The following is a 72,089-nucleotide window of genomic DNA, read 5'->3' as shown; positions in this document are numbered from 1 at the left end:
CTGCAGTGTACAAGCCACTCATCACAGGAAAGGGGGGTTTGGGCCTGCTGCCTCTGCCTACCCTTGGGCTGCCCTCTGCAACCCCAGTACCCTTCCGGACTTTGTCAAGGCCTGCAGCCTGGGGCTTTCCAGGCCGGAGCTCCTCTGACCTTCCCCCAGCCCTGCTCCACTCTCGGTGCCCTGTGAGCTCCTAAGCAGCCAGGCCCTTCCCCCTCTAGAGGCAGAGAGAGACTGACCCTGGCCCACTGCCCTCTTACAAGGGCCAGCTGAGCCCTGATTGGGGCATGGCCACAGCTGAGCCTGCTTCCCCAATCAGCCTGGGAACTGCTTGCTCCCAGCCACAGCCCTTTACGGCCAGAGCGGGTGACCACCCCGCTACAGTCACACAACTGTGAGTTAGTCAGCACGCCGAACTCCTAGTCCAATGCCCTAGCCCCTACACCACAGTGCCGCTAATGAAACAGCCCTTGAGAAATTAATTTAAAGTGGATTTTCAATGAGAACTGTTACACTGATAAAAAAACTGGCTGAATGACCCTAAGGCCAGAGTCATGATGATTAGCAAGGTCTTATATTAGGGGAGGTATTTAATGGGGTGTCACCAGGATTAGTGGTAGGTCTCATCTTGTTTTAATCTACACAAATACCTTGAAGAGGGAGCAATCAAAGTGTTTGTTTAGAGATCCCCTTGCACAGGTCAGCCTGCAGAATCGGTGCCTAAAATTGTATCTTGACTCTTCTAGAATTCCTGGCTGAATCTTTAACTCCCCTCAGCCCCGAACCCTAGATCCTTTAGATGAGAGGGTCATCTACTTTTTTTTTGTCTTGTGGGTCACCGAGAGATCTGTTCATGGCCCATTTCCTGTCCCAGCACCCCACTATCCCATTTCTGTAAGCTCAACATATTTCTACTTTGCAGACCGCTAGGAAGGTCTCCAGGAACCTCTCTTTAGATGCTCAAATTACTCCGGGCTTGTCTTGATGTAGCACTTTAGTGAAGATACTACCATGCTGGGAGAGCTTGTCCGCTCAGCGTAGATAATCCCCAAGAGGCAGTAGAAATAGTGCTGTCTAGGTGGGGGGTTAAGTTGATATAACTATTTTTCTTAAGGTTGTGGATTTTTCACATCCCTGAGTGACATAATTATACCGATATAAGGCTGTAGTGTAGACCTGGCCTCTAGCAGGCTATTGAACAGTCATTTGTGTTCTTGCAGGGTTTCTTTTATGCTGAGCTTGCACAGAAATCCTCTGTAGTTCATTTGTGCTCAGAGCATGCAAACTTGCCAAGAGATTGAGAGCTAGAGAACTAGAACATTAGGGTAACAAAGCCATATTGTGTGCCATCACAAACATAACTACATTTAACATTTGGGTGAGTCCCCTAGTCACTAACCCAAAGCAAAACAACTTTGCAGTGCCATCTAATGAAGCCAAAAGGTAACAAAACTATGCTCTTGGAGTTTTTGCAGTAACTCAGTATTGTACTAGGTTGGGAAGACGTTGATAATGCCAGGGAAACAAACAGTAATATAAATAACAAAACGTGATTCCACTTAGAGAAGTGAAAAAAAAAACACCCTAGTGTTCTGGGGAAGAATTGCCCAAAATAGTTATTGAATGTGCTTGATTCTCCCCCCTCTTACGTCCTGTGTAGCACTCCCACCAAGGCAAAGTGGGTGTGAAAAATGGTACTGAATCAGCACGGGAGCACTTTGCACAGATGTAAATGATTACACAAGGCACAAGGCAGTGGAGAATCAGGCCTTTGGAAAACAGTAATGCTTTAGGAAACCTAGGGTGATAGTGGACAGCAAATTGGAAAGGAGCATGTAATGCAATGTGGTAACACAAGAGTCAGTAGAAGTTTGGACTTCATGTCGCAGAATACAGGTTGATCATTCCTTTCTGAATGCACGTCGGGTACCACCCACAGTCTGTGTATCACATTGTCAGAGATGTTAATACATTGGAGAACTGAGAGAAGGGTTTGATTTAGCCGAGATGAAAAGAACTAAATGTATACATTTTGGCCAAATGACTTGGGATCCCAGCCTACAAGCATCTTAAAAGATGTAAAGGCCAAAGAGGGAGAGGGATGGTATAGAATGGTCCATGGGGATATCACTAATGGGATAAAATCAAGTAACAGAAAATGGAAGAGGAATATTAAGAAGAATTTCCTAATCATGAGATCTATTAGGCTATGGAATAATCTCCCAAGGTCAAGGTAAAGGATGAAGCCCCATTGCTTAGGACATGTAAAACCGGATTAGAGAAAGCACTGTAGGGAACAGTCCTGAACTGGGTGGCAGACTAGATGTGAACTAATAAGTCTTTTTCTCAATATCATTTCTCTACTCCTTTGATCGCCTCTTTATTAAGGTAGCATTTTATTTTTATTTGCCACGATCATTGGCAAAACCAGCGCTGGATTTCCATGATTAGCTGGTGAGATGCTGGACTGTGCATGCACCTGGCAGGCAGCTAACAGATTTTAGGGGAAGTAGCCAGATCTGACAGTACAATATTGCAGCTGCATCAGTGGGACTCTTTCACTCGCTGGCAGATGCAGGAGCACAGTTTGGAGCTGTGAGCAGAAGGGGTATTGCCGGTCTGCCTGCTGGCTGGATGAATGAGTGAGTCTTATTAACAAGGATTTATCAGGGTTGCTTTTAATAATTCAGGAAGCATTTGTCTCTGGGGATGCTCCACAGCAAAAACTTACATTGCCTTTGTACTTCAAATACAGCCTCAGCTTGCAAGACAGGCTTCCACTCTGACAGAGTGATTTGGTTACTTCAAATTAGATTTGTTAGGAGCTTTACCAGAAGACGGCTCCTGCCACAGTACAGGGACCCAGCCTGGAGCCTAGCAGGGCTTGCAGGGACCCTGATTTGAAGCTGCTCTGTGTGACAATGGGCGGGGGAGGCGGGCTACCAATCTCTCACTGAGGCAGGGGGCACTCTGGATTGTCGTGGAGTGGGCTGTACCAGGTCTTGGTTTGCTAATGATTTCAGTGCCTTCGGGCAGCAAACAGGATGGTGGTTTATAATCTCCTACCAAGCTGTACAGAGGTCCCAGTTTACAACCTCTTCTCCAGGAACGTGAGAGTGGTCCAGGTTATTGGCCACAATCCTGAACTGCAGTCAAGCTAAGCTGGAGGGAGTGGAATAAAGGCGGGTGTCTATCCCCTTTGTGTACTCTGGGGCTGGCCAGGGACCAGGACGAACCCTGGTGAAAGGACTCACCGAACTGGCATTCTTGCAGACAAGAATAACAGAAGCTCAGTAGCTGCTCTGGCCCTGCCCCCTTTCCCTGAGCCAGACCCCTACATTAAGGGTTGTGAGGGGGGAAGTACAGAGCTGTTCCGCCAGTTCTGTGTCATACAGGAGATACCCTCCCAGGGGGTCACTTCCCCGGCTCTGCAGTCTCTTTATACCAGTTCTGTCAGCATAAAAGGAGCTGCAGTTGGGGCCAGAATCTCTACATGCTCGAGGCCCTAGAGTTCTAGTCCATTAGCGGGGAGCAGGTTATAATTCCCCACTGGAACATGTGAAGGCCTTGGCTTATAATTATAACCACCTATTACAGAGTGGAAGGTGGGGATTGATTTATAGTTTCATATTGGGACTTCCACATCACACAGTCTATACTATTGATCCACCTGACTCTGGTCGATAATCTCCTATCCTGGTGGGTGTCTTGATGATTTTATTTAACATTTCCTCTTGCAACAATGAGCTAAAGAAAATGCTTCGCTTTGGAATCCCGAAGGAAGGAGAAACCTTGAAAGTGGGCAGCCTGATAAGTGCAGCAGCAAATGTCTGTCCTTCCGCCACTGTAGGTTGTTCTCCATCCTGAACGCTTTGGGCACTCATAGCAATATCATAAAGAATTAATTGCCTGGGGCTGTGCCAATGGCATGTGCAGCCCTTGGGGTTCTCTGGAAAGCATTAGGAAGGGGCCTTAACTTTCAGCACAAAAACAGTATCCCCTCGTAAGAGAAAATGTTTCATGCCAGGTTAAATATCACCATCTCCTCGGAGGACTGAGAACTTTGGGAGATGGAAACAGACCGGGGGTTTCTGTGTGGCTGCATGGGTGATCACATGGCTGGGATCTAATCATCCATGGGGAAGGAAATCTGATTGTGGTGGGGTTGCAGGATGGTGCTCTCTCATTAGGGTGTGTGTGCACACCTGTGTGTTTAAAGCAGAGCAGTGATCTAGCGCTAGGAATATTACAGACTCATAGAAAGCGGATTCATCCTTGGAGCCATCTGCCACCATCAGCTTGTGTAACCAGTTGCTGCTGCCAGTTCTTATCCAGATGGCCAAATGGGTTAAATTTAAGATTCTCAGCATCTGCTTCTCCCTCCTTTCTTAATTGGAGTGTATACCCCTTCCATCCACACCCTTCTCTCATTGCTCACAAGGTATGTTTGAAAGAGGGGTCCCTAACACTGCATCCCACAACCTCACACTTTAAGGAAGAGGAACGGATTCAGTTTAATGAACCGTTTGATTTATTCATCGACTGTAAGGTCCTGGGGCCTGCTCCATTTGATCCCTAGGTTCACCACTTGGTCCTTAGAGAGATCAGAACTCCCGCACAGGCCTGCTTGGATCTACAGCCCTCAGTGATGACTCATCTGAGAAGGACATGAATTGATTGGTTTCCTGTAGAGGGCCTGGAGGCTCAGTAATCATATGCCAACTTGGAGACACTACCCAGCAGATGGGGTTTTACAGGACTTGGCTCAGGGACCATAACAACATTAGCCTATTCTCACTGGGCTGGGCAGCTCTCCAAAGCGGTGCACCCTTCTCCTTTTAACCTCTTACGAAGGTGTCAACGTTTGCTCCGGTGATACTGCAGAGCATCTTTAGCCCTAGACCAGGGGAGGCCAACCTGAGCCTGAGAAGGAGCCAGAATTTACCAATGAACATTGTCAAAGAGCCACAGCAATATGGCAGCAGACCCCCATCTGCTACCCCGTTCCAGCCTCCAGCGCCTCCCGCCCACCGGCAGCCCCGCCAATCAGTGCCTACCCTCCCTCCCCATGCCTCCTGCCCGCTGCAATCAGCTGTTTTGCAGTGTGCAGGAGGCTTTAGGGGGAAGGGGGGAAAGAGCGAGAGCATGGCAGGCTTGGGGGAAGGGGCGAGGACCTGGGCCTTGGGGGAAGGAGTGGAGTGGTGGCAGGACCTGGGGCAGAGCAGGGGGTTGAGCAGTGAGCACCCCAGAGCATATTGGAAAGTTAACATCTGTAGCTCCAGCCTCAGAGTCAGCGGCTATGCAAGGAGCTGCATATTAACCTCTGAAGAGCCACATGCGGCTCCGAAGCCACAGGTTGGCCACCCCTGCCCTAGGCTTTCAGAAGGAGAGGGGAGCATTGCTCAGAGTCCCTTCATAGGCACTAAAGCTTTGGAGGATGGGAGACAGGGGTGGAGCCCTATTCTACGACCCAGCCTCCAGTTACCTTCCTGCCATGGCTGTTGTCTAGGAATCAGTAGTCACTAATTTGCTGTGTGGCCTTAGATAGATCATTTAACCCCTGGACTTCATCCTTCCTCTCTTAAGGCACTTGCCTAGGACTTGGGAGACCCAGTTCAATCCCCGTGTGCCCTTGGGCAGGTCCATATCTGTAACATGGAGATAACAGCACTGCCCCACCTCACAGGGGTGTTGTGAGGATAAATACATTAAAAACTGGGAGGTGCTCACTCAGCTACTATGGAAATGTCTCACTTTATACATTCTATATGGCCCCTATTACCAAAGAAACAATGTCATCATACTTGACACTGGTGAAACCTCAGCTGGAATGCTGTGTACAATTCTAGTCACCCACGTTCAAGACAGATGAATTTAAGCTGTAACAGGCGCAGAAAAGAGCTACAGGATGACCAGGGAGCTGAGAGCCTGTCTCTTGAGAGGACGCTGAAACTTGAGCTGCACAGCAGAAAATAAGGCAGAGAGCAGCAGCTGAGGCCGGCTGGCTAAACAGGGACAGCTGACCAAAAAGGGAAGTGCCATCACTGGAGGAGGTGCTTTTTCGGTTCTCCTCCTTGGGCTGCAACACTGCTTACCACAGAACGCTCTCCTTGCTTTCACAGGTCTTCTTTGGGGAAGGCAGCCATGGGGGACTGCCAGTTATGAAATCAGAGAGATGCCCCTTCCTTGCTTTAGGAGTACCCTTGCCCTGCCTCTCTGTTTGTAAGCAGTAGTGGCCGGGGCGGCCCTAGACTAACTGCCAGCAATTGTTGCCCTAGGAAAACCATGTAATCGGTGCCCCTCCCCCCCCCAAAAAAAACCCCAAGGGCAGATCTAGGCTGAGGTTTTTGGTAAACTGGGAAACATTTTGCACCTTTTTTCCTTTTAAAGTTTTTTAAGCGTTTAAAAACAAACAAACAAACAGACTTAATTATTCGGTTTGTCCATCTGTCCATCCAACCAATGTTTCTGAGATCAGATAAAATAGGCACACAAAATCTTCAGAACAGATTTGTATACAACAGCTAGATGATATTTCGGTCCAATTTCAAATAAAAATGCATTAAAAATGTTAATTATAACTTTTATTATTACAAATCCAAAATCATCCATTACGCTATCCTGCTTTAACTGCCATTACCACCACATCCAATATAGAAAGAAATAAGAAAACTCTTCAATGAACTTTAACCTGTATTTACAAAACATTCCAAATAAAAAAAACACTCTATGCTCATAAAACATGACTTTTCTTGCTTTAAGTTTTGAAAATTCAATCACTAGCTCTTTTAGATCTAGTTTTCCAGCTATTTCATGCTCTATTGACATTGTGGCAAGTCCAACAAGTCTCTCTTGCACCATTGTTGAACGCACATATGTTTTTATCTATTTTAACTTTGAGACGCTACGTTCCCCACTAGCTACGGAAACTGGCAAAGTTAAAAGAATGCGTAGAGCTATAAAAATGTTTGGAAAACTGTCGGAGAGTTTATTTTCACAAACAAACTTCAGTACTTCTTCAGGAGTGGAATGTTTCTTAAGTCCTCTTGAAAAAGCCTGAAGCTCACTACACAAATCTGTAGCATCAATGTCTTTTGAATTTTCATGAGTTAATGCCGACTCCAGTTTTATACAAAATTCTCTTATCTATTTTGCTATTTTCTTTTGCAAGCTGTGGATAGCATATAGAAAGCCAAATACTGACTCTAGCTGCTGCAGCTGTTGAAATCTTTCATCAACCGAGTGAATAGCCTTATCAAGGACTGCGAAGTAGAAATTCACTTTGAACCTTTGTTTTGGGTTCTGAATGGGTGTGTCTTGTCCTTCATATGAAAACTACTGTTTCTTTTGCTGAATGCGAACTGGCTCTGGTTCAAATTCGGTCAGAAACTCTATTTCTTCAGCAAGCTTGAGAGAATCTACCAGTGTTCTTTCAAACCCTTCATCACTTCTGAATTCCTCCAGAATATTTTTAGTTTGCTGCAGTTTTTGAATAGCAGAATGTATTTTCAAGTTCTTTTCCTGAAGCTGCTTACTAGTGAGGTTAATCTCGAAAAGGATATTATACCACAAAATGATATAAAGTCACAAATTTGAACTTGGAAAGGCCATTTGCAAGAGCTTCTGCATCTGAACGTGTCATAATGCCAGATGATCCAGTAAAGGTATTATCATCAGAAATTTCAATTAGGGCATCATAAATATTTCCAAGTTCATAGCGAAGAAGCTTCAAACATTAATGTGACTCTCCCATCTTGTCTGACTAAGTGGTTTCCCAGTTAGAGAATTCACATGACGAGTCAGAATCTCCCAACGGTGTGTTGAGCCTGAGAAAAACACAAACACGTTGCACCAGGTCAAAGAAACTGCTTGCCTCCAAACAGCATCTAGCAGCATCATTGACAATCAAATTCATAGAATGCACACTGCAAGGAATAAAAAAGGCCCTAGGATTGATTCCCATCATTCTCCTTTGCACACCATTGTCTTTACCCTTCATATTACTCCCATTATCATAGCCTTGACCACGTAAGTTTTCAACAGATAATGACATTGTTTCAAGCTTTTGTAGAATAGTTTCAGTCATAAATGCTTCAGTCATCTCCTTCAGTGGTATGAAACCCCAAAGATGTTCCTTTATGAGCACTTCAACATTATCTTCATCTGCAGACTTTTCCATATCCACAAAATAAATGATCGTCATTTGTTCAACATGACTCACATCTGGTGTACAGTCCAGTATTATTGAAAAGTATTTTGCAGAATGGGCAGCTTCTACAATTTTCTTTTTAATGGCATTTGCTAGGATTTGAATCAGTTCATTCTGCATATTTTTTCCTAAGTAATGAACCTGTGTTTCTTGATCAGTTATTTTACGTAGATGCTCCTTCATGACTGGATCAAAAAAAGCTTAATTTAACAAATTTTAAAAAGTTTCCATTTAATTTCTTCCTCGGCTGTGGAATGCTAACTTTTGCCCACCGAGAACTTTCACTAAAGCAATCAGACGCTCTAATATTTGTTGCCAATATTCTTTTTCCTTGATCACATGTGAATTTTCTTCATTGATAGTTTTTCCTTTTTTCAATCGTAATTCAAGTTCTTTCCAATTTTGAAAACATTCCAAATGTTCTGTACTTCTTTCATGTGAAGAGAGAATTGAAGATATGTTTTTCCAGTCCTTCGAACCATTTTCAGTAAGTGATGTACCAATTGCTTGATTTCTAAACAACTTGCAGCAAAAGCAAAACACAGAGTTCTTTGACACTAAATATTGTAACCAGTTTTGATGAATTTCTTCCCCATTAATGAGTTTCATCTTGTAATGCTGAGCAGAGAATTTTCTTTCATTTCCATCCTTAGGGAAGGGAAATTCATGAACTTGTTTGGGTCCATGTTCCATGAGAATTTGCCACACACTGTCATCACATCTGGGCCATGAAGGTGGGTCCCCATACTGTAACTTGTTTGTAACTTCCTCATCCTTTCTTCCTTCTACATCATTTACTTCAATTTCTGCATGTGTCTCTGAAGGTGAATACATTTTCTCCACTTCCATATCAGTCTGATGCTGTGAGCTGCCTTCATCTAGAAGTAAGTTTCCATCATCTTGAGTTTCCAAGCTGCTTTTTTGTGGATGTGAGCTACCCTCATCTCGAAGTAATATACCTTCATCTGGATGCTGTGAACTGTTTCTATCTTTATTTGGATTAAAAAGAGAAGATATTTCAGGAAGGATCCCTGCTGTTTTGCTTGGTCCTTTTCCTTCTCAGCATTTAGTTTACGATACTCAGCTCCTGAGGGTTTTCTTTTTTCTCTTTCTGCCATGGGGCATTTGAATATTGTTATGTACTGTGCTCCCAACTGCAAGCATTATAGCATTAAAGATGGCAGACACAACATGGTTGGTGATTTAAACCACATTGCAGCCATCCCAATACGTCTTTTCACTGCTTAAAGATTCAATGATTAGTAACATACACTCACTTACCTATTAAAACAGTTAGTGACAGCATTTACATGGAAACAAAATGACCTTTTCTGATGTTATAACCTGACACCGGTTGTTTGGAAAGTAATCCCCTTCCTCACGGTTACCCGCTTTGAGTGGGACGTCATCACTTTCGTAGTCTATTAAGTGTTACTTTTAAGAACCTTATTTATTACATGTGAACCAGTTATAACAAAGAATAGTTCTTAATTATACAGCCCAATAACACCAAGATTTAATAACGCTTAAAGATACTCACATTTTGGATTTATAATGCTGAAAGACATTATTCTTTATTCTTTGGCACCAAGAAACACAATTTTCCACAGTATTCACTCAATTCTTAACCATCTACCTGCGACGTGTTAAAATGACCATTTGACATGCATCAACTCGCGATATCTCCGCACTACATGAATTTCCGGCTATGCGACCTTGATGTACATTCGAGCTAGGTGTCACTAGCACTGCAGCTCTTGCTGCTGGCAGATGTGTTTCATTGTGGCTGAGTTATTGCTTATCAAAATTGCGGAGTGGGTGATCTTGACCCTACGTTGCAAATTGGAATTTTTTTGCTAAAATATTTATTTTTGCAGTAAATAAAAGATTTGACATATTAATAAATTCTCAGAAATGTAGAGAAATAAATTATAATTCATATTCCCTCCATACATGCATAGGAATTGAAATAATGACATCTTCATTATTTTATTTGTATTTTTTTTCCATCTTTCATTTTTTTTAAATTTGATTTTTTTCCTCGAATTTGGCACCCCATTTAACTTGGAACCCTAGGCGACCGCCTAGTTTGCCTATATGGACAGACTGCCCCTGGTAGTGGCGGCCCTCCCTATTTCATGTCTGATTGTACACCCCAACATTCTTTTTTCCCTCCAATATTGTATGCACATTAAAATTCACCACAGCCCTGCCAATACACCTCAATTCTGACCAGCCACACCCTTTGCTATTCCAGTCTTAAAAACCCCTCTTTCTTCCCCGGATGGCGCTACCAATACCCCAAAGTCAATCATCTCTAGTGCAGAGACATTAAAAAAATCCCTGTAGCAGCTGCAGCAGCCGAAGGCAATTTTTTTGTTACCCCAGTTAAAGCAAGGGGAGCATGGGAGGGAGCAGCTCCAGTTAGAGCCTCTGGAAATCTAGAATTCAAAGCCTTGTATAAATTGGAGAGAACATGTAACAGAGGATAGACTCTTCCCTGCTTGATACAGAGAGCTGGACTTCTTGATATTGAGGTAGAGCTCAGAAACCCCAGTCAGGATAAAAGCCTGTTTGTGCTAAGACTTGACATCCAGAGAGGCTTCTGCCAGCATGAGGAAGAAGTGGGTTACACAGGTCTAAGCAGAGGCCTGAGAGCTAGAAATTCAGGGCCAGATCCCCAGCAGACATTAATTGACATAGCTCCAAATCAGTCTCAGAGATTTCTACAGTTTCTCTTTCTGCTCAAGCTAGAGATTCCCATAAGACCTCGCCTTTTGCCATAGCATTTCACCACTCCAGGTTCTGAAACAAGGATTCGTAGAGTCCAAGGCCAGAAGGGAGCACTGTGATCATCTAGTCTGCCCTCCTGCCTAACATAGGCCAGAGAACTGCCCCAAAACAATGACTGTTTGAACTAGAGCATAGTCCTTAGAAAAACATTCAATCTCGATTTTAAAATTGCCAGAACTGGTGAATCTACCATGACCCTTTGTAAATTGTTCCAAACATTAAATTACCCTCACTGTTAAAACCTCATACCTCATAGCAAGTCTGAATTTGTCTAGCGGCATCTTCCAACCATGTGCCAGGGCATCAGTGAAAATGGAAAACAAACAAACAAACAACCCCGCAAGCCCCGCCCCTTCCCCACTCCCCCCCCCAAAAAAACCCACCAACCCAAAACACAACATAAAGTGACCTAACAATTTTAGAACCCTCCTAGGTTTCTTTGGATCCGGATACATGTGAAAGTTTGGAGGAAGGGTCTTGTTTTCCCTAAAACTGGTCTACTCTCTCTTACTAATGAAGTATTTCACAGCCCTTGAATTCAGGCACTTTTTCAGCCCCTGAAACAAAGTCAAATTTCCCCTGGGGACTTTCCAGTTCAATGCCAGAAGGAGGATCCAGCCAGCTTCCTGATTCAGTCAGGCCCCTGGAATTCACCCCCTACACCAAACAAGCTCCATGAAAGCAAAGCAGACTTCCCTGGGGAGTTTTCCAGGTCAGTAACAGGAGGTGAACTTTGCTGCTTCTGGATTCCACAACCACAACCTCTAGAGCAACCAGTGAGACAGACAAAGCACAGGCAGTCTGCCCCACCTAACGCCACTGCTGCTTGGAACCATACATGTGTCTTACAGAAACCAGATGCTGCAAGGCAAACAAAGCTCTCTAACATTTATTTTAAAGCTCAGGGGAACCTCTTGGGATAAACAGTCTAAATTAAAGATAAAAGCGTGGCGGGTTTACCAGCAGCATCCCCCCTCGCTGGAGGATAAACCCTTGCCTGAGCCATACAGATGTCGAGCTGCCAAATTCCATGCATCCCTTCAGCAGATTTTAACACTATCTGGGCAGTCTGAGCAGGGAGAGAAACCCACCCCTTCCACCACTCGGCTTCCTCTGAGCTTACCTGTTGCAGTGTTTTGCACCATCCCAGTTTCCATTTTTAGGGTCGCCTGGGAGAATGTGAAATCCAGGCCAGTGCTGGTGGTATTTAAAGTGACTGTAATTCACATGGATTGGGCCATGGTTATAAGCTGAATTACATTCCAATTTAGCAGCAAGGATTAAGTCTCTGCATTTTAATTTATTAACTCAACCCAAGTTAGACCAATTCTCTTATCACCACGCTCCTGAGCTCCAGCACAGGACAGTGCATGGCTGCACGGGCAGGGGATGGGTGAGGCATGGTCTCGGTCAGGTCAGGGGTGCACTGAAGCTATTGCCCATAGGCAGCAGTAACTCTAGTGGAATGGATTTCACCCCTGATTTTGTATTTCTTCCCTGTGAGGGGAAGACTTTCTGGTGGGGGCAACAGACCCTCCCCTCCACCCCAGGCAACATGGTGTGTGTGATCAATCACCACATTACAAACACACTGCTCTGGCTGTGTAAAGGGGGCCTTTAAGTGGGAGAGTGGCTGTGCACACCCACCTGATGGGCCCTTTACATTGCCATGTAAAAAGGTCATAGTGTAAATGAGACTAAGGCCCTAATTATCTCCCTCCTTGGAAGTCTCAGCAGAGATGCTAAGAAAGGGGTCACGGAGACTGAATTCCCCCATCCCCACCCCTCAGCAGTGGTTTGGTCCAGGTCTGGGGAGAAGCACATTAGGAGGGCAGCATGAGGAAGATTCTACATGCAGGGTTGTCAGCCTGGAACCTTTCCGCAGCATAACATTCACCTGTTCTCACTGCAAAGCAGTCACCCAAAGGCATCACCATCCCCTCCTTTATTGCAGGGGGTTCACCTCAGCCACTCCAGAGGTAGCTTGTTAACCTACTGGCATCTTTGTGTTGGAATCTGACAGCCAAAAGGAGAGCAGTGCTGCCACACTCCTGTAAACGTCTCTCCATTTAATATTTTATGAAACCCCTATGTAACTGTCATGTCTTTTTCTGTATTTTCTTTCCTGGTGCTGCTGACTGCTAAGGTATCTGTGTGTAAACAGCCTGTTTCCACTCAGTTGCATCCTCTAGCCTAGGGCCTGGATTGTGATACCATTATTCAGGACAGTCCTGCTGAAACCAATGGGACTACTTGCATACTAAGGATGAGGAAGAGTATCACAAGTTAGTCCCAAGAGATTGAGTGATGACATAATCCAGAGTTTCTGACATCATATCCACTCTGATGAACTCTGACATCACAGCCACAGTAGGACAACCACACTTCCAGAGTGAGGAAATGACATCACAAGCCACATCACTCTCAGGTAAGGTTGCCAACCCTCCAGGACTGTCCTGGAGTCTCTGGAATTAAAGATTAATCTTTTAATTAAAGATTATGTCCTGTGATGAAACCTCCAGGAATACGTCCAACCAAAATTGGCAACCCTACTCTCAAGTCTAGGACATCACAATTCCTTCTTGTCAGAGAAACACTACACTGGATTGTGGCATCGTACTCCTTCCGTGCTGAACTGTCATGTCACAGATGCATCATATTTGCTCCTACAGTAATGAATTGTGAATAGAGTTGGTTGGAAAATTTTCCTGTGCCAAAATGTTGACTTTCCAGTTTAAAAAAAAAAAGGGCAGCAAGGTGGTGAAAACTAATGAAAAAAATCAAAAGTTAGAGGAAAGCAGACACCTACAAAATGTGTGTGTGCGCATGTCAAAAAAACCAATTTTTCAATAAAAAGTTGGGGAAAAATTTCCAACAAGCCCCAATTGTGACATCACAAGTACTGTACTGGGAGAGCACTGAATTATTCAGGCAGAAGAATGAAGAGGTGGCCAGTTAGAAAGCAAAGGGCTTGGATGATGCTTTTAGCCACCTACCAACAGCAGTGCATGCTACCTCTTGCAGGTCCCAGATTGCGGTTTCTTTTTCTCGAACTAAGGAGGATGCAGAAATGTTGAGCTCTTTGCAGGGCTCTTTGCCCAGGGAAGGAAAGGAGGGATTCACATCACTCTGCAAGAAGCTGTCTCCCTCCCTGAACTGAGAGTGCCATGGAAGGCAGTGCTCTGAGCCCAAAGAAAGGGACAGGGAGCACCTGGTGTTGCTCTGTACCCAACCTTCTGTTCTTTGATCTCTAGGGCACAGGGACAGACGGACCTGTGGAAGCTGTGAACCTCTCTGCAGCAATCCTTCTAGTCTCTTGGGCCCAGATCTGCAAAGGTATTTAGGTATCTAACTCCCAGTGAGTTAGGCACCTAAAGACCTTCGCAGATTAGGGCCTTGCTCCCTGGACTGAGTGGGAATAAGTCCCTGTTGGTGGACAGGAAGGGAGTGCCTCACAGCAACTCTTTCCACCAACCCAAGGAGAGAGTGCCCTAGGAGCTGTACCTACACCCGCCCCCCCACACACACACACTCTGCAGGGTGGAGAACTGCTGCAATATGGAGCTTTTGTGCATGTGTTTGTACAGCAGTTTAAAGAGAAACAGAACTAAGGAATGCCTATGAAGAAAGAGCAGCTGGGCCCATAGCACCTAGGAAGCTCTTTAAAGACTGAGCGGGCCCCCATGTGGCTTCCGTTCCCTTGAATTCTGATGAGAAGGCTCTGCATGCAGGTTTAACTCTACTGAACTGCAGAATCCCATTAAGGAGGAGGAAAGTTGACACAGGCTAGTCCGCCTCTTCTTCCAAGTGCCTGGCATTCAGACACTCAGTGTCTTTCACTCACATAAAAATGATGGCAATCCCCTCCCCCACTAAGGCGATTTAACTTGGGGAAATGGATGGCTCGGGGAAAAGTGGGTGTATGGGACACAGACCTTTCATCTCTAGGTCATTGCTTCCAACCCTCTCTAGTGCCAACACAAAAGTCACTCATCTAACGGCTGTCCAGTCCTGAACTGAGCGGGTGGTCTCAATCTATTACCTAGTGGCAGTGCTTAATTTGCAATGAAAGAGGTGCTGGGGTGCAAGCAATTTTTTTTTTTACATTCATAACGGATGCAGCAAGCCCAGAGGTGGCAGGGCTACGAACTGCCAAGTCCAGAGGTGCCGGGGGCTCAGCCCTGGCAAGCTCCGGCACAAATTACACACTGCCTAGTAGACACATGTGCATGTCAGAAAACAACCACCAGAGCAGAGACTAACCAGCTCCCTGGTTGACAGTCTCAGATGACTGAACTCCCTGCCATCTTCCTCCAGATTGTTGCTGCAGGGTCAGGGCTGAGACACATGGTCAGGGCGTGGCATGGGCTTGGGGCTGCTAGTCCTGCATCTCTGCATGCTGTGATTAACTACAGAAATTCAGTCTCCGTGGCTGTCAATCTGGTATGTTTCATCAGCAGTAAATTTACTTAAGAAGAAAATGACTTAGCCAATCTTTGGTCACTCATCTTCAATTCCTGCCACAACACAGCAGGAGGTACACACAGCCCAATCGTTTTATTTAAGTGTACTGATTTTAACCTAGATTGGAAGAAAACAAGCAGACAAAGGGCAGGAAATTCCCCCAGCTGTGAGAACCACACGGAGTGCTCGAAATCAGAGTTCAGCTAACAGATGAAAATACGTTTGCGAAAATAAGGTAATGAATCATTCTGCAACAGCCCACAGTTTTGACCAAAATCCATACCCCACTGTTTTAGTCTAAGCAATGATTTAGGATATTAGTGGCCACTGCATTATTATTAATGACTACTATTTATATTGTAACAGTTCCCGATAGCCCTATACTGGGATTGAGGCCCCAGTGTGTTAGGTGATGTACAAATACAAAGTAAAATACGACTCCCGCCCCAAAGATCTCACTATCTAATTGAAGATAAAATTAAACGAGTGAGACAAAGGAGGAGAAAGGACAGATTTAAAGGAACAAGCTTATGTGGCTACATTTGCTAAGTACATGCACAACAGGATGGTACTGAAATCACTGAAGAACACTGGGAGAGGAGGACAGCCAGGGGTTGTTTTTGTTTTGCCTGTGACAATCAGCCATTATTAGCTGGCTAATTTCTGTTGCGCATCCAGTGATTGAAGTAGCTCAGGAGAGGTTACCAACTTTGTTGGCTAAAACAACGAGGAGTCCTTGTGGCACCTTAGAGACTAAGAAATTTATTTGGGCATAAGCCCACGAAAGCTTATGCCCAAATAAATTTGTTAGTCTCTAAGGTGCCACAAGGACTCCTCATTGTTTTTGCTGATACAGACTAACACGGCGACCACTCTGAAACTTTGTTGGCTGTTGTCATAGGTTTTGACATGTGCTAATGCAGCATTACATCATCTTGTGGGGACGGGACATTGCGTGTGGAAGAGAATGAGGGATGAGAAACAATGCACCAGAAGTGAGGTCATAGCCATAAAAATGCCTGTAGGTAGGAAAACAATTGTGCGCACACAATACATGGGGCTCGCTCAGCCCTGGCCCTTCCCACCTCCATTTCTCCCAGAATGGAGAACCTGAACTGATGTAAAAAATACACACAAATGGGGCCTCTTCTATGGATCCATGAACTTCTGTGGAAATTTCTGAAGTACCCCAAACAATTTCCTGCACTTGAGAAGATGCAACGACATTTCAAAAGAGATTATATGCAACATGCACGTATCATTTGGTTTGGAGGGGCAGGGATGGGTGGGAGGTTTCCAGGGGTGGAGAGGCAGCAGAAGTGTGTGTGTGGGGGGTGATAGCTTCCTGCAAAGGTGGATCCCAGCTGGAACACCTCTTCTTTTTCCATTAAGCAAGAACTGTTGCTCCTCCATCCAAAGGTAAGAAAGGCTGGCAGCACCAGCACAGCCAGGTGCCAGCCCCTGCTCCTTCTTCATATTCTTTTGCATCATAAATCCTGGTTTCTTCAGCTAGCGATGTGATAGGAGGAGGTGGAGCTCCAGGAGACATAAGTTCCTCATGGAGGTGGCTGTGCTTCCCCTTCCATTAGCTACGTAGGCACTCAGCAGCGGTGGAGATTGGGGCAGAGAGCCTTATAATCTAGTCCAGTGAGGTGTTCCCTGTGTAAGGGACAGCAAGAAATGGTTGTGGGAGAATCAGGTAGCTAAGGCTGGCACCATTGGCCAAGCAGACAGGGCAGGAGGGGCAACGTGGTAAGAGACTGGAACAGATAAATAGGGAGCAGCACACTTGTGAAGGGCCTTGAAGGCAAGTGCCTGTTACAGGCAGAGATAAAAGATCAGCATCTTGCAAGGACAGAGGGGATTCTCCCAGGCGAGGTCAATCAGCTCTAACGTGCACCCATAAACATTCTTTACCTGCTGCCCAGGGAGCACTTGAAAGGGTCAAATTTGTTCCTGCTGTTGAAAACAAAGAAACATCAATCAATCAATCTGACCCTTGCAACTGAAAGCCTCAGTGATCAATGTAAGCCTGGGGCAAACACAGCAAAGGACGGGCGTGCGCACACACACACACAAGCTTTGGGAAAGTGAGTTCTGCTCTGTAGAGGGAGGTGATCACTACAAGCTGAGATCTGCCCGACCAAATTCAACAATCTGTACCATGAACCATCAGAAGCAAAACTCCTTTGAGCCTATTTTAGGTATCAGACTAGGTTATTGCAAAGGTAATGCTGCCTAGATATGCAGCAGGGTCAGATAGTTGGCCATTTGAACTACTGTGAGAGCTCACTGTTTGGAGGCATTAGCAATCCCTAGACAGGCAATAGAAAAAGAAACTCAGTTTGCTTCTGATTTGCTTGAGTTGTGTTTATTTCCAGGGATAGATTGTATGCTTCTTGGGACAGGAACAAGTTCTTCCTCTGTGCTTGGAAAGTGCCTAGCACATTTTGGGGGATGCTGCAAATCCAAATAATAAACTCAAGTAGGGGGATCGCCTTAATTTTTAAAATGTAACATTTTAACCCTCATTATACATGCCCCAGGGGGAAACAAATAGCAGGTGCCATGATTTTTAGCTACATGTGTTAGAAAACCCACATGCTGCAATTTTTAAAAAGCATTTCCTTTAGGGAATTATTGATTTTTCTCCCGTTAAACTGCAGGTGAAAAGCATCTAGCAGAGCATTCTGTTTAGTCACAGATGAGGCATCACATGGGCAGCAGGAGTGAGGGCTTCCACATAAGCACTGTCCTGCCATTGCACCTTGTCCCCTCTGGGGTTGAAAGGTCAGTTCACAGAGCATGGGGAATCTCCAACAATCATTTAGCAGGGATTTGCCCAAATGTCATTTCTGATCCATATGGATTCTCAACCTCTTGCATTTTGATTTGGGCCTAACTGAAAGCAAGCCACAGCTAGAACTGAACTTTCACCTGGTTTTGAATCAAACCAACACTGAACTGCAAGTTTCCCGCAATTTCAGTGAAAAACACCATGATCCCAATCTCTACTGTAAGTCTTGCATGTGAACCAAAGTTCACACTTGAAGTGCCAGTTTGAAAGTTTCATTAAATAGGGGTATAGACTTGTTAAGCTCCGCCCCTACACACCCACTTTCTCCCCCCGCCCCCCCAACTCCAAATGAGTCAGTGAGAGCTGTAGCCATTCAGTCCCTCTAGAAAGTCAAGTCTCCAGGCTCTAGCAAGAGATTCAGCCAGTCTACACTGCAGCACCAAAGTGTTTCAACCATGTTAGGGGTCACTACCCTGTTGTAAATGGTTCCTCAGAAGTGTTAGAGTTTGTAGAAGATTTAAATCTTCCCAGTATCACCTGAACCCAGGCCCAGGTCATGCATCTTAGCGGATCTTCAGGATAAACCATGGCCAAGTTTGACTTTGTAAAAGAACTCCAAAACTAGCCATTTTTTTTTAAATATTGTTGATGTCACCCTTCAAGTTTGCAATTCAGACTTTGGCCATTTGGCAAAGATTGACAATGGGTCAATTTGATGCCACCACACTTAACTGTGTAAGATGTGACTGCTACTTAATAATGGGAAAGCACACAGTGAATGCACCAAGGCTATTTTATCATGTTCTGCTGCACAATGATATGGCACAATAGAAAACAGAGGGCCCAATTCTCATTTGCACTAAGGACTTTTTACACTGCCAGCGCACCAGGCCCAGTGCCTGAAAGTGAATCAAATCTGGAGCAGACAGTTCTGAATTCAGCAATCTGATTAACCACTGCATTGCTCCCATTTTATAGTGGTGTAATTTCAACTTCAGCCCCTCTGAAAAATCAGGCCCTATGTGTCTAAACACCCACAGCATCTGTTGACTTCATCTGGAGTTGTGGGTGCTCAGCAACTTTAAAAATAAAGCCCAAGGTGTCTCAAGTTGGGCACCCAAAGATGTAAGCACACCCGTCCAGAGGCCACTTTAGAAAATTTTGGCCTCTACACCCAAGAAAAGTGATTTTAAAAAGTCACAACTTGGACTTTAAGATAATTTTGTCTCTTAGAATCTAGGGTCACCTCCAGGATTTCTGCAACAATAGCTTCATTAGATAAGTATTTCTGTGTAGGAGTTTCACTGGGCTCTCAGTAGCCTGCTGAATTCTTCTGTGGGGAAAAACAGCTTTATCTTTACTAAGACCACAAAGCACAACTGAACTCTTCACAGTACTCCAGATTTCAGATCAGCAGGGAAAGCATCAGATACTGACAAACTGACCATACTGGTTCTCCTGGGTCAAAAATGGGCAAAAGCAATCGGGTTTGCTGAACAGCAGTGAAGATCCCAGCAATTTAGCCCTCTCTCTTTCTCATTTACTTTCAAGTGATGTTGACATCAGCAGTGGACAGGTTCCAAACACATTGCATAATGGTGGTGAGATCAAGAGAAAGGGATTTTTTTTTTTTTGGCGCTACTGCTGACTCAGCCTGACTGGGCCATAACCAGCCAAGGTGGAGTCCACAAACTCACCCTAGGGCAAGGCTGATGCAGCCAAAAATTGATTCATCCTGTCAAGGAGTGTTTCCAAAGAGCATGAACTCTACACCATACTGCCCCAGAATTTGGAATCAGCAGCATTTCCTGCTGCCTCAAGATCCTCCCGGACTCTTAGTTGATACTGGACACCCAACTAACAGCAGCTGCTAAAACAGTATTTTCTCACCTTCCCCTGAAAGACATGGGCTTCACCACAGTTATCCACAACACAAAGCCTGCCTGGGAGTGGAACTCCAGGCACTGAAAACAACTCCAGCTGATGCAGCACACAGCTGCTCAACTGCTAAGCAACACAGTTCGCCATGAGCTCATCCCTCTAGAGCTCTGATCACTCTGCTGGTGCGCCATTTGATACCAGATGAAAAAAAGGTTGGGAGGTCTCGATTCTCGAAGCCTTCAATGGGTTAGGCTTACATTCGCTCTGGCCCCGTCTACACTGGGGAAATTTAAAATGTCCTAGTGTGGCTAGCACCATTTCAACTCCGCTAGTGTTAATGTAACACTGATGCCCCGGGAGGGCGGGGGGTCATCTAGGGTTACCATACGTCCGGATTTTCCCGGACATGTCCGGCTTTTGGGGGCTCAAATCCCCGTCCAGGGGGAAATCCCCAAAAGCCGGGCATGTCCGGGAAAATCGGGAGGGCTCGGCCGGGGCCTCTTTGTCTGGGGTCGGCGGTGCGGGGCCGGGGTCGTGGGGCCGGGGGCATGGTGCCGGGCCGGGAGCCGGGCCAGGCGCACGGTGCCGGGCCGGGGGCCAGGCCGGGCCAGGGTCGCAGTGCCGGTCCGGGCTGGGCGCGGGGCCGGGCGGGGAGCCGGGGGCACGGTGCCGGGGGGCCGGGGGCGCGGTGCCGGTCCGGGCCCGTGGGGCCGGGAGCCGGGCCGGGAGCCGGGGGGTGCGCCGGGCCACCGGGAATGGTCGGCCGGGGCCGGCACCCCAGGGCCCGAGCCGACCCAGGCTGGAGCCGCCGGGGGCCAGCCTGGGCCGCGCCTCCTCCCCCCACACTCCCCCTTACCTGCTACAGGCTTCCCGCGACTCAAATGTTCGCGGGAAGCAGGGGAGGGGGCGGAGACTTTGGGAGGGGGCGGAGTTGGGGCGTGGGCGGGGCTGGGGCCCCGGGGAGTGTCCTCCATTTGGAGGCACAAAATATGGTAACCCTAGGGTCATCAGCAGTGGGGACTGAACCTGAGACTTGTGGATCTTAATGGATGAGCCTCTGCTGCATGAGCTAAAAAGAACCAACTCTTAATTAGCAGGCTCATCCAGCTCTAGTTGGCCTACTCACCATTAGAGGGAGACAGTATTCCACACCACGTAGGTATAGCTTACATAGCTTACATTTGCAAACTAGGCCCCTAAAGTAGAAGGCTCCTGGCTGTTGACACTGTTTTACAGAAGCCTAAAGGACACCTCACTTAGAAGGGTATCAGTAGACATCAGGATGTCTACTACTGTTAGACACAGTGGGAACATTTTTTTGGGGAGGGGGGGGAGAAATCATCCCTGGTGTAGACAGAGCCTGGGCTAAACACATTTCCCTCCAGGACTTAAGATCTACAACGGTGGCTGCTTTACTAAGGAACAATGGACCTACCAAGGACTAGAATGAGACAAGTAGGAGACTGAACTTGCAGAGAATAGCCCACAGACTGTGCAACTCCTTTCCATATGAGTCAAGACAGACCCTAAACCTTATGGTTTTTGTAATGGAAGGTAATACCCAGCTGTTTGCCATGACCTCCCCTCTGTTAAAGAGTGATCCCTGCTCCCTCAAAGAGCCACCAAAAATCCCTGCCTGTTCTTGAAAAGGCTGGATAAAAATCAGCGACAGAATCTATGTTTAGCCTACCCAGCTGGGTTTACATAACTCTGCAAGGCGCTCAGATAGCACAATGCTTCAGTGCAAGATAATTAGACAACATAATAGGAGGTATGACTTCCATGGCTTGGGCTTATTCTGTACAACTGTCTCACTAGGTACAACTAGCAGAGCATGGAAACATTACACGAATAGAGCGGGGAAGGGCCAGTGAATAAGGAAAGCACCAGTGGCACTTATTGTCTAAACTGCTGTTTGTATTACAGTAATTCCTGAGATTGGGACCCAGCCTATTGTGCTATGCATTGTGCACATAGCCACAAGAGTTAGTCCCTGTCCTGAAGAGTTTGCAATCCAAAAGTCAAACCACCCCCATTTTACAGAAAGGGAAACTAAGGCATGGATTAGGGCAATTTGTCACCAACTTCCTGTGTAACTTAAGCAGAGTCCGGAACCAGACCCAGATCATCTGAATTCCAGTCCAAGGCCTTAACCACAAGACCACCCTTCCTTATTCCTGTTTATAAACATGGCTGTATGCTAATGCATTGTTGAACAGCGGCCAGGTTTCCACCCAGAGGCAGCTGCATCTCAGTGACACATGAAACAATTTGTGAGTGCAGGGCTGGCTCTGGACAGCAACTTAAGGACATTCATGCATGTGTTTAATATTCAGGGTTCCTGCCATGTTTATCAGGGCCACCCAGAGGATTCAGAGGGCCTGGGGGTCTTTGGCGGCGGGGGTCCTTCCGCTCTGGGTCTTCAGGGCAAGCGAAGGACCCGCCGCCGAACTGCCGCCGAAGACCTGGAGCAGAAGAAGCTCCCGGTCTTCAGCAATGGGTCCTTCACTCGATCCGGGTGTGTTTGGCGGCACTGAAGGACCTGCTGCCGAAGACCCAACAAAAACTCTCATGGGCGCCCCTGAAAACTCTCGTGGAGGCCCCTGTGGGCCCCGGGGCAAGCTGCCCCACTTGCTCCCCCCCCTTCCCCCCGCAGGCAACCCTGATGTTTATGAACGTAGTAGAAGTCTCATGGCACACCAGTATATCTCTGCACATTTCCTTAGTGTCCAGCAAGAGCCAGTGTGGAGGGAACGACTTGGTAACTCACTGGTTACAGGCAGCACTGGAGAGGCCTATTTTAAGAAGCAGCATATAGCTGGAGAGTCAGCAGAGGTGGTTAGGAAGGAGCCTTGTGATCCAGGCTCTGTGACTGGATCAGGGAGGGAGACAGAGTAGCAGGCAGCAGCCTTGAGTCCAGCTGATGGGTGAGGTGGGAGTGAGAAGATAGAGTCTATCCAGGGGAAGACAGCAATGGGCTGGGGAGTAGGGGAATCCAAGCAGATGAAGATTTACACTAGTCTGGGGGAAAGTCTGTCAAAGTACCTCCAAGCCTTGTTTAGCTGCAACCAGGCCTGATACTCAAAGGGGAGGGATGGTTTTGATAATTTATGAGGCGGCCATCAGCAAACTCGACTAGAGGAGAATTTATCCTCTAAGCTCGTTATCCTATCTAAGAAGGAAATGAGGTTAATTTAGGCTGATTTGTCTGTGACGAACTCCTGTCTCTTACTATTTATCAACGCACACGATTACAAACTGACGGAGGCAAAACGAATCATCTCTGGGGCAAGGAGACTGGTGGCAGTGGGGTCAGGCAGGGAACACTTCCTGAAGGCACCACCTCAATGTTGGGGGAATCCTCATCCTTGGGGCTTTTCTAGAATGGCTTCTTAGCCCAGCTCTCACCTTGGGCACCACCAGCAAGATCCATACATGCCCCGAAACTACACAACAACATTTTCATAGTTATCTGGAAGTAAATACAAAATCACTGCTGATAAAGTTTGCGGACGACACAAAGCTTGTCAGCATGATAAACTATGAGGATGGGACAGTCACACAAAGTAATCTGGATCACTTGGTAAACTGGGCCCATTTAAACAAAATGCATTTTATATGGGGAAATGCAAAGTTAGATATCTAGGAATAAGGAACGCAGACTATGCCTACAGAATGGGAGACTGTGTCCTGGAAAACAGTGATTCTGAAAAGGATCTAGGGGTCATAGAGGATCCTATACTGGACAAGCAATTGAACATGAGCTCCCTGTATGATGTTGCGGCAAAAAGAGCTAATTACATCTGCGGATATATAAACAGGAGTAATGAGTAGGGAGGCGATTTTACCTCCGTTTATAGTGTATTTGGTGAGATTGATACTGGAATACTGCATCCAGTTCTAGTGTCTACATGCTCGGTTGAGGTGGAGTGGAAGTGTGCTGAAAAGATCTAGAAGATGGAGTGAAGCCATCCAGCCCCCACTAGCACCTCTAGCAGGTGAATCTCATTTTCATCAGTGATTGCTCAGGTCCATTATGAGTTAAATGAACCTTAATCCTTTTCTTGAACTCATCCATAGACCTCTTTCATTGCTTATTTCAGAAGGTAATTTCAAATGTCATTGCCTCTCTGGGAAAATAAAGCCCTTCCTTGTAATTAATCTGAACATTAAAGTGCACTTATTGTCTGAAAAGTAAGTCTGTGGAGTTCCAAATTTTCCCAGGTGTTTTCAGATATACGGTGTTCAGTTTGCAAGTCAGAAAGTGATTTTTATAACTGCCTGTCCTGCAAACCCAGCCTGGGATATGAAAAGTTTTTGTGCCTCTTTAATTACTAGTGATTATACGGCTGGTGAAAAAATAAAGTGGTATTATTATGCCCATTTTACAGGTGAGAAACTGAGGCAAAGAAAGATTGAGATCAAAAGTATCCACTAATGATGGGTGCCCAATTTGAGACACCTAGTGCCTGATTTTTCCAAATATTTAGCATTTTTACAGCACTTTCAAAGCCCAGCTCCCACTGGCTTCAGTTGCATATGCAAGTGCTCAGCCCTTCTGCAGATCAGACCCTAGGGTCTCAGGTTGGGCACCCAGAAAAATGAGAAACACATTGGTAGTGCCCCTCCCCCCAGGGGAAAGTTTGGTTTAAGTGACTTTTCCAACATAACATAGGAATTCTGTTAGGAGCAGGTACAGCCTGGACAGCTGGGTGAATGCTCTGCCAAATGTAAAGTCCCTGCTCAAAGCATGGAGCTACTAGAGCTTCAGCAAAACAGTTGCAAGAATTTTTTAAAGCTATATTTTCCCCTAACTTCATTCTGGGAAACGTCTGAACCATCTTCAGTGAAACGTAAAAGAAAAAAACCAAACCAAAAAAACAAAAAGAATTAGCTTGAGGCAAAGTGAAAACCAGGTCTGATAATGGGAAGTGTCAGGCAACCTTAACTATAGATGACGCTACCAGCTCTACCTACAAGCACAACTAGATAAATTGAACTCAGCTCACACTTGGGTGATGTGCGAGGCAGGAGAGAGTTCATCTCCCCCTCCCGCAGCCACATTGGCTCTGTAGGGCTAGCAGAAGTCAAACCTTTACATTGGTAGCAAGGGAACGGAAGTTTCACCTTCCTGCCAGAGCAACATTGTTCCCTGCAGTACATTTTCTAGCATTTTGTCTCACTTCTTGTTACTGTATTAGAGTTGAGCAGATGTGACTCAAGGGAGCAGATGTATGTAACTGTTTAAAAAACAAATGCTAACTCCCCGTCATTCATACTTGCAGGCCCACAGTCCTGGGGTCTGAGAAGGTATCTTACCAAATCTTGGTTTGTGTGATCCCTTTAGACAATTATATGTTGTAAGAAGACATCCCAACACACACACACACACACACACACACACACACACACACACACTGAATTCTTCCTCCACGCTAAACATAGTCAGTTGCTCTAGCTCCACGGCTGCTACAGACTGCCTATCTATCATCTCCTTTTAATCCTCACCTTAAAACTGCGTGGATTTGATGCTCATCAACTATTTCCCATGCTGCATGTGCATAAACCTCATGGACACCAGGGAGGATTGACCTTGTGACCTGCTCCTCCAAAAAACACAGGCCATAGTGTTTAAATACTTGGTAGTGCAAAGCAAGCACCATTTAGGACATAAATTAAGAAGAACACTGCATCCAAATTAAATTACAGGGGACACATAGGGAGGCAGGATAGAATTGTTCCAGTTGGAATCAGGCCACCAACATCACCACACTTCCTCTTGAGAAAGTGCATCTTTCAGTACGACAAATTGTCAGGACTTCAGTTTTACCTCTCATCTGAAGGACGACATTTCCAACCACAGAGTGGTCTTTAGCACTAGAATGGGGCATTGGTCCTGTTTTGATCCAGAGGTAAGAGTGCTACCTATTGAATTAACACTGCTTCCTATAGCAACCTGGTATTCTTTGCTGGCCTCCAATCCAAGCACAGACCAGAGATCTGTCTACATTGAATCTAGCGCTGTAGAATCTGTGCCTACAGAAATGGGCTGAAACTTCAGAGTTTGGATCTGAACTTCCATAACATTCAGATGTTCAGATCCAGGGGGTTAGTTTGTATTGATATCTTGGAATATGTCTACACAGCAAGCCAGCAAACCACAGAGGAGCAAGTCTCAGAGTCTGGGTCTACAGATTCAGACTCGTGCTATGGTGCTAAAAATAACTGTCCATGTTCCTGCTTAAGCTAGAGCTTGATGTACCTTGGATGACCCAGCGCAGCTTGTGACAGCAGAGCTTGAGACGTTCTGGCTGTAGATTACATTCAGTGCTGGGCACAAAGGCTGTGTCCCAATCCTGTGTGTCTGGGGTGTGTTGATAGCAAGGGGAGAAGATGAAAGTCAAAACATGGTGTGCAGGCCTGGGGCAGCTATTAGCACAACAGACTGTGTTATTGGAAGGAGGAATGACAAAGACACTTATTGAGGATTTCAAAGGCAGGATGCCGACATCTTTGTCTTGTACCCTTGTGAATGTTACTCATCCTCACTCAATCACATCCCGTTACCCTTCTGTAATGAGTCACATGAATCCCTCAACTCGAGGGCAGCCCTATAGAAGAGTAACAGAGGGGTAGCTGTGTTAGTCTGAATCTGTAAAAAGCAACAGAGGGTCCTGTGGCACCTTTAAGACTAACAGGTTAGTCTTAAGGGTGCCACAGGACCCTCTGTTGCTTCCTATAGAAGAGTGTGACCAATGCTTGATACTTTGGTGTTTCACTGTCTGAAACAGTTTTTGTCTTCCCTTCCCAAACGGAGGATAAAAACCAACGAGTGAGAGGATTTAGACCTACTGGTCAGAGTGACTATGACTAGGAGCAATGCAGTGAGACCTCACAGTGAAATCTATTATACTGTGAAATACACTCCCAAGGGAAGTGGTGAAAGCCACACCACTTGTGACATTTCAAAGCTGGATTGGACAAAGCAGCACATTCAGGGCTTTATACAGCTAGACAGAGTCATCAGAACATGTACATGTGGCATCAAGGATAGCACTCAGGACCTTCTGCTCCTAAACCCCCACCGCCTCTACCATTTGTGCTCATTATGCTCCCATGTATTAGAGCTTTTAGCCTCCATGGGCTTCCAGTCAATGAGCAACACGTACAAGTCACTAATCAGAGGCATTGCAGCCGCAGCTGATGGAACTAGTAAGTGAAACTAGTAAGCTAATCAGGAGTCAGTAACCCTGTTACTGAAGCTCTCTAGCCCTATCCTACCCTGGCATGGCAGTGAGTTTGGGGAGGAATCCATGGAACAGGCCTGGTGAGTTCTGCTGCTTGAGGACCTGCACTCACAAACCACTGAAAAAGTACAAGTCCCTGATATGGATTATCTGTAATCGCCAAGGCTCCTTGTATATGCTTAGTTTTGCCTTAGGCTTTTCAGAACCCTGGAGACCAGAGTCTCTGCAAAGCATGAATCAAATCCTCAAAAAAAAAAAAAAAAAAGTTTGCATGGGCTAGGCAGTGCCACAGGTTATCACATCAGCCTTTCCCTTTGAGAGATGGGAGTGACTCTAGCCAAATTATTGATGCCCACTGGGGGAGAGGATGTGGAGAGCCCCTTCAACAGCCCTGGTGGCAGCTGGAATGTACCTGCCTGAGCTCCATGAGCACTGAAAGCGGTGGTCACGGTCAGAAAAGGAATTTCAGATATCAGGGGGCTGTGAACACCCGCTGTTGGTAAGTGGTGGGGATCCCAGCTAGCTTGGGGGAAAGGGGTATGGAAAAGGTTGAGATCTACTATATTCTAAAGTTGGCTAAAGGTCTGCCCTAGGGAGAGAAAGTGCTCTCTCTTTTCCAACTGTGAAGCTGGGGGAGCACACCTTACTGCTGAGAGCGTTTAGGGCTAGAGGTGTTACATCTGCTTCTCTACCACCAAGAGTAACACGTCCAGCCAGCACTACTTGGGCAGGAGGCTTCTTCACCCTCCTCTAGGGTGACCAGATGTCCCGACTTTATAGGGACAGTCCTGATAGTCAGGGCTTTTTTTTTTTTTATATAAGCGCCTATTACCCCTCACCCCCATCCTGATTTTTCACACTTGCTGTCTGGTCACCCTACCTTCCTCACAGCATGGCTCCAGATCGGAGTGTCAGAACTGAGCCTTCGGTAGGAAATAGAAACAAGCCTGAGCAGTCACACTTTCTACCCCTCTTATGCTGACAAAGCTTCTTAAGAGACGGGATTAAACATTTTGTAAAAACCAACTGCTAGACCCTCCCTAGCATCCCGGGTTTGGATTACTTGGTGCTCACAAGGGACATGGACAGATCTCTAGGGGTGAGAACCGAGTTCCGCCTGTTGCCTATTTTGTCCTGGGCCCCTTCGCACATACAGTCACCAAGCATGGTGGTGTTTTTTGGGTTGAGGATGCTTTTCCACTAGGAACTAGGTGGAGGAAACCTGACCCCATTACACCACTACCATTGTCCAGTTAGAAATGGCCTGGGCTGGATTTTAGCCAATTACATAAAGAAACCAAAGAAAATGTTCTATATATAGAGCCCTTATGTTAGATCCTACAAAAACGAAAGGTTTTAAACACACCTGTTGCCTCTGCGGCAGCAGCTACCATAAAACGTATACATCCCATCATCAGAGCACTTTGGAACATGAAAACAGATTGCCTGGGGGACATATTAGGTGAGATGTGAGAGGAAGTTGTTAATAAAAATCAGTTCACATTTGTTAATTTCAGCTCCAGCAATTCTTAGGGAGTGAAAATCAAATGAGATTTTTCAAAGATGAGAAATAGGGACCATGTGAAAAGCAGCCAGGGGGCCGGGGTAAGGGGGAGAGAGACAGCTGGAGCCATTTGGAGGAAGAAAGACAATTTTCCAAACTTCTCAAAAAGTTTATAGACAAAGGAGAGTAAAATGAAGTTAAAAGCTTTAAAAAAAATGCCTTGGCCGGGCCTCACACGCTGCTATGCTCTATGCCCTACTTTATCTCCATGACCATCAAGTGTTTAAATGACAAAAAACCATACAAGCCAGAGAGACAAGGCAATATGAGCTCTTTCCTACAAGAGCAGCACAGCTGCTGCATAGCTCATTGCAGACAGCTGGACTCTACAACTCTCAGCAGGTCCTTGTATAGCCACAGGAGCGGTGGTGCTGGAACAATTTGTATGGGGGGGAGGGGGTGCTGAGAGCCATTGAATCCAACTGACCACCCTATATATGATGGACACCACTTCCAGCCAGGGGTTGCAGCAACTATGCGCAGGAGATGCCAAGTTCAAGGCCAGTGCAGATCACACATGCAGCTCAGGTGCGTTCCTTCAGAGTAAGGGGAGGAGCAGCAGTTTAAACAGCATGCTTATAATTCTTCCATTATGGTAACAAGGAGCCACACATGCCTCCAAGCCTTGAGCTCAAAACATGGTATTCAAGGGCAAGCTAGGGAGCCTCCGCCGGCCCATATGCCTTAGGGCATCAAGCAGCCGGTGTGGAACAGTTGCAGAGCTGAGTTAGGAGGCTGACTCCAAAAGGTACCCAGCACCATCTGTCAGATTTATTGAGACGACTCTGCTCCCCAGACAGCTGCTTTGGTGGCAAGGTCCCCCTAGGACATGCCCTGGGGACTGACTGCACAGATGGAGATTAATGGTCTCCAATCTCCTTTTGCTTCCAAGTCCTGTGTCCTTTTTGGTTTTTCTCCCTCCAGTGTGACTAATTTAACAACGTGTCTGGCATATCCTCCCTGCTGGACACACAGGCTGTAGTTTGCATTTTGGCACTTGTTTTGCTGGCCTAAATCTACCAGGGTCATTATTTCTTACCTTAGACCTTAGTCCATCCCTTGCTTTGATGCACATTGGGCTACCCATTTGCCATCCTTATCTGTCAACTGCCCTTTTCTCCAAATCTTCCCCTTTCATGTTGAGGTGCTTGATGTCATTCAGAACTGTTCATTTCCATATTATTTGTGGTCTTCCTCTCTTTCTTCTTGCGTTTTCTAGCTTCCATTCAAGGGCGGTATTTGGTAAGCTCTCTTTTTCCATTCTCAGCACATGCCCCAGCCACTGATGTCTTCTTTTGTAGATTATTTGTGAGAGGGTACCTTGTCCAGTAATTTTTCTGACTTCTTCATTTGTCTTCCTATCGCTATATGTTATTCCCAATATTCTTCTCAGACATTTGTGATTAAATGCATCCAGCTTTTGCGCATCTTTCTTCGTAAGTTGCCATGTCTCACTGCTATATGTTGTGATGACTATAACAATTGCTTTGTACACATCCAGTTTTGTCTTGAAGGAGATGTTTTTGTGTCTTCCAAATGCAGCATTTGCCTTCCCAATTCTTCTTCTTATTTCCTCGGAGCTAGTACCATCTTGGCTGATGATACTTCCAAGATACATAAAATTGTCCACCTTCTCCAGTTTCTCCTCTTCAGTTTTGATTTCTGTCTCTATAGTTCCCATTAACATGACTTTACATTTCTTTGCATTGTATCTCAAACCTATCTTCTCCATTATTTCTTTTACTTGGTTTGTACATTTTTGTAGTCCGCTGGCATCTTCACTGATAAGAGCGATGTCGTCAGCAAAGTCTAGATCAAATAGCCTTGAATTGTTCCATTTTAGGCCATATGTATCACTGTGGCATTGTTTTAATCCATACTCGATGACGAGCATAAACAAAAAAGGAGACAGGACGCATCCCTGCCTTACACCTGTCTTGATGCTGCATGGCTTACTCAATCCATTTTCCATTTTAATGCAGCATTTTGAGTTGGTAGACTACCTTCATCATGTCAATTAATTTTGTTGGAATTCCAGAGTGTTCCACAATTTTCCACATTGTTTCTCTGTTTACGCTATCGAATGCCTTTTGAAAATCCACAAAATTGATGGCAAGACTGCCTTGGAATTCAATTGTGTTCTCAATCTGCCTCAGGGTGAAAATAGTGTCTGTGCACAATCTCCCTTGTCTAAATCCAAATTGTTGTTCACGTAGGATGGTCTCTCTCTTTCTTTTCATTCTGTTCAGGAGGACTGCTGAACAGTCTACAACACCATAATTGTGTGTAGTAATTTACAGCCAGAGGGCAGGTCCCTGTCCCACAGAATTTACACTCTAAGGGCCAGATCTTACAGGGTGCTGAGCACTTTCAACTTCCATTGACTTCTACAGAAACAGAGTTATTAGCATCCTTGTGCAGGTACTCAGCATTTAGCAGGATCTGGCCTTAAATTAGGAATAAATAGTAAGGGATGACTATAAACACCTTGTGAGGAAGGGAATGGGTATGGGAGGAGTAGGGGTGCAACAAGGGAAGATACAGGAGATACAAAGTGGAGTCCTCAGTGTATATTTTACAAATGAATCTATTAACACTTGGGGACAAAATCTGGAGAGGAAGCTATTGATAGAGGACTGTATGAAAGCAGTGATTTGCAGAGGAATTTCAAGGAAGAGCATCAAGTCATTTTATACACGAGAGGCCACAAAGATAAGGCTCAGAGCTGCCTGTTGGAGAAGGGGACAAAGGGAGCATCAAGATGGAAGAGCAAATAGGGCACCAACAGAGCAACATTTGGGTCGACTATTCTCCCTCATCCACCTACCTCTCTGCTGTCTCCATTGTTTTTCTCAGTTGCATGTATCTCCTCAGCTATTGTGTGTACTCTATCTATAGCTTAGTGGCCTAAGTTTCAAATACCTCCCAGAGATATTCGAATCCCAGATTCGAGTGCCTGTAGTGCTGATTCTTTTCGGTCACCATAACTTCAATTTCATGCAAGTTACTCTATGTGGTTCTTTTAATGGAGACTCTAAAAAAAACTAGGTCCTCTGTGATCAAATAAAGACCCCCCAGAGAACTTTTCATGAGAGTAGGGGTTTGCCACAGTATCTCTGTCCAAAACAAAGCTTCCCTCTTCTTCCCACTTGTGTGCAATACATGGTCTGCCTGAACGCAGCCCTTCTCCCTAGAACTGGCTGCATTTCAGCAGTGTTCTGTAGTTTGTGACACTGCTTCAAGATGGATTGTGCTCCACTGGGAAGAGCACAGGATTGGGCACTAGAATACATGGACTTCTCAGAGTGGCTTCCTGTGTGATCACTGGGCAAATCACTTAACTGGTCTGGGCTTCAGCCCCCCTCCCTCATAAAATGGATAAAGATTTGCCCTCCTTTACAAAGCACACAGAGATGCTGGGAAGAAGAATGATACGTATTCAAAGAGGTTACATAAGTGTAAAATATTGTGTAGCTACCTATTCTTAGATGAAGACATAACATTTACCAGTGTTAGTTCAGCCAAGTGATTGCTGGTGTTATAGATCTTATTCCAGATCCTCTTACAGGTGAATGGGTGTGCCTGTTTGACAGGATGCTGAAAAGGCAACTACACTTATCTAAATGACACCTGCATCATCATCATCATCATCATCAGTGCTTCTGTAGTATTTCTTCTCCATTGATTTCAAGGTGCTCCCAAGGGCAGTCATCTTCCTTTACAGTGGGTACGGTGAAGAAGTTAAATGAGTTGCCTAGGATCTGAGAGCAAAGCTAGGGAAAAGCCAGTACAACACTACCCAAGAGCACCTATGGTTGAGAGGTACCTCACCCCTCCCTGCCTTTAGCTTGCAGGGGTGTTCTCTGCCTGCTGCACATCAGCTCCCTGAAACCACCAGTCTCTGGCAGCACAAGCACTGCTTTCCAGGCCTTGCTCTCTCTGTACAGGTTATCAATAGGCGGCACACACCAATCCCCAAGTCCTCAGAGCATTTCCTGCAATGGCCAGCCCCTTATCCACTGGACACAACTACCAGGCTAACTGTTCCCACAGGAGTCCCTTACCCCAAATTCCTTGTTGCAAATAATCCTCACACACTCCTGCATAGGTTTCAGAGTTGCAGCCTTGTTAGTCTGTATTTCATTACCACTACAAACAGTTCTTTTTCTCTCCTGCTGATAATAGCTCACCTTAACTGATCACTCTCCTTATAGTGTGTATGGTAACACCCATTGTTTCATGTTCTCTATGTATATATCTATCTATCTTCCTACTGTATTTTCCACTGCATGCATCTGATGAATTGGGCTGTAGCCCACGAAAGCTTATGCTCAAATAAATTTGTTAGTCTCCAAGGTGCCACAAGTACTCCTCTTCCACTCCTGCATAGGTTCACCACCATGTGCTTAATTTATTTACAGTGCGCTATACAAGTCTTTGTTCCCCCACAGCATAGGCCCTTTGCCTTCTCCCTAGGCAGAGGGGGAGAGAGATCCTCCCTGAGATCCTGGGCTTCTCTGGCTTTTCCTTCTGTCCTTCCCCTCCTTCTGCCTGTCTTGTCTTTAACTATCCTCAGCTGAAGCAATGAATCACCTTGTTAATTAGTTAATCATCCATCCTTAACCAATTATCTCCTCAGTTTGGCTCACGTGGGGACACTTGCCAAGTGCAGGGAGTGGTGAGTCAGCCACTCACACACTGTCACAGAGTGACTTACAGAAACTGACAATTGCTTGGCCATAGGCCTTGTGGGATGAGGTGTGTCTGTTCTCCCAAGGGCTGATCAGATATTCAGAGTACACAGGTTAAGAGCTTCCTGTCTTTTGGCCACCCCTGCTGCATTAAAAGTTCATAAGGCAGCAAAAAGCTGCCTCTGCAGACATCCACCAGCTGTTCCTCTGCACACAGGAACTGTTCCAGCCTTCTGAATAACTCCAAAGGATAGATTTTTCAAAGCAGATGTTGGGTTTTATCCACCTCTCCCACATTAAAATCTGTGGGGGCTGCACAGCTAAACCATGACTCAGCAAGGGTGACCAGATGTCCTGATTTTATAGGGACAGTCCTGATATTTGGGGCTTTGTCTGATATAGGCACCTCTTACCCCCCAGCCCCTGTCCTGATTTTTCACACTTGCTGTCTGGTCACCCTAGATTCAGCACTTTGAAACAGTGCCCCATGGAGTTCTGCTGGCAAATCAGTGTGGGGATAGCAGTACTGCAGAGCGGGCATTGGGAGTGTGAGATGAAGCGCTGCTATGGGAACAGCTTCCTTATGAACTAGGGAACGAAACTGTTGCACGTGAACCCCTGCCTTTATGGCGAGCGCCATCTGCCTGCCCTCACACTCATTACCTGCACTCCCTGCTCTTGGTTCAGCAGAGTCTGCTCTCTTGAACAATGATCCCTTTTGCTCCCACTGATGGCAGAGAGGGAGATTGCAATCTGCTTAGACACCTCACCCTCTGCCCATTTTTGGCTCACACCAGCCTGCTAAGGGCAGGCCACAAACACCACCACCCTGAGGCTTGATCCAAAACCTGCTGAAGTTAAGGGGTGTGTATGTGTGTGTCTTTCCAGTGAATCCAATGGGCTTGATCAAGGCCCTGGGGAACAGGTTTGTGAATAGCCAAAAGTAGGAGATTTGCTGGGGATGGAAGCCTCTATACCCCCTGTCGTTTGAGCCCCTCAGTCACCACTGTGGGTCCGACTGCATGGCAGGAGCATCCCCACTTTGTCCAACCAAGGACCACATTAGCAAACTGCCAGGAGCTCAGGGCTGCAATTAGCATATAGAAAATGGAGCAGGTTGCAGCCACCCTCATCATGCCAACATATCGTGTTCTATCATGGTCAGAGCAGCTTGACCACCCTGCAGGCCAGGGGGTAAGATCTCATGGGCCACAGTTTTGTCACCAATGGCTTATGGACCAGCAAATCCTGCGGAGTTAGTTAACCGCACGACTCGTGGTTCCATTCTCCTCTGCGCTGTCAGGACTCTGCAAGTTCTTGCTTGATAAAGAAAATGTAGCTCTTGGCAAGCCCTTGCTATTTCAGCTATGGCTCATCAACCATCCTTCTGTCATTATATGCCTTATTATGTGCAATTAATGGACTGACTGAGAGGAGCTACAAAGTCATTCTCTCGGTGAACTGACTATGGCAGCTGGGTTACTTCTAGTGACTTTTTAATGTTCATTACCAAATGCAGCTGGGTAAGTGGGAAAGGGGAGGAAGGAAAGACTCAAAGCAAATGAGTTAGAGAATTCAGAAGTTATGCAAATGTGGCCTTTGTACGCCTCCGGGATGCAGTGAGACATGAAGCTTCTGCCTTCCCAAGTTTACATTACTTAAAGGGACAACTTGAAATCTAGTCAATTTCAAAAACGAATTAAAGTCCTTGAGGTTCTAGCCCCGACCCATTGCCAATTTGTAGTTGTACCACTACATTTTCCTGTTCAAGAAACTGACTATACACAGGGAAAAACTGTGAAACTGACCAGAACTAGAGAGTTGTCAAATGTGGAAAATAACAATAAAGGGTTTTTTCCTCCCCTTTCTGATCTTAGTCATCTTAGATATTACAAGTAACAGACCCATAAAATTTGTTTTAAAATATGATTTAAGTTGGCATCCCTTTCTGACTTACCTATATCATAGCAATAAGCCACAAGAAGCTTTGTATTAGTTATTGGTGCACATCTTGGATGCATTGTAAGGCCAGAAGCCAAGAGTCTTCAGCTGCCCAAGATGTGCACGGATTCCGAACTAAATGCAATATTTGGAGCAAGCAGTTTCTCTCACTCCACTGGATGTTGCAGGTAAATTATAGTCCTTAATACACAGGTTTCCCCTTAAAGCCTGGGACCAGTCTCCTTAGTTCAAGTCTTTGTCTTCCCAGTGTTCTTGTTGCTTCCAGCATAGGTGTGGGAGGAGAAAGGCAAAATCATGATGACACTGTCCCTTATTTTATACTCTTAGTCTATGCCCCTGGAAAGAAATTAGCCCAGGCATGCCTAACAGGCCTCGCTGAGTCACAGGGTTGAGCAATCCCCATTGTGTGGTGCTTCCCTTACAGCATTATAAATCCCTTGTCTACAACTCCCCTGCTGATTAATGGTCATTTAATGCCCACCTGGGTGTGGATTACCTCCTTTGTTGTTACTGGAGAACTAGCAAGGGATGGCTCCCAACTTTACGACATTTTTCCATAACAGACATACAGCAAAATCTCATAACTTCATACACACTAATGATATATATATTTTGACAGAGCAATGGGTTTCAGCAGCTCATGACCTTTCCTATGATATCTTACACCGCATACTTTGTACAAAACATATAATAAATACATGACAGTGGTGAATATGGGGGTTCCAAGGTGCTGCTTTGAGGTACAGAGTGCCACAGTAATGCTTTTTTTAATTGTACCTAGCTTTCCCAGCATTCTCACCAATCATTTCAGACCATTTCCACCCCCCCTTGAGGCATCATTGCCACAGCAGATGCTCAACTGTTTCTTGCACTTTGCATGCGTTGCACAACCCCTCTTTGTGCTTGTTTAGTAAATATGAATCCCCATTCAAGTCACAGTGACCTGTTATCCCTCTACATATGGGTACTTCGCTTCTTCTATCATAGCTATTAAGCAGACCATTATCCTCAAGTTTAAGACATATATCATAGAACCTTTGCTCTTTTTTCCTCCTTGGTCCAGTTCTTGCCATTCCTTCTCAAGTTCTCTCTTAATCAAACTTTTGAAGTCCTATTGACTCAGAGACATCTTTATGTCAACCTCCTTATTTATGAGGTATTTTTCACTGCTATATCTGCCAATTCATTGTGATTCATTTCTGTTATGTGCTGGAATACACACACACACACACACACACACACACACTTAAAAACAGTGTTTCATTGATTAAGTCATTCCTGCTTTCTGAGGCTCCCTTTCTAATTGCCGTTATACCCAATCAAGAGTCAGATAGGATAGCAGTCATAGTTGGATGTATATCTCTTATCCAAGTCAGTGCCAACACCATGCTCATCAATCCAGAAGTCAGAATGTCCACAAAATTGGATAGTTTGATAGATCTTAATTCCAAATTCAGGGATATGAAAGGCCATTCCCACTCTGTTGGGATCTCTAGAGCAGTCAGCATAGATTTAGCAATCCTGTCTTCATTTGCCAATTATACACTCATAAACCTTAGTCATCATATTTGATGGCCCTGCTCTTCCTGTATCATTCCAAATCCACAACTGGAGAGACAATCATCCAACTATAGTTTGATTTCCAATGACTAAATATTTTCACCCAAGTCTTTTACTCACCTTTGGCCCTGTCATAAACATACAGCTAAGGGTAGCATAAAATCCCTCTTTACCCTGTAAAGGGTTAATTCCTCTTTTACCTGTAAAGGGTTAAGAAGCTCAGATAACCTGGGTGGCACCTGACCAAAAGGACCAATAAGGGGAGAAGATACAAAAACTTCCCCCACAGATTTAAAAGTCTGTCTGTCTCGGAGCCAGCCAGGAAACAGGACAAGGAAATTACATCTCCTTAAGCATATCTGAACTAAGCATCTAGTATTGCAGAAATAGTAAGTAATAGGAAAGAAATGCGTTAGGTTAGCTTTTGTTTTAGCTTGTGAATTTTCCCTGTGCTAAGAGGGAGGTTTATCCCTGTTTTTGTAACTTTAAGTTTTGCCTAGAAGGGAAATCCTCTGTGTTTTTGAGTCTTTTGTTATTCTGTAAAGTACTTACCATCCTGATTTTACAGAGGTGATTCTTTTACCTTTTCTTTAATTAAAATTCTCTTTTAAGAACCCGATTGATTTTTCATTGTTCTTAAGATCCAAGGGTTTGGTTCTGTGTTCACCTGTACCCATTGGTGAGGATATTATTCTCAAGCCTCCTCAGGAAAGGGGGTGGAGGGGTTTGGGGGGATATTTGGGGAAGGTAGGGCTCCAAGTGGCCCTCCATGAACATGTGTTTAAATCACTTGTTGGTGGCAGCGATACTAAGGCAAGGAAGGAATTTGTGCCTTGGGGAAAGTTTTAACCTAAGCTGGTAAAAATAAGCTTAGGAGGTCTTTCATGTGGGTCCCCACATCTGTACCCCAGAGTTCAGAGTGGGGAAGGAACCTTGACAGGCCCTATTAGCATGTAAGCATTTGTGACTCCCAGTTACTTCTTGTCTACTTAATTCCCAACAGTTGACATATATTTGTTTAGTACTCTTATCTTCACTATTTCCATTAACCTTAGCTCAAAAGCTAAATCTAACAATCTCATCCTTAAATTGATAGGCATTTCTCCAGTTGCTACCTGCAGCACATGCAACACTGTTGTAATACTCACACTAGATGTGAATCGCAGAGCTTGGGTTCTCATTTTTTAAGTGTTGATTTAAAAGCTGAATTAATAACTTGGCATCCATAATCTATAACTGGTCTTATTAGTGCCCCATACAGCAACATATTCTTATCTGCACTCCAATTGTTCCTAGCAATACTTAAGTAGATGCATCCTATCTTTACAGTTGGTCTTGATATTCTCTATATCAATGTTTCTCAAGCTTTTTGATAGCAGGGACCGGCTTGCTTTCCTAAACTGTTTCAGGGACATCTCCGGGACCAGCACCGCTCCATGGACTGGTCATTAAGAAATGTTGTTCTATATGATCCTTCCAAGCTAATTTATTATCAAACATAACTGCTAAGAATGTAAAATTTTGAGCTACCTGTATTTTTTCTGTATAGAGATATAGGTTCCATTCTTCCCCAATCTTCCTTTTTGTGAAGATCATTCCCTTTGTTTTAGCAAGTGAGAACTTAAATCCCCAAGTACCTCCCCATTCTGAAATCCCCCTGAGCACCTGGTTGGTTCTCACCACAGTTATCTTAAATCTTGCATGTTTGGGCCATATAAGACATCCACAACTAGAGCAAAACCCACTTCTGACCATATACTCTCCAGGAGATCATTAATCAGAATGTTAAACAGGGCTGTGCTGATAACACTCCCTTATGCAGTGCCATGAGTAAGTTTATAAATATTTGACAAAGCCGCTCCCACCCTGACTTGTATGGTTCTATCGCTTAAAAAGTCTCTTATCCACCAGAACATTCCTCCTCTTATTCCAATTATGGTTAGTTTATACAGAAAGCCTTCCCACCTTAGCATGTCATAAGCTTTATCAATGTCCAAAAAGACAGCTATCAAACTCTCTGTTCCACATGTTCTGGGTTTTTTTGTATTTCTGTTTCTAATCTTATAATATGATCAACTGTGCATCTTCCTTTCCTGAAACCACTCTGTACACAGTTTATAATTTCATTTGTTCCAAGTATGCTTTTAATCTCTCATTTATCATTCTTTTCATAATTTTGTCCATATATGATATAAGGGCAAAAGATCTACATGCATCAGGTCTTGCGAATAATTTGCCAGGTTCTCCTATTGGTGTAACCACCACATGCTTCCATTCTGCTGGTGGTAGAATTGCCCCCACATATTATGATATAATTTCAATACAACTCAAACTCCTTTCCAGTAGGTGCTGAAGCATTGCATTACATGTGCTATCTTTACCGGAGGGCTGCATTTTTACTTTTATCTATAGCTTTGAGTTCCCGTATACTGAAATTTTCATCCACTACGTCATCTTTATATTCTTACCAGCCATGTAAGAGCTCACAGTTTTCTTCAGCAGACATACTTTATTTGTTCACAAAACTTTAATTTGATTTGTATCACTACAAACTTTTTGGAATTAGGCTAAAATGGCCACTTTTCTTAAATTAGAACTTTCAACTTTATCATTTACTGTAAGAACAGATGGATTTTACTCCTTATCCCATTCATTCTTTTAACTTGTTAATATCTCTCAAACCTTGGAATCTTTGTTCATTTCCCCACAATACTTTCTCCAACTCTCTTTCTTTGACTTTAATATTCTTTGTGCCACTGCTTTACATCTTTTACAGTTCATTAAGTCCTTGCTATTCATTTACTTTTTGCTTGTTTGTATGCCTTCTTTCTTTGCTGGTTTAGCATCTTCATCCCACCAGGGACCTGAACTTCTGACTTTGTGGTAATTCAATGTCTTACGTATAGCTAGGTCTGGCTACTTCTAGAACTCCCTTTACTATATTATCAGGGAATTCCTCTAGATTATCACTTATACAATTGGTACTTAGATACTCAGCACACTTACTCTTAAAGAGTCCCCAGTTTGCTTTTCTAAGGCTCCAGGTAGGAATTCCTTCAGTGTTTTCAACATTACCTTGGCCTTGATATGTAATTAGCATAGGGAAGTGATCACTTCTCATTCCATCTTCTTTATAGATTTTCTAGTTGCAATTACTTGTTATATTGCTTGTTGCAATTCCCAGATCTAAACATGAAATGGTTCCTTCCACCAAATTAAACCTAGTAGGTGCTCCAGTATTGAGCAATACCAGTGTGTACAAGTCAATGAACTGTTCCAGGCATTTGCCATTACAAAGAGTTTTCCCGCTTCGCCATAGTTCATTATGGCTATTAAAGTCTCCACAAATAATATATGGGCTTTTAACACCCTTAACTAACTACCAATTCTAGATTGTCTAGTTTTTTACCTGGGTTGTAAACATTATAGATTTGTATAAACGTACTCTAATTTTGCAGAGGAATCTCACTGTTGTACTCAAAACTTACGTTTGGTACATCTATTTCATTTATTGTATTATAAATAGAGACCCTTCCTCCTGTTATTTCTCCATCATGTCTGCTTACATCTTATCCTGAAAGTCTAAACATGAGTTCTCACTAACCATGTTTCTTGTACACATATCACGTCAGGTTTGTTTTCCATTTCAAAAACAGTTTTCTTTAATTCCTGACCATGTGTCATTAAACTATGTGCATTCTAGAAAAAAAAAAATGTTAGAACCAGGTTGTTAAACTATATTACCACCTTCATTTAAAATTTCATGAATGCAGTCTATCAAGAGCTTGCCTATATACAAATACTTTTCTGCCACTTTTGTTATGTTTATTCTTTCAGTTTTCGTCCCTGTCTGTGAAGTGCAATTACTTCCATCATAAATGCTATTAATCTCTGCCTACAAGCAGTACATCTTCATCTATTCCCCTTATATTATCTTTCCTGCCCTGAGCTGCATGTGGTGTACCAGTACTCTTCCCTCACTGCTATTTTCTTCCTTCGCCACATTTCACTGTAAACCTTTTAGTAACTTCTGCATAGGATATTTTATGGATAGTTAATTTTCTGTATCTCTCTAGGTCATTCCACTACCACACCACCCTTTGTATGCTGCACTACGCTTATCTCCACAACTGCTGTATATTACTGCTGTTCCTTCCATACAGTTCTCATCTGAGTGGTCTCTTCCATATCTACCACACCTCGTCCTTCCTATACAGACAGCCACCAAATGCCCAAATCTTTGATATTTATAGGATGTCAAAGGAGCCAAGATCTAGTATATCAGCTCTTCTGGGTTAAACCATATATTAACCCCATCAGGTAACACTGACCTTTAAATGTTACTCAGATGGCTGTGGACAGTTTAGGTTCTCCCCCCTCATGCTAATCAGTCGCTTAACAAACAGCACATGGTCCTCACCTATTTCCCTCTTAATTTCGTGCTCAGTCGTGCCTAGTGGAACCCCATACATTACCCCTCTTGCTTCTGTCAGACATTAGGTGGTAGTCAAGTTACTTTTATTTTCCCTAAAATTGTAGTTTTAAGAAGTGTTTTTTTTAGCCTGTTCCTTATATGTACATTCTATTAAAAAGTCTCCACCCTGCATTCTTTTATCCCTTAATATCTCTCTAATACTTCACCTAATCCACTCCGCTGTTTTCAAATGATTAACATCTTCTGCTAAAGATTTGATAATTATATTAATCCTATCCCTTACTCTCTTTTTCATCCCTTTGCTCCCTCTTCCTCAGAGATATTTCTATTCCCTTTTTCTTCTCCCTTGCTTTTTCTCCATCATTTGCCAGCATAACTTCCAGCCTCTCCCTCTCAGGCTGTATTTCCAGCTCTGTTCAGCGAGCCACCAGCCCAAACCACCCACTGAGTTCCCAGCCCCAACGCTCAGTCCCGGCCAGCCAGCTGATCCTGGCCCAGCCCAAGCCCCCTTCTGTTCTCAGCTTTATCCCTTTCTACAGGCCCAACCTGCTGCTTCCCAGCTGAACTTCATCTTCCATTAGGCTTTACTGATCCCTGGCTCCACTCCCAGTGCAGCATGTGAGGTTAATTGACCTAACAACCTGCTCTGCCTTGTTATGTTAGTTAAAAGCATTGGGCCAAATTCATATAAATGGGTTTAAGCTCTCTGAAATGAAGGGCTTTGCGCTTGCTTACACTGGTGCTGGATTTGTATTAACGATTGCAACCCAGAAATCTGCCTTGCGGAACTAAGCCCAGCCAACCAGCTGTTACCAGTTCTGAAGCCAAAGGGAAACCACAGGAATCTGCCTAAAATAATCTGCACCCATCCCAACAGCAAAAAGGTTTTTGCGGTTAGAGTTTTAACTAAAAGGTTGGTGGGGCCTGTCATGGCTGCAGGGCCAGCTGCGCCCCTGATCGGACTATGCCCGCTCAGGCATCAGGCTTCATGCTTTGCCTCTCCTGGGGTGGAATTCCACAATCCTTCCACTCTTAGGCCTCGCTTACACTCAGGCTATGTCTACACTACACAGCTTTTAGCAACCTGGCTGTGTCACTACAGCCAGGCCGCTAAAAGTCGCGCAGTGTACCTGCTGTTCGTCGGCTCTCCTGCTGACAAAAAACATCCACCCCCAACGAGCGGCGTTCACGTTGTCAGCAGGGGAGCGGTCCTGCCAACGATGTGGTGTTCACACTGGCACTTGTCGCGGCAAAACTTTTGTCTTTCGGGCGGGGGGTTGGGGGGTTAACACCCCTGAAAGACAAAAGTTTTGTCATTCAATTGCCAGTGTAGCCATAGCCTTACGCTATGGGGTTATGCTGCTATAGTACGGTGACATGCCTGTCGCCTGTATAGTCTCCGTAGTGCTGCCATAGCTTTAGATCAGGCCCTGTGCTGCAGCACCTTGGGTATCAACTGAGCTTGCCCAGCAGATCTGAGTTTGGACACCTGCCGTTCATATCTTTGGTGGTCCATGACCAATGGTATCCAGTGACAGACATCTTAAAAGCAGTGTATTGTTTATTGTAACAATAGGAACAAATCAATAAGGGAGAGGATTTAAAAAAAAAAAAAAAACAGTCTACATGCCTGTCTCTCTTATCCAAGGCTTACCATCCCCTGATAAGCTAGGCAGGTGTAACTTCTTCAGACCCCTCTGTGGGGGCCTGTGCCTTTTGTCTGGTTCCCCAGAACAATGACCTCCCCTTCCCATCTCTCGAGAGAGGCCCTTTTTAAACTATCAGAGTTCCTGCGTTCTCCTGGGTTTTGGCCCTTCTGGACAAAACTAGAGTTGCACATTGTCTGGGGAGGAGGTAAAGCCTTGAAAGTCAACAGTCCTGGCACTGTTCCTTAACCCCCCTAGCATTTGCTATGAGGCAGCATATCTTGAGTCATTCTTTCACTTTCTTATAGCCCCCTATTAAACTAAACAAACACATTTATACAGTAAACATCCCAATAACCAGATCAACATACAGCATTCATAAGTATTACAGAGCAGGTCCAAATCAATCACAGGACCCGTTCACGATTAATAGAAAAATATGGATTTATTTCCATGTTCGAGCCCAAGAATAGCTTCCTGTTACGCAGTGCAGAAGTGCTAGCATCACCAAAGCACAGAAAGGGTCAGAAGCTAATACAGACAGGTAGCATTCACAGAAAGGGAATGTATTCTCGTGGGTACAGAGCAAGATTAGAAGCTGGAAAGAGAAAGCTCCCCTTCTTAAAACTCTTCTGTGATCTCCGTACATTATTTTCCATTCAGAGTCCCATCCTAGAGTCCAAATTCTTGCTGGATTTCAGAGTAGAAGCCGCAGGATAAGGTCTAAGTGCTGCCTCCAGGTGAAAAATCCCTATGGAGTGATAAGTGCAACTGAGGAAGCCTCCCTGACCCACCTACCCCCCAAACGTCACTTCAACAAAGGTCCTCAGCAAGCTAGGATTTCCAACGGCTTTTTGGCGTATTTCAATGAAATCATAATGGTTATATTCCATCTGAGGGCCAAATTCTGCTCTCAGTCACACACGTGTAAATCCAGATTGACTCTATAGATGTCAATGGCACTACTCCAGATTCACACCATATCAACAGAGAGCAGAATTTGACCATGAGGTAAAGTTGCACAATATTAGACCTGTCTTTCCCCACCCTCATTCACAGCTTCTTTTTTCAGCTGAGGGGGATTTTTCACAGTGCCACGGAGAAAGAAAAGCAAAAGCATCTGTCTTCACATTAACCCAAAGGAAAACTTGAGACAGAATTTTCCACTTCAGCCAAGACATTTTCTTAACATTATTCAAGCTGGGAGCATCTTCAGGGCTTTGTTGTCTTAGTCAGAAAGGAATGCTCTAAAGGTTGAGTTTTAATATTAAAAAAAATGTCTTTGAACTCCTAAGATTCTTGGTGTGTGTGTGTGGCTCCTGATAGAGATACTCATTTGAAGAAGAAGAAAAAAAAAATATCTATTCCCTCTTGGTTTGTGTCACTGCTTGATTGCGCTGCAGTTTTACCAGGGAAATTATTGGTTGAGAAAAGGAGTTAGACAGCATTTCCCTGACAGCGGCTTGTCAGCCCTGTTCTTTTAGTGTCAGGGAAAGAGCTGCATTTCATGTCTTCAAAGCACCATTCTGACACCCCAGAGGAAACACACACACACACGCCCTACTTCCTCAGCACAGATACAGCTATACATCCACACAGCCTACTCCTCAACAACAACAAAATACAGCCACACACTCACTACATGCACACCTACATCCTACTTCCTCACAAACACCTACTGCACACAGTTGCACAATTATAGAGCTAGATGGTTCTTTAAACCAGTGTCCTCATTGAAAGCTCATCAGTGGCAGCCCCCAGAGCTGTTATGCTTGCAGAAGGCAATGTGCCTTACCAAGCACTGGGGAAGTACACACAAAAGGGAGTAGTAGCAACAACTGTTGTAGGGTGCAACATATGCTCTCAACCTCCACAATCATTCAACATCATTGCTTGGTGCTGAGATTGGGGGGGAGGGGGGGGAGTTGGACATGGTTCTCACATATCCCTAAGAAGATATGTGGACTCTCAGTCCATATTAAATAGTAGACTTTTAAACAACTACTGACACCAAGAGGCTTACACACCACTTGAGTTCCAGCTTTGTCTCTTTTGTTTGTCTGGAATGCTAAAAAATACTAAGAGGCATTTAGTGGCTGAATAATGTACTGCAAGTGAATAACATACAATTACCTACCCTGTACCCAATCAGCCCCCTTGTGCATATACATTATTATCCAGTCTTCAATTACATATCTCTTTGTCCCAATTTACTTGCCCTCCACCTCAACATTTGAATCACGCAGCTCCTTCCTTCACATTGCCTGGGCCCAGCATGCAGGGTACTGAAAGCACAGGAGAAACGGTAGCTGCTGTCAGTTCCGGTGCCTGACTCTGGTATGGCCTGCAGCAGCCCAGACTCCAATTGCAGGGAAAGTATTGCTGAGCCCCAGATTGAAGCATGCTCCATGTGAATGGAATCTTTGGGGAAATGTGCACAGAATTCATGTTCCATGTAGATTTCTTTGCTTCCTTGCAGAAAATGATGGGGAAGCAAAGGGAAGGTGCAAAAGCGGTCACATGCCCCTCCCCAGTAGTGCGGGCACGTCATTTTGGGCACCCGGAGTAGTTGGCAGAGAAGTAAATAATTGGGAGGCAGCGCTGGGGACACCCCAGCTGGTGGCTCCTACCCTGTACTAGTCTCAGCTAGGCTGGGGGCAGAGGAGGACAAGACTTCCTCTTCCCCTGCAAGGAGCAGCCGGGCCAGGGCTGGATCACCCCCTACACACACACACACACACAGAAACCTCTCCAGCTGCAGAAAGCTCCACACTTCTCAGCTGCAGGGGGAGGAGTCACTGTACAGGGAGATGCTACACCATCTGTCCAACCCCCATGCATTTCAACCACCCCATATCCAAACCCCCTCCCCAAACCCCTACCCAATCAAGTCTCACCCCCTGAATCCAGAGCCCCCCATATTCAGACCCCCCTGTGAGCCCCACCCCTCTGCACCCAGAGCCCCACCAAGCCTCATCCCCAGCATCTGCAGAATAGTTCTGCCGAGAACCCAGAGACAGTCTCTTTTTCTTGTGAGAAGGGCCATATTGGTTTTCCCGACAGCCACTGATTGTGTCAAAGCAGAGCATTTTCCTGAACTCCTACCCTGCTTCTCAACTGCTGCCCTTCCCACACAACTCTACCCTTGAGACTTGGGAGCTCCCCTTCAGAACTGTTTTGTTCTTGAGCGAAATAGCTGCTTCATCTTAAATACCTTTATTTTTAAACCCACCCATTTCTCTCTCCCTCAAAATTAAAATACCTAGAACCAAGGAGAGACAAGGTGGGTGAGGTAACATCTTTTATTGGACCAACTTCCGTTGGTGAAAAAGACAAGCTCTCAAGCTTACACAGACCTCAAGAAAAGCCCTATGTAACCTTGAAAGCTTGTCTCCCCCACGAACAGAAGTTGATCCAGTAAAAGATATTACCTCACCCACCTTGTGTCTCCAATATCCTGGGATCAACACAGCTACAACACCACTGTATACATACACCCAAGGACCAGCATTTGTTCAAGACCTTTTAGGGCTGGCGGAGACAGGGACCCAGTGTGCATCTGGATTCAGGTTATCATCCACTGGGTTCCCCAGGCAACCAAGATGCTTAAGGTCCGGGTGGCAGTTACAAGGACTAATAGCTTTTGAAACCAAAAATATACATATTTTGTCAGTTAGTGTTGGGACTTCTCTTGAGACAGGCTAGTGGATCAAAAGGAAACTCTGTGGAGGGCTGATTAGTCTGTATGTAAACAGGGTAGGCTGGTGACTACGATCAACATACCCTGCTACTTGGGGACTTGCACTATTTTTCTAAGCTCTTATAATAATTTTTCTAGAACCACCTTTCATCTAGGACCTTAAAGCAGTATGCAACAAAGTAATTAAGACACACAACACCCGAGGTGGTGATCAGATACCCCGGCAATGGGAAGGAAAGTAAATGGTGTCGGACCTACTCTACAGTTGGGGAAACTGGAGGCAGAGGGACGTGACTTCCCTCAGGCTACCCTTTGAGCAAGTGGCAGATTGAGGATTAGAATCCTCAAGTTCTGAGTTACAGGGTGTCTCTTAGCTGCTCAAACCATAGATAATACTGATTCCCTGGCTAGTCTTTTCTGTAATGTTTTGTGACTCTTATGGCCAAATTCATCCCTGTGCCAGAGTCAAGCTCAGCACAGGGACAGAGGTGTGCGTGTGGTGACAGAGGGTTTACATCACCTTTGTGCTTCACCTATCATGGGCTGGCTGCCTTGTTCCCAGCTACCACAGTCCATAACAGCTCTTCTGGTAACCAGGAGTAACTAGGACATTGGATGATGCTGGCCATACCTCCCTGCCAACTCCCTTACCCCTGTCATCCTGTGCCCCACCCCCCGAAGAGAAGGTTCCTACAGAAGGTGGCCCAGAGCCAGCTATTCCTACCAGGGACTTCCAGGTCAGGAAAAAGGCGGTTTTCCAAAGTGAAATTTTCTTTCTATTCTCAAACAGTTGCCCGCGTGCAAAGATCCAACCTCTAAACAACACTGCCATAACAGGTTTACTCATTTCTTCCTGGAAGAGGAACAAAGGTGTGAGGTGCATCTTACAAACCAGAAAGTTTTTAACACAAGCATCTGAGGCTGACAGACAAAGCATTGCTGTGGTGTGGGCAGAAGGTGGCTGTAGCAACCAAACATGTCCATGTTTATTCTCCCCCACCAATTTTTTGCCTCAGAGAAACCGGACCATGCAGCTGTGACTGTTCATCTTCTCAAAATGGAACTTCTACATTTCGTTTCACAGCAAAGTTGTTTGGAAACTGAATATTATATTGTAATAAAAGAAAAAAAGTGAAAATTGGAACAAAATGTTTTATCTGTAGATCAAATTGAAATGTTTTAATGTCAATTGAAACAGTATTTTGGGAATTTCATTTCGTGGAAAAATTTAGAAGTTTGGTATGATCCAGTGTGAAGACAATTTTCAAAACATTTCCAATCAGTGATAGTTAAAATGCCCGGCATGTCAGAAAGCTGGCAGCACTCAGCATGGGAAGATGTAGCATTTTTGGAAGTTGTCAGCCTCAGCATGAAAGATAAACAGGCTCAATCCCCTGTTTGTTCTGCAAATAAACAGGAGCTGAAAGTAGGGACGGGGAAAGCAGTTGGGAAAGCAGTTTGGTAGACAGTAAGACTCCCCTTTAGCCTATTAAATACTTAGCTGTTGCCAGTGGTACTACACAGTGGAGTCTGCAACTTCTCCTTGGAAATAACTGGGATAACTTTAACAGTCTTCATCAGAGAGGCTGTTCTCATGATATTTTGAGATGTTAATAAAGTGCCAGAATTCTCAACAAAAAGCCTGTTCTCCAGAGATTCCATCCAACGTTGCTATAATGCTCTGAGCACCCTTGGTTCTGGGACAGAAGAGGTTTGGACAGTTTGGAGGCACATCCTAACAATCTAAGGTGAACTCCGAACAGGACCGGACTTAGGGAAAATGGCACCCAGGGTGAACTTGTATTTTGGAGCCCTGAATCCAGCTGCCTCCCCATCCATCTCCCCAGTGCCCCTGGCCCCCATTGCCTCCCCTAGCCCCCCACCCATCTCCCCATTGCCTCCCCTAGCCCTCCACCCATCCCCCATTGCCCCTGGACCCCATTGCAGTGCTTAATTTGTGCCAGCGCTGAGCCCCGGCATCTCTGGGCTTGGTCGTTCATAGCCCCAGCACTTTGGGCTCCTGGCCAGCTGTCCCCACCCCATTGCCTTGAGCTCCCTTCCATGACCTCACACCCCAGGCACCCCCCTGACCACAGCGCCCTGGGTGGTTGCCCACATTGCCCAACCATAAGGCTGGCCTGACTCTGAACTTCTTGGGGTTCACCCATCACAAGTGGGAAGTGCTGCAGAGCTGAAGTGCTATAGTGCTAGGTGAGAGGTAGATAGCATTAGTGAACTCTGAAGAGAAAAGGACTCATTTATGTCTCAACAAGATGGAAGTTTAATCCAGTGCGAGGCCAGTGGGTGGAGGACAGTGAGGAACCCTGAGGGAAGCAAAGGGTACCTTCCCCCAACTGCTGGCAGCCATCCAGAAAAGTACATTAAAGACCTTTGCAATGAGTCCAGGTGACCAGACCCTGGACAGGCACCTTAGTATCAGAGTAAGGACTAGAGAGATTTTTGTTAAGGGCATGCACCATATTCCCACTGGAGAAATAGAATACGATGGGAATGGATCAGGTGTTCAAGTCCCATATCCTGACAGTCGCTGCACAGATCACATCAAAGCCAGCAAACAACGTAGGAAGTGCAATCTCCTTAGAGCTAGACTCCCCAGTTAGTAATTAGCTCCTGCTTAGAAACACAAGCCTTAAAAAAGTCCTGTTGTTCCTCCAATTCTGAGCACCTGTACGCAGGGCCGGCTTTAGGTCAATTCAACCAATTCCCCTGAATCGGGCCCCGCGCCTAAGAGGGCCCCACGCCCAAGCCCCGGTATGGCGTACCAGCGTGGCTCGGCTTCCCCAGGGGGCAATTTAAAGGGTCTGGGGCTCCCAGCAGGGGCTGGAGCCCCAGGCCCTTTACATTGCCACCAGAGCCCCACTGCTGGAGCCCTGGGGATGGGCTGCAGGGCTCTGGGGGCTATTTAAAAGGTTTGGGGCTCCCGCTGCCTCTACTGCCCCGGCCCTTTAAATAGCCGCTGGAGCCCCGCCACTTCCGCAGGGCTCCCACGGCTATTTAAAGGGCTGGGGTGGTAGAAGCAGGGGAGCCCCGGGCCCTTTAAATAGCCCCCCAGAGCCCTGGGATAGCGGGGGGCTTGGGGGTTATTTAAAGGGCCAGGGCTCCAGCTGCCTCTGCTACACCCCCTGCCCGCACCAGCCCCGCATCCCCTGCCCTGCCTGCAGCCAGCCCTGGACCCCCTGCCCACAACCAGCCCCTGCCGCACCCCCTACCCGCAGCCAACCCTTGCCGCACCCTCTGCCCTGTCTCCAGCCAACCCCTGCCGCACCCACCTGCGACCCTGCCCGAAACCAGCCAGCCCCACACCCCCTGCCCTGCCTGCAGCCAGCCCTGCACCCCCTGCCTTGCCTGCAGCCAGCCCCTGCCGCACCCCCCTGCCTGAAGCCAGCCAGTCCCACACTCCTCTGTCCCCAGCCCTGCCAACCCCTGCCACACACCACCATCAAACAATGGGGGCTGTTACAGGACAATGGGAGAGCCATCGGTGCTAAGGAGACCAGCTTAGCCTCCCTCTGAGCCCATCAAACTGGTTTGGACAAGCAGGGCAAAAGAGCCCAGGAACGTCTACACTGCAATTAAAAACCTGCATCTGGCCTGTGCCAGCTGACTTGGGCTCATTGGGCTCAGGCTACAGGGCTTTCTAATTGCAGTGTAGGTCTCTGGGCTCACGCTGGAGCACAGGCTCTAGGACCCTGCAAGGTGGGGTTGCAGCCTGAGCCTGGAAGTCTGCACTACAATTCAACAGCCCCTTAGTCCCAAGTCAGCTGGCCCAGGCCAGCTGCGGGTTTTTAATTGCAGTGTAGGCATACCCTGAGAAAACAAAGGAACTCTGACTGGATACAAAGAGAGGGACTCTCAGCTGTGTTTATAGACCACAGTTCTGTTTAGATGGGGGAAAGTATAAACAGCATTTACACAGATCATAAAAAGATTAGCTTACTTAGAACTTAAAACTCTTCAATTCACTGTTGACTCTATGGAGGCTCAGGGCTGTGGTTTCCCAAGTTTCCAGGCTGATGCTGCATAGTGGGATGGGAAGGGAGGGGAAAGGCTTGCTTGGCCACAGTTGGAGAAGCAAAGTGGAAGACAGGACTATTGAATCATTGGCAGGCAGGAAAAGAACTCACTGTGTGATCTCAGGCAAGTCACTTTGACACTCAGGCAATTTATTCCCATCTTATAGACGTGGACAATGATCCATCCCCGTCTCTGCGAAGAACTCTGAGATCCAATTGAAAGGCCCTGAAGAGGAGTTATTTTATTATAACTCCTTCTGAGTCATGTTCTCCACTGGCACAGCAGAAGCAGTAGGTGGCATCAGCAGATTGACCTCCTTCTGGTGTCTTCAACCAAGGGATTACTGCCATTCTCCACCCTGAGTGGTCCCAGGGAAGATGGAGCAAGTACTCATTAGCCGATGTAGGGGAGCGGAGGAAGGAATCAGAACATTTCATTTACTGTTATCTCTAATCCTCGGCTGGTTTTCTTCAATTGCTCCTCATATTTTGAAGATTTCTTCTAATTCCTTCCCCATAAGAAACCACTGTTATTTTTAGATCCCACTTATAGTGGCATTTTTAGACCATCCAGATTCCCACTCCTCAGTCCCTCTGTTTTTTCCCCAATCTCTTCCCTGCTTATGCTCTCCTCACCCCCATAGTTAGGGGTGGGTGAGCTGCTTTGGATACAAGAAGCCCCCTGCCCCTTCATCTGCTTTTGGGCCCAACTTCAAGCCAAACCTTGAGACTCAGAGAGAGCTTGCAGGGTTTGCAGCCTGGAGTGGAACCACAGGTGAGAAAGCACTGTGGGCAAAGCTGGTCTCATGTTCGCTATTTCCAGTCACCTCCAGAGGGGGAGTTGGGGGAGAAGGAAAGAAGGATCCTGCCAGGCTGCCTGCTGACCATTCCCCAGAGAAGGGGAGCTGGCCTCCAAGACTGATTCCAGAATGGAGTGGAAGAGAGGCTCTTTAGGGCACCCCAAAAGGGGGAACTGTTTTTCCACAGACTGCCCCCTGAACAAACCTCAAGAAAGTAACAATAGCAAGCCACGGGATCACAGGAGCTGCCAAGGGGCAGGAGGGGCAATTTTTGGGGATGCTTCTAAGGATTTGAATAGGCAGAGGTTCACCTAACTCTCATATGCCTCCCCCCAGCCCTCTCCAGTCATACTCTTCCCTCCTGCCTTTCCCAGGAAGTCTCTCTTCTCCCCTATAACCTCTCCAGTCTGGTTTTTCCAACAGTCACTCATTCTCCTGCCATGATATGGCTGGTTGCTAAAAAGCCTATTCCCTTCCTTCCACTTCAGTTTTTTCCTATAGTAGCATCTCCCCTTCCATCTTTGTGCAGCTTGTTGCGAAAGCAGCAATCCACCTTCCTTCCCAGGGCACTTCGTTGCCATGGAAGCAACTCCTGTTCCCTTCTGCGACTAGCGAGTTGCTATGGCTCATAAGACTACAATTACCAAACTTCCCAGTTACAGCATCCCTCTTCCTGTTGCTCTCTTCGTCTCCTCAAACCACCCACAATGCTGCTTGTAGCCTTCCTGTTCCCCAGCTCTTCTTCTCAGCCCTCCATGGCTGCTCTGCTCCCTCCCTTTCAAAATATTGGAGCCAAAGTGCCCACAAATGCTATGGCTAGTTTACGCCTTATCTTCCACTGCCTATCATGGTGTGAGACCAGCTGCCCTAAGCTAGATTTACTTGCTGCCTAGGTAAGAAGGAGTGATCCCACCTCGCATAGCGTGGTGGGTACACATATATTAGCATCACCAACAGCAAGAGATGCTGATGGAGAGACCCACCACTTTAATGGAAATGGTACAAAACTTTGGGTGCCTCAAGGGCATGTGCAAGTAAGAAAGTCCAGCCTTTCTGGATCTTCTTGTCATCCTGGTCCCCACACATCTACTTCTGGCCAGTTGGCAAAATGCCCACGGGAAGCCACCTTCTGAAACAGGTTTGCAAAGGAAGGAAATACATTGCAGAACAGTGATGATGGTGTAGAAGGACTCAATGCAGGCAGGCAAGAGGCAAGTGAACTCTGCAATACATGCAGTGCTGTTTGCCCAGGTAAAGGGCTTTCAAGGAATTTGCCATTTTGCCCCCAGGAGTAACAGACCTTCACACAGAGTTCCTGCCAGCGTGATGGCAGCTGGGGGGATGGAGCCCTTCGTGTCCCTGCAGTGCAGTTTTACCAGTGGCAGAAGACAGTGCTCTCTCTCTCTGCAGACTTAAGGCAGATTATAGTATGGATATCAACTGAATCAAAACTATACTTTTCTTTCGCTAGCTTATTTCTTCCAAGGATCGCAGAACACTTTATTTAATACTTGCAATGAAACAATTCTGGGTAGTCTACATCCTTATATCTTATTGTATATGGCACCTAGATACCGCCATGACTGGCATCCCAGCAACACACAGATAAATGTAAACGTAAGAATTGCTATACCACATCTGACCAACAATGCATGTTGTCCAGCAGCCTGTCTGACAATGACCATTACCAGATGCCTCAGAGAAAAGTGCAAGCAACCCTATTATGGAAACTTTCTTTCTAACCCCATCATGTAGCAATTGATTTATGTTCTGACACATGAGGGTAACAGGCACTATAGAAATACATGAACATTAAATTCTGTTTATTATCTTTGCTATTTGTTCTGTTGATCACAGAAACGAGATCTAGTAGCAGTGAGTTTCACAGGTTAGTTACGTATCGGGTTGTGGCGCATGGCTAGAAAGGGTTAAACATCCTGCAAAATAAATAACCCTCAAAAGACATGTGGGGAGATAATGTTTGTGTTTTTGTGTATTTACAGATGTATGAGTACGTGGACAATGTAATCAACAGTTCCTGTCTATGCTGTATTCTGATATCATTTAAATGAATTGTAAACACAGGATATCTCTGTATTCATCTCTCTTTGAAATGTACTGTGAATGGTGGAGGAACAAGCAAATGGCCTTATGTTAATTCGTATAGCTAAGTACCAGTGATGGACCTCCTTCAAAGTCATCCTAATTACCTTTTGTTCCCTGAGGAAATCCCAGCTTGTCAAAAAGGATATGAAATTGTATAAAAGATCCTGTCATCTCAGATCTGCTTAAGCTTCTTCAGGGGAAGTTTGAGTCACAAGATTGAGGTCCCACTTATGCTGGTATGCCCTGAGTGTGATATTTGGACATTGGACTATGACCTATGAACTGAATTCTAAAGGAACTCTTTGCAACTACAAAGCTCACCATCTCTGCTATGAATCTGCACCTCAATGACTTGAATTCATGTCTGTATGTATATTGATCTTTTAACCATACTCTCTTTTGTTTTTTAATAACTGTTAGTTTAGTTAATAAGAATTGGCTGTAGCATGTATTTGGGTAAGATCTGAAACATTCATTAACCTAGGAGGTAACATGTCCGATCCTTTGGGATTGGTAGAACCTTTCCTCTTATATGATGAAATAAGATTTACAGAAATGTTCATCATATTTGACGGGGGTACGTGGATGGAGGCCTGAGGGTGGATCACTTTAAGGGAACTGTATTGTTTGGACTTCTGAGTAACCAGTAAAGAAGCTGTTCTATGCTGGCTTGGTAAATCTAGGTATTGGAATATCCACCAGCTTTTGGGAGTTTGGCTGCCCCATTCTTTGCAATTCACCCTAATTGAGTGACCACAGCTGGCTCCCCACTAGGACCCCAGTCACACAGGTAAACTAATATTTCCTTCCCCTTAGTTTTGTGGTATTAAGATGGTAAATAGTTGGTCCCTGATTTACCTTCTGTCTTCCATTTATTTTGTATAGCTCTATATCCCCTCAGTCTTCTTTCTAAACAGTCAGTCTTTTCTCTCTTTCTCTCTTTATATGGAAGTTCCTTCTTGCCTCATGTCATTTGTGAACCTCTGTTTATGAACTTCTTCTATTTCTGCTCTGAGTTAGTATCAGTACTGTGCACAATATCGCAGATGGGAGGGGGAAGGAAGGGAAGGCACCCCATCAATTTATGAAGTAGCATGACAATATTTTCAGTATCATTTTCAATCACATTTCTTATACATCCTGCCATTTGTTTATTTTGAGCCAAAGTTTTCACTGAATAGTCCACGAGGATGCCCAGGTCTTAATGAGTATATACAGTTAATTTGGATCCCAATGAAGGGGACGTATCACTGGTGTATTTCCCTCCAAACGTGCATTACTTTGTGACTGACAATACTGCATCTGCTATGATGGTGCCTATTCAATTAGCTTGGTTAGGTCATTTGAAATGCCTCTAATCTTCTCTAGTCTTGACTAACCTAAATAAATGGTTGCAGTGTTGTTGCAGCTGTGTTGGTCCCAGCATATTAGAGCGACCAACTTTTGTTGGTCCAGTAAAAGATATTATCTCACCCACCTTGTTACCTACAAGTTTTGCAACCTCAGGGTTCCCCCTTTTCCTAAACAATATGTTAGACTCACTACGGAAGCTTGGCCACTCAGAAGTAAAGCCCTCCCCCCCGTGTGGATTCACACAAAAAGGTTCCATCACCAGGGCACCTCACAGTCTCCTCTTATTCCTATTTTACAAACACATGAGGGAGGACCAGAGACCTGGTGACATAGATGAGGTCATATAGGAAGTCTGGGACAGAGTAAGAAATTGAACCCATATTTCCCCACTCCCAGGCTACCACCCTAGCTACTTGGCCATCCTTCCTGTTCCATAGTCAGTCTTTGCGGAAGAGTCTACTACCTCTCCACTGAAACTGCTAACAAGAGGACCAAATAATAGCGGTGGCTACTGATGTGCACCATCCATCCATCCATAAGTGGCTGGGTTGGTACCGACCAAGATCATTTCACATAGGCCAGCAGATATCAGAGGGCAACACCTTTTGGTCATTACCAATCAAGTCTGGATTTGATCCCGAGAAACAAGCCAGTATATTCCATTCCCCGAGCCATTCGGTCACCGCAGTGCTCACTCAGTTTCTCTTTTATACGACACCTGACCCATTGCCCTTGTGCAGTCACCTGCCTTACTTTCAGAAGTGTCAGGAAGCAGCATGCTAGCTGGATCCCTCTTGTCTGACTTCAGACAGCTCATGGTTAATGAATCGAAGCCAGTTCCAATGAGTTCTTTTACATTCAGTCACCAACGTACTGTGGTTGGCATGAGCAATAAGGGACCGGCTTGAAAGCTAGTGTATTATAAATGATTTATTGGTCTAATAAACAGTCTCAAAGTATCCACCTCCTTCCCTTCCCCCTTGCCCCAAGGACTAATACAGCTACTGTACAAACATTTTGTGCCTCACATTATGTAATGTTACAGAGAAGAAAAACAAGAATATGGCCCCCCCGAGATTCTCTATGGATGACAAGTTCCCTTCCCCCATCCATCCAGCCTGCCTGCCTGTTAAACAACAGCCTTTGAAAGTATGGCAGACACATTTTAGGCAGATCTCAGACAGAAACAGATTGCTCCACTCTCTGTCATGGAAAACATTTTGCAGCTATTCTCTTCTTGGTAATGCTTTTTCCTCAGGCATCCCAGAGAACACATTAATTACCTTCCTTCCACCCACTGCCCTCTCCTGGCCCTGCAGTTTTGCTCCATGTTAGGGGTTTATCTGCCAGCTCCTCACTATGTATTGCTTTGCAATAGCTAGAAACAAGGCAAACAGTCTGAAAAATAGCCTCTCTGCATTCGCGCACTTACTAGCTGGGCGTTCCTCACCTGTACTATGGTGCCTAGCTGGGGAACTTGCTGTTCACAGTTTGTTCCATTGTAGTGTTGCACTGGGGGTGAGGGGGAAGAGAAAGACATTGTCAGTTGTAGAATTTTGTCCTACTAGATAGGATTTGTGGGTCTACTAGTCTCAAATCCTGCCTCCTACCCCACTAGACCAGATATTTGGTCCATCTAATCCAGATCCCCAGACACCTCACCCTATTGGACAAGGCCTTTGGTTAATCTAGTCCAATATCCCATCATCTACTGTGCTGGATCAGATTATTGGTTTATCTAGTCCGGTAACATCCCTCTTGTCTTCTGTTTTCTGTAATTCTCCACACTTCAGAGGAAGGCAAAAACTGTTCCTAGGACAGCTAGCCAAATGAGCAATCCTGTGCATGGACAGGGGCTAAAGTACCTTCCATCCTGACATACACTTAGCTAATGACCTGAAACAGGTTTATGATTAGAAAGGAAGCATTCAGTGGTTAAAGCACAGAAAATTCAGCAGAACTGGGTTCTCTTTCCAGCTACAGCACTGACTCACTTGAGCAAGTCACCACCTCTGTGCCCAAATTTCCCCACTTGTAAAATGAGAATAATAAACCTATTTCAGATGGTTTGAGAGAGTTACCTTATTACCATTTCTAGATTGCTCTGAGAGCCTCAGGCCAGAGTACAATAGAAGAGCAGAGTATTATTACTAGAGATCTTTATCCTGAATGCTAAGAGAAGGTGACCCAATACCAAACTATGAGCTGCCCTAAATATGTGTCCCAGATGTAACCATTTTTGAGCTTTGAAAAAGAGCTCCGGTCACTTTGTTTCCTCCTCGCACTGTGCAGTCTAGCCTCAACTCAAACATTAGCACAAGTGCCAAAACACTGAGATAGCCCATTCCCTGTACTATTTCCAGCTCAGCCAGGCAGTTTGGGTAATGTCACCAGAAAGGCAGATGCTGGATCTCATGAGTGCAGTTTGCTTACCAAAGAGGTTTGAACAAGTGTGTGTGTCAAAATCTAAAGTCCAGGAAGTTTCTCCAGCTCAACCTTTGGAATAGGATCATCTTGTGACAATAGGACCAACAGATCCTGCTTACCTAGCGAAAAGGCGACTAACGTATTTTGAGTCTTATGGACTAACGAACTCTTAGGGTTTGTGTACACTATGGAGTCTATGTTGGCATAGCTACGTCGGCATAGTCCCATAGTGTAAACTCCGTGTACTCTGACAGAAACAAGCGTTCTAATGCTGTAGGAACACCACCTCCTCAAATGATGTTAGCTATGTGGACAGAAGCACTCCTCCATCAACATAGTTGTGTCTGCAATCGGGGTTTTGTCAATGTAGCCGGGTATGTGGTTTTTTCACACCCCTGACCTATGTAGCTATGCCAACATAACTTTTAAGTTAGACCAAGCCTTACTCTGGGAGAGTCCTGAACCACTTAGCCATTATGAAGAAAGGATCAAACATTCTTTTGTTTATAAAGTCCTGCACTGTCTCAAGGTTGCTCTGTTTACAGACTAGTACTGCTTGAGTGAATACAGTTACTGGAAAAACCTGGTAAAGATTCTTCTGAAGCAGCCTGGAGTTATCCCCATGTATGAAGTGAAAAGTACAGAGACCAAAGGTGACCGTGAGGAGGTCTTCTACTTGGTGTGTGTTTCATACATGTCCACCCTTCACTCAGTAACCACATAACCTCAGGGATGTCTGTGACTTTTCACTTACCTTTGCTCTGAGGGGATACAGCTGTGTGTCAGTTTCCCTCTCGGGGTAGGAGTCTCGCTCTCCAGCTAAGCAAAGGACTCCACCTCCTTGGGCGTAAGAAGAATCCAAATAAATGAAGAGTCCAAAGAAGAGTTGAAACCCTTCATCCAGTTTCTTTTGGTGGGTCACCCCCTCCTCCAAATTATAACAGTCTTTCTTCTCCCACTTGCTACAGGGGAGCAGAGGGAAGCTTACTCCCAGAAGCTGAGACAAAAGCCCCAGGTCTTGGGCCCCCCCAAAAAAGAAACAAGCATCTGATGCATTTCCCAAGGCCTTTACACCACCTCTTGCTCCGCCACACATCTTCTCTCCCTCCAGGATCCCCTCACAAACAGCCTCAATAGCAAACTCCCATCCCTAGGCTTTTCCTTTTCCAGCCACCTCGTTCTCTATCAGGCTTTTCTAGTAACTGGCCAGACTCCTCCTAGGGCTCTAACACTTCCCCAAAAAAACCCCTATAACAAAACACTACCTCTCATCTTAATCTCACCGGGGGGGGGGGGGGGGGAAGGGGTTGCTTATATCCTCAGACATGCCTTCCCAGCATTCTTTCCTATCGCCTCTAACTCCCCCATATGCCTTGAAACTGAAACTCCAAAAATGTTCCTGTTCTGGTCAGAAATCCCAGACCAGAACAGTGCTGGGTCTGTAGTCTGCCTTAAAGGGCAAGCACACCGTGTTACCATGTAGCCCCTGCCCTTTCCCCTCGCCCTCTCCACTCTCTCTATTTCCTTGTTACCCCCTTATTGTATCACCTTTTAAATTAGTTTGTAAATTTCTTGAGGCAGGGACCATGATTTCTTATTTGAATTGGTTGGTGCTTAGCAGACATTTGGGCAAATTGTTAAAACAACAATAGGTGGTGGTGTTAAAGTGGATTAATCTGCATTTCCCAGATGGTTAAATCACCCGGCCCAATAACACCACTAAGAGTTGATTGCCCAGCCCAGGTACTCACTGCCTGCTTTGCCATGTTTACAAATGAAATTAGTGTAGGTGAGAAGTGTTGGATTGGACCCAGAAGTATCCTGTTTATCCACAGAGCAGATACACCAGATGCAGCCTTCTGCCACCCATAGGCCTCAGTATAGGTGGAGTTCACCTGATTTGTTGGGATGGGATGGGGGAGATGCTTAAATTCCACCCACCCTCAGAAACACCTGATTCCTTCCAGACCACAGACACTCTTACCTCAGTGCAGGCTTCAAGAGGATTCTTCCCCCAGGGAATGTAGACAGCCAGGGGTGGGTTCCTTCTCTATTCACCCTAGAGCCCTGACAGCACTGCCTGTGTTCCTAGCTCTCATCTGCTATTGATACATCATCTCCTACCTCTGATCAGGCCATGACTGCCCACTTGTTAAATTTTCAGATGAGCACCTTCATGCTTTCTCCCCTGCTGGCCTCACACATGGGAAGAGCTCCGTATAAATGTCCATAAAGCTAGTTCATTATCCATCTCCTTAAAACTCTTCTTTTCCGTGATGACCCCAAAACAAGTTTCAAGTTTATGGCTGACTTAGAACAACGCTTCCTCAGCTCTCGTTCCCTAGCGCCCCTCCTCTACTTGCACTACACTGATGACATCTTCATCATATGGACCCACGGAAAGGAGGCCATTGAAGAATTCCACCTGGATTTCAGCAATTTCCACCCCACCATCAACCTCAGCCTGGACCAGACCTCACAAGAGATCCACTTCCTGGACACTACAGTGCAAATAAGTGATGGTCACATAAACACCACTGTAGCGGGGTGGTTACCCGCTCCTGCCCTGAGGGGTTTGGAATAGCCCTGGGAGAAGGTTGGGGTAGGGAAGCAGCTACTGGGCTGATTGGGGAAGTTGCTGCACCAGGCCACACCCCAATCTGAGCCCAGCTGGCCTGTATAAAGAGGCTGGGAGCCAGGAGCTCAGACAGAGTCTCTCTCTGCACTTGGAGAGAGAGAAGTGCCTGGCTGCAGGGAGCTAGACACAGGGTACCCGAGTGGAGCAGGGCTGAGGAGCTCCAGCCTGGAAAGCCCCAGGCTGCGGCCTAGTATTAGGCCAAGGGGTACTGGGGGTTGCAGAGGGCAACCCAGGTGTAGGCCAAGGCAGCAGGTCCAAACCCAACCTTGCCTGTGATGAGTGGCTGATACTGCAGTCTGCCCCTGGGCATGGGGCTAGATGGTGACTGGCAGTAGCCTTATTCTGAGGTGAGGTGGGGTTAGTGGGTGGGGGTTCCCCTGGGAGGGGAGACCCAGTGAGTGTGGGTACTGCCAGGGGGCAGCACCCAGAGCGAGGGGCACTGAGGTCCTGGGAGGGACACGGGGGCCAGTGCAGACGACAAGGCGGATCACCGGCCTGCAGAGGGTGCGCCGGGCTGGACAGAGCTGATTCCCCAGACGACCAGCAGGAGGCGCCGCAAGGGTGAGTCCGACCTCTTACAACCACCCTATACCTGAAACCTACTGATGCTATACTTATCTACATGCCTCCAGCTTCCATCCAGGACACATCACATGATCCATTGTCTACAGCCAAGTCTTAAGATACAACAACCAAATTTGCTCCAATCCCTCAGACAGACACAAACACCTACAAGATCTTTATCAAGCATTCTTAAAACTACAATACCCACCTGGGGAAGTGAGGAAACAAATTGACAGAGCAAGATGGGTACCCAGAAGTCACCTACTACAGGACAGTCCCAACAAGGAAAATAACAGAACACCCTTGGCCATCACGTACAGCCCCCAGCTAAAATCTCTCCAGCACATCATCAACGATCTACAACCTATCCTGAAGGACGATCCCCCACTCTCACATACCTTGGGAGGCAGGCCAGTCCTCGCTTACAGACAGCCCCTCAACCTGAAGCAACTACTCACCAGCAACTACACACCACACAATAAAAACACTAACCCAGGAACCAATCCCTGTAACAAACCCTATTGCCTCTTCTGTCCCCATAGCTACTCTAGCGACACCATCATAGGACCTAACCACATGAGCCACACCATCAGGGGCTCATTCACCTGCACATCTATATATGCCATCATGTGGCAGCAATGCCCCTCTGCCATGTACATTGGCCAAACCAGACAGTATCTACGTAAAAGAATAAATGGACACAAATCAGACATCAGGAATGGTAACATACATTAGGAGAACACTTCAGAAGGAGAACACTTCAATCTCCCTGGACATTCAATAATAGATTTAAAAGTAGCCATCCTGCAACAAAAAAACTTCAAAAACAGACTTCAAAGAGAAACTGCAGAGCTTCAATTCATTTGCAAATTTAACATCGTTAATTTGGGCTTGAATAGGGACTGGGACTGGCTGGCTCACTACAAAAGCAATTTTCCCTCTCTTGGTATTGACACCTCCTCATCAATTACTGGGAGTGGACCACATCCACTGTGACTGAATTGGCCTTGTCAACACCGGTTCTCCACTTGTAAGATGACTCTCTTCTCTTCATGTGTCAGTATATTTATGCCTGCATCTGTAATTTTCACTCCATGCATCTGAAGTGGGGGGGTTTATCCATGAAAGCTTATGCCCAAATAAATCTTTTAGTCTTTAAGGTGCCACCAGACTCCTCATTGTTTTTCCAAAACAAGTTGACAACAGTTAGCCAGCTGGTGTGCTGAGATCACTGCCTATCATGCTAACCAATATCGTCTCATTGACTCCTTTGTACTCCCCCAGCTGTCAGTCTGCAGACAGCTGTTGTCTCTTGTGTTATAGTTAATTTGTAAGTCCTTTGGGGCAGGGACCATCTTTCTGTTCTGTACTTGTAAGCACCTAACACAGTGGGGTGCTGGTCCATGACTAGACTTCTAGGGCACTATGGTAATACCCACTGATTAATAATAATTCACTCCTGTCCACTCTCTCTCCTGACACCCCCTCATATTGTACTAAGTGGGTAAGGTGTGTGGGGGGGACAGCGTTGGAGGAATGGATACGGTGCAGCTGCTATTTAGTAACCACAAGAGTGTCCTCTAGTGGCAAGAGGACAAAATGCAGCATGATAAAACTTTTTGATCCCTTCACTCCCTCTCATGGGAAGGGAAAAAGGAACTCGGTTGAAAGGCAGACGGTTCCAGGGCCTCATGCACCCCTGCCCTGCAGTCTTTTACATTAGGGCAATGAGACTGCTAAGCTATTGCAAAATGCTACCAATCCAAGATGGCAGCATATTACCTTCTTGTTGTGCTGGTGTAAGTGTCAGCACCAGGTGCTGTAGAATCCGGCCTGAGAGCAAAGGCGAGACAGCACAGCATAGCAAGATGTTCCCACTTACAACAAATGTTCCTATCTAAACTAGAGGGAAGCTATACCCGCCTAGATCCACCACTGCCTCCAATAATAATGGCTAAGCCCATGAGCTGGACATGTCAGCTACAATGATTAGCCATGACAGATGTTGACATTTCTCTTCAAAGTCAACAGCACCTGAGGTGGATAGGCCAGTTCACGCCTCTCAGTGCTATTGTTTCATGCTGTCTGCAGACTCAGGCACTCAAATCAGCAACCTACGGCCAAACAGCCCTGAAAATCCATTCCCGCGCCTTCCCAGTAACCCCTATTGTGTCTTATTGTTTAATGACAGCCATCTGGCAACTCTCATTAAGAGCTGGGGCTGTGGATGTGAAGCCCAAAATTGGAATGGGAGATTTTCATCTGAAACAATTTTAATTGGCACAACATTGAATAGTAGTTCTGTAAACAGATGCATAATGGAAGCTGCAGGATGGTTGTTATTATATGCACTTCTGTGTTTATGCACTTACCGGGAGGGCGTCTATCATATCATGCTCTCCTTGGAGTCCCTCCCACCTCAGTAGCAAAGGAGTGTCTGCCTGTATTCACATTACCTAGTGTCACGCTGAATTATGTCACCTCCCGCAATGCTATTCGACATGCTGAACAGCAGCAGAACACAACGCAATGAACTCCCAACACAAAGGAACGTCATCCCTCACTGCACACACATGGCCAGATTTGCTACCCACAAGAGGCAGGTATTCCAGCTAATTGGTCTGTTTTGTGACAGCTGGAATCTTAATGCTCACTCTCCTTTACATAACCCATTCGCTATGAAACCCTCTACAGCAGGCCTGGGAGACCTCCTGCAAGCACTGACGCTAGTTTATTAGTATGATTGTTATTATTTATTTGTATTATAGTAGTGCCCAGAGGCCCCGATCAGGACCAGAGTGCCATTGCGCAGAGTGTTGCGCGCACATAGCGTGGGATATTAGTTTTAATGGAAGCGGAGTGTCTAAACCCCTTAGTCAGCTGTGATACTCTCAGCCATGAATAAAAGCTAGCCCCTGGCCTCATGAGTTTACAATCTGACCCTCTGCCTTCTCTCGCTAAATTCCCACGGCCTACATAAGGCACCGTCCCAGAGTGTGCCCACCCATTCCTGGAAGGGCTGCAGCTCTGAAGCCAAATAGGCAGTCCTTTATTTTCATTTAACCCCCCTTTCAAGAGTTCCAAGAGATATTGGCCTTATATACACAGTCTCAGCATCAAAAGACAGCCTAGAAATCCTGGAGCTGGTTTAGGGAAACCCATCTCTAAATTAGTGGGAACTCCAAAACTGGAGCAGGCCTCAAGTTAATAGTTAGGCCCTGATTCTCCACTGTGAGCCTCTCCCTTACATTGCTCCAGTAGCACAAAGAGGGCAGAAAGCTGGTGGACATGGATGCTGGGGAATATCCCCCTCTCAGGGTCATCTTAAGTGTGCTAGGAGAGCCCACCATCTGGCCCCAGCACAGAGGACATGTCAGGGGAGGGAGAGAGCATTCTGAGGGAGTGGACAGAGCATGCTGCCCTCTGACTATTCTCTGCTTCCTGTGGCGCCCATACAGGCCTTAGGAAGCAAAGCTGCAGCCCTGAGGTTGCTCTAATTTACACCAAGAAGTCGGCAGGATCACCCAAGAATACCAGAAGCAAAATGTGGTTGATTTAACAACACACAACAGCACCACACCAGTTTAAGAAATGATGGGACAAACACTGTTTTCCACTATCATTGTTCTTTATTATTTGTACAGCACCATTGGTGTGCAGGGCACTTTATAGCACATCGAGATGACAGGGTTCTGTCCTGTCCTGTTTAGTTCAGACATAAGCAACAAGGGATTACAATAAACAGCAGGGGTGAGGTATTGGATTGCACCTGAAATGGCAATGGGATTTGCTGCATATAGAATGTAATTACACAAATTAGAATTTGACCCGGGCTAATACCATTATGCGTCAAACATTTACTATGGGATTGTTAATGACCAGCAACATTTCTTGTGAGTTACAGCAGCTCCCCAGTAGCACAGTGCCCCTATTAGCAGGCTGGGGCACTGCTCAGCACTGAATCAAAGGGAAGAGTCCCACCTACCGAATCACTAACAGATCATCCCATAGCAAACTGGCTTTTCCTTGGCTGTCTCCCATCCAAATACTAACCCACCCCTGATTAGCTTATGAGAGCTAAGGAACTCATGGGCTGAGGTGAGAAACAGCTGAATTTTGTGGCTTTTTCTTTTTTTTCCCCAAATGTAACCCAGACTCTTTTGTGGTTCTCCCATCACTATGTAGATCTCCCCTCTACCTCTAAGAAGTTGTGCCACTGCAAGCAAATAAAACTGATTTGGCTTCATTTCTAATGGCCGCCCGTATCACGAAAGTCCCATTTTGCACTCCTAGAGCACGCACTCTGGGACTATTGCATAGCTCTATAGTGCAGACCATTATGAAATGTTTAACACTGGGATCTACCAAACAGAAAAAACCCCGCTGACCTGCCAGGCTCCTTGCAGGATGGACTTTGCAGGGCCGAGACATTCACAGTGATCCAGCAGGAGAAGGACAAGCTGCTGGCCAGGGGGAAGGGAACCCAATATCCATCCAAATGGAGGTTTCCATAGCTTCGCCTGTCCATGAACCTTAGCTGGGACTGTGCATTCAGCTTTCAGCCAGCCAGTTTCAGCATGGACTAAATGAAGCTCACTGGATTCAAAGAGACATTCTCAAGGGTTTAGTTTAATCTCTTCCATGCTTGTAATGACCCCATAAGAGTTTGTGAGCAACATTTCTTTCCCCCTCAGGTGTTGCTCTTTTCTTTTCAGCAAGCATCGATTGCCACCCCCCTTGTTTCTCTAACGGAGCTTGAAATTATAACACAGCGATTCAGCTGCCTTCTGTGTCTGCCAGGATGTCAGTGGCACAGCACTGGGAATAGGGCTCACTAGTTAGCTTGTCTTTCCTCAGCTGGCTCTCCAGCAGCATCTGTGCACTTGCAAGGAGGGAGGTGACTGTACCACACTCTCTTTGGGCTTCCACAGTGGGAAAGGAGGGCTCATTTCCCATTCATGTTAGTGCACCTCGTGTCATGCTGAATTATAGCTCCCCGGGTGATGCTATTCAACAAGCTGAATAGCGCCAGAACGTAATGCAATGAACTACGAACACAAAAGGATGTTGTTCCTCATTGCTCGCACACACACACACACACAGGTGGATTTGCTACCCACAAGAGGCAGGTAATTGGTCTAGTATGAGATAACTGGTATTGTATCACTCACTCTTTGTTGCATAGCCTGGTGCAGTAATTGTAGCCAAGTTGTGGCAGGCCCAGAACCTGAGCCCATCCCCTTCTGCCTCCTGAAGATCTCTCCAATCATCAGGGATCTGTGCCCAGGAGGCTTGTAGCGCTGAAACCAAAATATTTTAGACCCTACATAAACAATGGTCAGTATTGTCTTTTATTGTCTTTTTAATGTTATAGTGAAAGGCTGGGGGGATGTTTCCATTACAAAATCTGAAGGAAATTCCTCATATAGCTGAAAGGTCAGTCCTTTTAAAATGTTTGGTGATGAATGACAGTGTATATTGTGTGAGTGTGGAAAACTGTCCCAACCTCTCCACCTCTGGGGCTCTGCACCTGACAACCTTCCCACCTCCTGCACTGCCCCTTCCCCCTTTCTAGTCTCTTCCCTCTCAAAGTCCTGCTTCAGCTCCAAAAACCTCTCCCCCGATGCAGGACCCCCTAGCTCCCTTTCCTAACACTCACCTGATTCTAGTGCCCTCCCGCTGACATAGTATCTGTTATGGCCCTTTGCTTCTCTCATTCCCTCAGAGATGACATCTGTGTCTGCTTTCTAATCCTGCTCCCTCTCCCTCCTCCTCTGTCCTATCACTCATTCTTTTTGTGATATCTTGCCAATTGACTGGCTACTTTTAGCCCTCTCCATCCCCCACTTCTATTGACTCGAAGGTCTCTATGTGTGTGCCCCTATCCATGCTCTCTCAGTGCTCTGTGTGCCCTCTAGTTCCCAGCCTCGACTCCCTCCCCAATTCCATTACCTTCACTCCCGTTCTCATCCAGGGCACCTTCGAAGGAAGCCTCTGGTTATCCACAGCATTTTTTTGTTGTTGCTTTTAAGCAGCTTAACTTCTCCTCGTTGCCTAACTCTTATGCTACCAACTCTTCTTTACCTGTGAGTCTCTCTGACTGACAAACCCTCATCTAAGCCCTACACCTCAGCACAGATACATCTCTCTTTAAAAATAACCAAAATGGCTACTACCATGAAGAAACCTCTTTTCCCATCCCTGCCTCTCTCCCACAACTAATTCCACCCTTCCATCCTTGCCTCCTTCACCCCAAACTCAGATCTTGCGGTCTCCTTTCTAGATGACTCTACTAAGCATCATCTCTTATCACCTTCTCTCCACACCTCTCTCTTTCTTCCAGCCCCTCCCTCTGCCTTACCTTTTGATGCTCTGGCTCCTTTCCCTTTGCCTACAAGTTTGCTCATGTCCCATATCCTGAGAAGTTTTCTGTGTCCCCACTTGCCTCTCTAACCACCATTCTAGCTCCTAGCTACCCTTCAGCTGCAGAATCCTAGAGTGTGTTGTCTACTCACACTCCTACCCATTCTATACTGCTAATTCTTGCTGTGCTCTCAAGAATAACTTCATAGAGAAAGGCACTGCTTCCTCTTCCCTCTCCCCCCTGAACGTTTTGAAACAGAATGGAGACACTCTGGCCTTTGGTCTTTCCAATGGTCTATAACTCAGGATGGTATATATTTGCTATGGGATGACTAGACAAGCCACCTTCATGCTTGCTTGCTTGCTTCACTGCAGTTCAGAGACACTTCCTTTTAGCCCCCCAGGCTGAATGGAAATTGTTAGGACTAGCCATGATAACTTCTGTTTATTGCCCATTTACTTTTAATGATAGTTATGCCTGTCAGCGAGCGTGCAGTGCCATGAGCATGAATGGAGAGGCAGTAGATGTGTGGATATGATGGTCACCATCTTGGCTGTCATGAGGGCTTGAAGTGGGACCCACCAGAGCTGAAAGCACGCGTCTCCATGGCTTGAGTGAAAAAGCCAATGTCTTTAGCAGCGAGTTGTAATAGACTCAGTCGCTGTGACTCAGGCACAGAGGGGGAAACGTAACGTACACTGACCGAGGGATTAGCTGTGCACGTCTGTGTGCGATTGTGTGTGCACCCGTACAGCAGTGAGCATGTATTTATGTCTGTAGGTATGCAACAGGGGCACGAGTGAGGAGGCAGCAGGTGTGTGCCTAACTCGGTGGTCTATCGACACGGCAGTGAACATGTGAGGAGGCAATGAGGGTGGCTGTGCGTACTATGGCTTTATGTATTGCTGTGCGTATTGCAGTGTGTGCATGTGCGTGCTTAGCTCTGTGTGGTATGTAGTTTGGCCTCTCAGGTTAATTGATTTAGGAAGTAATTAGGCTTTGCCTCCATTAGTGAGACAACAATTCTTCCCTAGGGCTTACCAAGGGACACTTTCCAGTAACTCTTCAGATAGTTCATGCATCATTTATTGCTAAAGTCACTACATCAATAAGTGGAGGCTGTATTATAAACTGCAGCTGTATGAGGAAAGAAAACTGATTCATAAAAGCAGGCTCTTCCTTATACAGGTAGTGAGTCAGATTTCTTCAGTACAATTGGCATAGTTATGAAGCAAGGGTAGTCGCTCCATAGTAAAGGTTGCTACTGAGTTTCTGTTATAATCCGGACTTTAATCCCCCCATTTGAAAGCCATTAAAAAGTTATATTGGCCTCAAAATGGATAGCTCAGCTCAGGGATTGAGGTAGAATTTTTCTATTTGTAGTGAGTAGTATCCCTTTAAATAGTTTGTGAGACCTCTAGTGGTGCTCCCTGTGTTCTGGGATCTGCCAGAAGCCTGCAGAGTAGCAGTGTATACATAGCTAGGCCTTGGCTTAAAGTGAGTAAATATGATCATGTGGACTCCTCGGTACCTGCATGGTTCCTTCATAGTACATGTCTGAGTAAAGAGCAACACCCACAACACTATCTCATTTGAAGTGAATCAGACAAGGGACCTATAGTTATGAGACCCTAAAACTAGACTGGTTAAACGGGAATGCGAAGTCCTCTCAAGTTTTCTTTCCCTTCTTAATAGCAAAACGGAAAAAAACAAAAACAAAAAAAAAGGAAAGTCCAAATGCTTTTCCTGGACTCCCCTTGCTGAGCTCTAGTGCTGAAGCCCAACAGTTAGTTAACCAACATCTCAGTAACTGGAAAGGAGGTTAGTGTAGATTCTCACATGGCTGCTGGAGACTGAGTCCTCATCTGTTTGAGGGAGTTGCACCAGTTTAACTTTACTTATACCAGCATGAACTGCTCTGTGGTACACACAAATTGTCCATACATGGTTAGAGCTCTCTTCTTACATCAAAATCATCAGCTTGAGCACTCACCATGTAATCTACCCCCTAGACTTCCCAATGGAAACAAGAGAACCTTGCAACAAAAATGCTTGCAGGGATGAGGTCCATTAGCCTCCCATAGTTCATGGAGAGCTCTCCTTTCTTGCACAGTTCAGCAAGTCCTCAGGAAGGGCGAAATGCTCCCCTGATCCCCAATGTTCCCTGTTCACCCTGTTCTGACCCAAACCCAGTCCTCTGAGGCAGGGCAGGATTAACTTTTTGTGGGCCCGGCGCCAAACATATTTGTGGGCCCCCATTGGGGAAATAGGGCATGTGATGGGGGGCTGTCCGCAGAGCGAGGGGCCAGTTGGGGGCAATGAGACACAGGGCAGCAGGAGTGGCCCCACTCAGCCCAGCACAAGGGCACTGTTTACAAACCCCAAAATGCTAGATGCGCACACAGGCCCGCCGAGCCCTGCACTGCCAGCATGCCCATTCCACATTGCCCCCAGACCCAGTGCCCTGCCCTTATGCCAGTGCCCTCTCATCCAGAGACTTCCCCCACAGATCCCTATGCCCAGCACCCCCTACCTAGAGACACCTCCCTCCACAACTGCACAGCACCCTGTACACCATACCCCCTGCCCCGCTCCCCCACCCACAGATCTCCTACTGTCCAGCACCCCCTTCACAGTCCCACCATCACAGCTGTACAGTGCCCCATATTCCTGAAGGAATTCTGCATCAAATTCTGTGCATAATATTTTAAAATTCTGATTTATTTTTTTATAATAAATAAATGTGGAAGCTCCACCATGGCAGTGGGGAGCACAGGCCACTGGCTGCATGGAGGTGGGAGAATACCCGGCAGCCTCCCCCATCCCCCCTGGGACAGGGACTTGGCAATGAGACTGAACCTGACCCTGACACAGCACAAGGGCCAGGCCTGCCACAGAAACACCCTGGGGCCCTGCCCCTTTTGTGCCAGGCACACCAGATGTGGGCAGGGAGGCTCAGCCCGGCAACAGGATCCAAGTGCAGAGGGACTTAGTGTGGGGGGGATCCAGATGGGGGTAAGAGGGTTCTGTGGGGGGCAGTCTGGGTGCAGGCAGCTCAGTGGGGGATCTGGATGAACAGGGAGGTGCCAGATGCAGGGGCAATGGGAGTCTGCAGGGGGGACCAAGTGAAAGTGGTTGGAGCTCACCGGGGGGAGGGGGGAGGGGAGAGTCTGGGTGCAGGTGAGTTGGGGTTGTTGTACTTAAAGTACTGCACAGGATCTTTTCAGGGGGAATAAGGCAAACGCCACATTCATTGGTAATACATGCATCAATCAACACTGTATCATATGATCTATATTACACTGATGCACTCACATACACACACACAAACACACTCCGTCTTGTTGTTGTTACCAACTAGTTGCTCCCCTTAACTTCACTGGCCAGGTGAGTTAGATAGGGGAGGGGTGGAGTCGGGGTTCTGCTGATCTGGATCAATGCTCCAATGTTGACAGGACCCAGGGTCCTCTGCAAGACACCTCACATTTATAGCAGCTTCCCTCTCATGCAAATCTATACCAGATTCAAAATCTGTGTCTGTTGGTCCTTTGTGCTGCTTCCTTCTGGGTGTTGTCCCAATACTGTTCAAAGAGGGTGTTTCCAAAAGAAGAACAGGAGTACTTGTGGCACCTTAGAGACTAACAAATTTATTAGAGCATAAGCTTTCGTGGACTACAGCCCACTTCTTCGGATGCATCCGAAGAAGTGGGCTGTAGTCCACGAAAGCTTATGCTCTAATAAATTTGTTAGTCTCTAAGGTGCCACAAGTACTCCTGTTCTTTTTGCGGATACAGACTAACACGGCTGCTACTCTGAAACTTGATTGTCCATGGGTCTTGCTTCCATCCCCTCTCCAACTAGCTGTCTGGAGGTGCTTGCCTTTCATGCCTTGCTCATTCACACCTCATTCATTCAACATGCCAATTGATTAAGAGAGTGTGGGGAGTGGGAATCTTATTCTACTCCTAGCAAAAAGACATTTTTCTTCTACTTTAACTATCCTGAGGGGCTATAACATTATACCAAGGCTTAACACAAAGTTTTCTATAAGTTTTTCTACATAGGGATCTGATACAAAGTTCCTATATCAAAGGACTCGATACAAAGTTGTATGAATACAGGGTTATATGAAGAGGCATAATACAAAGTCATAGGAAAGTTATGTGAAGATGCTTAATACAGAGATTTATCTACAGGGTTCATTTGGGTGGCGGTCTAGGTGTAGGTGGTTGGGGCTCAGTGGGGAGGGTGTCTGAGGGAGCTCATTGGGGTGGTACAGATGCAGGGGAAGTGGGGCTTGTCAGGGTGAGGGTTTGATGGGCCTGCTTAACAGGGGAGCCCCAGCTGCTGCCAAGGGGATCTGCATGCTGTGCCCCCATTTCCCCTATCCCAGGGATCGGTGACCTTTGGCACGTGGCCCACCAGGGTAAGCCCCCTGGCGGCCCGGGTCGGTTTGTTTACTTGCCGCGTCCACAGGTTCGGCTGACTGCGGCTCCCACTAGCCGTGGTTTGCCACTCCAGGCGAATGGGGGGCTGCGAGAAGCCGTGGCCAGCACATCCCTCGTCCTGCAGCCCCCCATTTTCCTGGAGCCGCGATCGGCCAAACCTGCGGACGTGGCAGGTAAACAAACTGGCCGAAGGTTGCCGATCCCTGCCCTATCCCCTTTTCTTGAGCATTAGCTTCCTAAACCCAGGGTTGTGAGTTCAATCCTTGAGGGGGCCACTTAAGGATCTGGGGCAAAATCAGTACTTGGTCCTGCTAGTGAAGGCAGGGAGCTGGACTAAATGACCTTTCAGGGTCCCTTCCAGTTCTATGAGATAATATATGGAGATATACCTATTATTATTACTCCATCT

The 72,089-nt window shown here is 45.9% G+C and overlaps 1 long non-coding RNA gene across 1 annotated transcript; it reads left to right on the top strand.

Annotated features, from left to right (window-relative positions):
• Window positions 1-37,472: 37,472 nt before the first annotated feature.
• LOC135983886 (uncharacterized) lies at window positions 37,473-54,278 on the top strand. The gene is made up of 2 exons (XR_010601708.1): window positions 37,473-37,554; window positions 53,784-54,278. It is a non-coding gene; the product is annotated as an uncharacterized LOC135983886 (long non-coding RNA).
• The last annotated feature ends 17,811 nt before the right edge of the window (window positions 54,279-72,089 follow it).

Source organism: Chrysemys picta, chromosome 1, assembly GCF_011386835.1.
Source record: "Chrysemys picta bellii isolate R12L10 chromosome 1, ASM1138683v2, whole genome shotgun sequence".
Classification (NCBI taxonomy): domain Eukaryota; kingdom Metazoa; phylum Chordata; order Testudines; family Emydidae; genus Chrysemys; species Chrysemys picta.
The sequence above is the reverse complement of the archived record's forward strand: the minus strand, read 5'-3'. Positions and strand labels throughout refer to the sequence as shown.